Source organism: Chenopodium quinoa, unplaced genomic scaffold, assembly GCF_001683475.1.
Source record: "Chenopodium quinoa cultivar QQ74 unplaced genomic scaffold, ASM168347v1, whole genome shotgun sequence".
In the NCBI taxonomy this organism is placed as follows: Eukaryota; Viridiplantae; Streptophyta; class Magnoliopsida; order Caryophyllales; family Amaranthaceae; genus Chenopodium; species Chenopodium quinoa.
This window is the reverse complement of record NW_018745650.1, coordinates 2,976,913-3,049,001: the sequence shown is the minus strand read 5'-3', so window position 1 is coordinate 3,049,001 and position 72,089 is coordinate 2,976,913. Positions and strand designations below refer to the sequence as shown.

General features: G+C 40.1%; 1 protein-coding gene across 1 annotated transcript; it reads left to right on the top strand.

The window, feature by feature from the left end:
• Positions 1-44,426: 44,426 nt before the first annotated feature.
• LOC110716953 (endochitinase EP3-like) lies at positions 44,427-46,085 on the top strand. Its single transcript, XM_021895604.1, has 2 exons — positions 44,427-44,886; positions 45,511-46,085. The coding sequence occupies exons 1-2, from the start codon at positions 44,475-44,477 to the stop codon at positions 45,909-45,911; spliced, it is 813 nt and encodes a 270-aa protein (XP_021751296.1). The 5' UTR covers positions 44,427-44,474; the 3' UTR covers positions 45,912-46,085.
• Positions 46,086-72,089: the final 26,004 nt, after the last annotated feature.

Sequence of the window (72,089 nt, the reverse complement as noted above, 5' to 3'; positions counted from 1 at the left end):
GGAGACCATCCTAGCCACAAACCTACTCAATTCCAAGCAAATTGGTAAATGGGTTTTCGAAAACTCTTTTCACAAAGCACACATGTATGATCATTATCATAGAAGCATAAGCGTGTAATGGCATATCAAAGACACTAATAAGAAAGAAAAACTGACCAAACATTTAAAAAAAAAAACTAATATATACATGGTGAAAAATGAACCCTCCCCCAAGCTAAACCATACATTGTCCTCAATGTATGCATAAACCAGTGGAAAGTGGACAAGAGGAGAGGGAAACAGGTCTACTGATTGGGAGGGGGAGAATCATACCTCGGGCTGGAGCTAGGACCACCCTGAAAATGCTGACGCATCATGCCCCCAATATCATAGAACTCAAACTAAAAGGCGGCGATCTGGTCTCTCAAATCACCAAAGGTTGTCGCCATGCTGTCATGGGACATCGATAGGTTTGTGACCGCCCTTTGAGTGTCACTGACATCTCTCCTCAGCTCACCCATGTCATGCATAACGTTGGTCAAATCAGTCCTCATGGAGGCAACCTGCTCCTCCAAGGTAGGTGGGGCTTGCGGCCCTGGCTCGGGGATATCCTCTTCCATATGTCCTTGGCCCTCCCCCACGGGTAATGGAACAGCCTCTAGATGTTGAGGGGGCCAAATGAAATTAGGGGGGATGATCCAGGTATCCTTTCCAGCGACCGGTGGAATCCCTTCCCGTGGGAGAAATGCATAAGGTACGGGCCGGGGTAATGTGGGTCGACCTACAAGCCATTCGTAGCCTTGACCATAACGTTGTCTCCTCACCCAATTCATTTTTTGCAGCCCATGAAAGTTCAGCAGGGTGGGGTCGGCTACCTTATACTCGTCCAAATTTGCAAAATCAGCAATATAACCACTAACAAGCAAGGTAAGCATACCCCCAATAGCAATATCCCCACTCCCCATGTCTACATGAAATAGATGGTTAATAAACCATGCCCCAGGGTTAATCACCTCCTCATGTTCAGAAGGGTTGGGGTGGTCTAGCAAATGCCACAAAAAAATAGAGTCCCTTAGCCGAGCAAACTCCCCCTGTGTTCGATCTAGCAAATAGGGTCCATGAGAAGAGTCTACAGATAAGACGAATGGTTGGGTGGATAATACAGGTGGATTTCGAGTGGCTAGGATCGTAGTTATCTATCCCGGTTAGGTTCCGCCACGTATCGAGATCATTATATCCATCTAACCTATCGTAGTTGGGTCTACCTAACTGTCCGTATGTAGGGAAACCTAGCAATACATTGACTTCCATCACCATAAGGGTGTGGCGCTCTCCAAAACAATTAAATGAGATATCCCTAGGTGTGAATCCATCTGATCTACGGCGGGCGGCTAAGGTCGACAGGAACTCGTATGTGATGTTAGAATATGTGGAGGCGTGTTTCGTGAGGAATCCATTCCACCCCAAACGGCTAAAAATCCTAGGGATTTCATTACCCATCCCCAAAGTTGCAATGGCCTCTTGGTCATAAAACCTAGTGGGGATAATGGATCGTGTTCGGATTCTTTAAAAGGTTTTCATGTTTTCTTCATTGTTTCCGAAGTTTATTCCTTAGGTTTCTATTGGAGGGAGTTGGGCGGTTGGTTGTGGTGGGCGTTGGTTTCTTAGACCCGATGTGGATGTGTTCCTTGGGCGATTTCGTCTAGGGTTAGAAGAAGAAGCCATGATTCACAACACCACAACAAAATTTGTAATTCAACCACAAAAGTAGGGACTTCACAATTTTCCACAGTATTCAACAAGATTCAATAATGACTCCACAACTATACTATCACCAATGTTCAACCACAATCATCCAATAGAAAAATAGGCAAAGCTCAATCACAAACAACTTACTCAAGCAATTTTATGAAGAATTTTTTACAAATTAAGCATGAAAAACTTAGAGAGAAAAAGTGTATGGAGAGAGTATACCCAAGGTGTGGTGGGTGTCAAATACCCGCAAATGATCAACTATTGCAACTTGAAACACCGTACAAAGGTATCTTAGTCACCCAATTGCTTCAAAATCCAAGGTGTGGAAACCCCCAATTTGATTTCAAAACCTAGGGTTTAAGTAAATTTTTTTTTTTAGGATAATGGGGTTTAATTGTGGTTTTGATGACAATGGTGTGTGTAGGTGGAGTAGAAAGGATGAAAAAGTGAAGAACTTAGTGAAGTTGAGAGTGGGCAATGGGGGAAATTGAAGGATTTGGAGAATTTAGAGCTTGAGGGGAGAAGGGGGATGCGTAGAGAAGAAGGAGAAGGGGAATGAATGGGCACGGGCACGAGCACGAGCGTGCTTTCTTAGCTTATTACCAGGAAGGCACGGACTTGCCCCTACAAGGCAGAGTCTTCACTTCGCTTCTTCAGTATGAGGCACGGACATGCCTCTTTTAGGCACGACGTGCCTATTAAGTAGACTGCAGTTCATTTTTTTTTTTTTGCATTAAGAGAGAAAAATAAAAAGGAAATAAATAAATAAAAATGAAAACATAAATAGAAAAATCTACAAATAAAAATAAAAAGGCAAAAGAATCAAGTAAAAGATCGAGAATGGGTTGCCTCCCATTTAGCGCTTGTTTATAAGGTTTTTAGCTTGACCGTAGTAATACTCAGCCTGGGTCACCACACAAAGAAGGAACTCCGCGATGTTTCCCATGAAAATATTTGCTTTCAAGTGACTCCTTCATTTTATAATTGACCTGCCTTGTATCCGAACTTACCTTCATGTAACCAAACACATCATTGGGTGGGATTTTATCCTCGTTTCTCAAGAAATTTCTGTCAAATACATACTTATCAACTAAAGGGTTAGTAGCATCGATTCTTAAGCAAGTACCACCATCAAATATAGAATTATGTTCATTAAAGAGCTTAAACATGACTTGTTTATCCTGGGCCCTAATGGTCACTTGTCCTTTAGGAACATCTATTAGGGCTTGACTTGTGGCAAGAAATGGAAGACCAAATATAATCGGGATCTGATGATCTTCTTGCATATCCATGACGACAAAATCAACAGGAAAAACAAGTTCACCAACCGTAACTATTAAATCTTCAACCACACCCTTAGGGAGTCTAGAGGTCCTATCAGCCATTTGAAGAGAAATAGGGGAAGGTTTAAGTCCTTGAAAACCTAAATTCTCATACAGTGAATAAGGCATTAAATTAACACTAGCACCTAAATCGCACAAAACCTTGTCGAAATTTTTTTCGTTTATCGTACAGGGAATAATGAAACTACCAGGGTCATGCAGCTTAGGTGGTAGGTTATCATATAAGAGAGTAGGGTCTTTCTTATTTACTACTTCCTTATCCTCATGTTGATATTTGATATTCTTCACAAAATTCGCAAATTGAGGAATTAGAATTAAAAGATCGGAAAAAGGAGTAGAGGCGTGTACCTTCTGAAGAGCTTCGCAGTATTTCCCAAAATGTCTATCGAGCACGACCCTTGATAACCTTTGCGGGAAGGGCATCGGTTCCTCATAAGCCGGTGGAGCAACATATTTGGGACCTTGAGCATCTTTACCCTTTTCATCTTTTCTAGACTCCACGCTGCACACTTTCTCATCTATTTGCCTCGGAGATGATTCATCTCTTCTCAAGAAAACTGCATTGCATTATTCTTTTTGGACTTTCGCTTGATCATGAAGATTTGATAAACGACTCACCTGTTGTGAGAGTTGACTTATTTGGGTTTCCATGAGCTTACTCTGGGCTTGCAACTGTTGGATGGAGCTACCTTGTTTTTGTATGGCACTATTGGTTGTGGTAATGAAGCTCTCCATCATCAACTCAAGGCTAGATTTTTGGGGAAGTAGTTGCGTTGGTTGTTGGTTCATAGGTGGTCTTTGTTGGAAGTCGGGTGGTGAGTTGTAGTTGTTGGGTCGAGGCGATAGTGGTGGATTCTGCTGTGCTTGGGTGTTCTTATAAGAGAACTTGGGATGGTGTTTCCAGACTTCATTGTAGGAATTGGAGTAGGGGTCATAGGGATTTTTGGGATTTGAGGAGTATAAAGCATTGGCTTGTTCAATAGACATCTCACTCATGTTCTGCGGGCAATCAGGTGCGATGTGGCCCTACACATTACACATTTGACAAACCTCCTGGGGGCTAGTTAAAGTTTCAGCTTGGAGCTTATCAAACCTGCTTGATAGTGCCTGCACAGAACTGGCTAACATAGTCAAAGCATCTACATCAAGCTTACCTCCTTTTTTCACATTCTGGCGACCTCCTGGATGATAATTATCATTGGCCGCCATCTTCTCAATCAGCTCCTTTGCCTCAGTTGGGTTCTTTGTCAAGAGAGAACCCCCTGATGCAGCATCAATGTAAATTCGGAACTCATAGGTTAGGCCATTATGTAAGCGCTTAAATCTCCTCCATGCTTCATAGAGGGACTCATCATCTGACTGCCTGAAGGTAGATAGTTCGTTTCTTAGCCTTGCAGTCTTTTCCTGTCCCAAGAACTTGACCAGGAAAGCTTTCACTAGCTTGTCCCATGTATCAAACGAGTCAGTGCCTTCATCTCTCAACCATTCTTTCGCCCTATCTTGTAGTGAAAAAGGGAAAAGGCGAAGTCTGATAGCATCATCTGTAACACCATTCATTTTCATAGTATCACATTTCTCCAAGAAACTATCAATATGACTTACTGGGCAATCATGTGGTGTGCCTGCAAATAAACCATTAGAGATGAATTGAATGAAATGTGGTTTCAATTTGAAGTGCTGAGCAGTGACAGGTGGCCTGACAATGCTAGAGAGGAGTCCGGTTGTCGTATCAGGGATACCAAACTCCAAAAGAGACTTCATTCCTTGGTCTACCATGTTTCTATTATTTTGATTCCTCCTTCTTCTTCTACCTCCTTATCTCCTTGCAGTTGCTTCGATTTCAGAATCAAAAGGTATTAAATCGTCTGATCCTTAACCTCGTGTTTCCATGCAACAAGGAACTAAAAGCAGAGTATCAAAAACACAAGAGACAATATCCGAAGCAACGAATAAAGCTTAGCAAAAACGAATCACAAATAATCAGAAGAAACCGTTAGTCCCCGGCAACGGCGCCAAAATTTGGTAGGTGGTCGCACACCTAACAAAAATAATACCTAACTAGACCTCCTAATTATGTAGCAAGGTAAGTCAGGGTCGATCCCACATAGACTATGGTTCACCTAAATTATCTAAACTCAAGAAATTACCAAGCAAGAATCAATCAATGATAGAATAACTAAAAGCTAAAGTTTGGAATACTAGAATAATTCAACGAATATAATAAATCAAATAGCTAAAACATCTAAGATCAAGTATCACCGCAATTACGATCGATGAAATTATATATCTACCCCTAATATACAATTCCAATTAACACGGGGAAAAGCAAACCCTAAGCAATACCAAGGACCTCTCTCGAGTATCAATGGCTTCCTTAACCCACAATCAAGCCTATTCTCATGGTATCATGCAAATTAGAGACATTAAACACTTTACTTCACTTCCCAATCATCAATTCAACTACTCTCGTGATGAATTTCAAACCCTAAATTAATTTACTCAATTCCATTAAAACCCAACTCTCGTTGTGATTGAAACTATGGAATAATAACAATACCGATTATCTCTAACCTAGTATTGGCATAATCACAATTAATTTAGCATAACAATTGCAATAGTTATTAGAGAATTTAAAGAATTAATTCATGCATCAATCACAATTGGGCTACCCTAGATCCTGGAATAAGAAAACTACTCACGCATATTGAAAGAAACAATAACAATAATAATTATAGAAAACATGATTAAGAAATAAGTGATGAAAAGAAAATACCAAATCTTGAAATAAATGGAGAATGTCAAAGTAGAACTTGAATCTTGAATTACAAAGCAATGTAAAAATAATAGAGAAAACTAGGTCTAATAATAAAAACTAGATGCTAATAAAAATACTCAATCACGAAATAATATAAAGTCTAGAGTATTTATACTCAGAAAAAGATAAGAAAACGCAACAAAAATATATCGCGCAGTCTTCCCAAGAGGCACGGACATGCCTAAAAGAGGCACGGACGTGCCTCACATCGAGTGTTAAACTTCAAGTCTTCAGGAATCCAGGAACGAACGTGCCTATATTGGGCACGGACGTGCCTCATATGCAGATTCGAAGGTAGCAGCAGGCACGGACATGCCTCTTAGAGACACGGACGTGTCTCACTTCGAACACAACTTCTTCAACTTCTGAGATTCAGGCACGGACGTGCCTCGGCTGGTCATGGGCGTGCCTCACTCCAAAAGGGCCCAAATGACTCGTTCTTCGACCAATGAGCTTCGTGAAGGTTTGTGGGCCTCGGTTTAGCCTTATGACTTCATAAAATCTCCAAATTAGCTCCGTTAATCCTGAAATACATCAAAAACAACGAAATTACCCATAAAACCATCGATCATCAAAACTAAACCAAATTAAGCCAAAATGAACTAAAATACTAGGCTAAACTAATAAAAACAACTAGAAATAAGCTAACAATTATGCACAAAACATGGCTTATCAATACAAAGCAAGCGGCACGTAGGTCGAAGAAAGTTGATATGAAAACAGGGAAACCTTAAGCAATAAGAGGGGGTTGTTCAGCATCCAGCAGCCGTATCCTTTTGGTCCCCAGCCGGCTGCTGTTTTTTTCATTATCCTCCCCTTCCTCCTGTTATTCCTGGTCCGACCCCCCGGATGTGGAATCAAATGACTTGACCTCCTCCTCTTTTCCAACTTGGCCTTGGCCCATGATCTTGTCATTATACTCTTTAGTAGAGGCGGCAAACTGATTCTTCTAGCCCTCATAGCTGAAGTCCGGGAAAAGAGCCGCCCAGGTCATCTCCATGATGATGTTGCAGTCATCCATCATGTCTTTGACCAAGGCCTGCTTTTCCTCCTCGGCTCTAGAAGTGTATTTTTTGGCGAGCTGGACTTCCTTGTTAGCCAGTCGCTGTTTCAGTTTGTCAACCCGAGTACGAAGGCCGTCTGCTTCCCTCTCTGCCTCTTTGAGAGGCTCGAGCTTGGCCTTGAGGTCCTTGACCTACTGCTCCTGCTTAGAGACACGCTTCTTCGCAGCGTCCAAGTCAGCCTTGACTAGAAGGTTGGCGGTCGCCTATGAAAATAGTATTTCAGTCGTCAATATTTCATTTTGAGCAATCTAAAACATGGCCTTATCATGAGAAGAGGCGGAGGGAGCATTCACAGCTTTTACCTTCTTGGTCTTCTCGTTGATGGACCTGCGAAGACCATGCACTCGCAGCATAGACTGCACTCGGCCAAAAACCAGACGTCAGTTACAGGCGGCTCACAAGTTATATAAACAAGAAATAGAAAATCTTTACAAGTATACCTCAGCCAGAAGATCGAGGATGACATACAGATTGAGGGTGCCGACTCCCCTGACTAACTCCCTGTCTTCAAGGGAGACGACTCTTAGTATGGTCTTGGCCAGCTGTTGAAGATCTGGCCTCTGAGGGGTATCTACACCATCAACATTTTTTAAGTACTTGGTGCAAACTCAGCTAATAGACCAACTGTTTTCAGAGGTACTAGACGACTGCTGATAGAACTTGACCCTATAGGGGTAAGACAAGGGATTAAAATTTGTGATACCTTCAGCCGCCACTTCCTTCACCTTATGAGGCTGACTGACCTCAGGGACGGCTGTATACTTGGGAGGATGGCTTCTCCTTGGCCTACTGGCCACATGTTTCCTGGGTTTACAAGGAGTTGTCACGTCACCAGCTGTCTGTTTTCGAATCTTCGTATCCGGCTATGAGTGAGGAGAGGGTTTGTTAGGGTCGCCTCGCTACAAAAACCTTAGAGTGCGAAGCATGCGACAAGAAATCAATTTTGACTTAGACAAATGGAAGAGAAGTTCACCCTGGGCGCCTGTGAAGCAGGCGACTCTTCAGTAGGCCGCTTGCCCAGGATAGCCGAGCGGTATTGAGCAGCAGCTTTCTTTGATGCTGAGAGCTTCTCCAAAGCTTATCTAAAAAAGATGAATAAAAAAGTTAGGTCGACACAAAATCAACCAAGTCTTACAAAACACTTGAACATGCGGTCAACTACCTCTCGGCATCTCTCCACTAAGGCCACAGGCGGCCAGATTTGTCCCATCGTATAGCCAGTTATACTTGGGAATATAATTTTGGGGAAGGAACGCTCTCGCCCCAGTCTCGGGGTTTGCTTGGATAACCACTTTGAAGAGGCCTTTATCAAGGATCTCCTCTCTGGCTCTACAAGGAACAGGCGGCAGCTCAAATCCGCCAGTTAGGAAAGGTGGGTTCCTGTTCCACCTGTTAAAATTTTTATTTTTGACTTTGTAAGGGCTGGAGACAATGTAGAAAGTGTTCCTCCAATCTTTTCATTTGTTCTCCTTCCTTATAGTCATCATATAGCCCTTGTGGCTAGACAACTGGTACCAGCCGGTCCCGCTTGATTTTGGAGTTCGGTTGAGGTAGTGCATGTGGGCGAATGCTTTAAAGTTGGGGTCTACTTTTTGCATTTTGCAGCCAGAAACATAGCCTAAGATGTTGAACCAAGAGTTTGGGGCCAGTTGCCAGACACTTAGCTAATATCCGTCCAGGATTCGCTTCACAACCAGATGTAAAGAAAAACTTAGGCCAACCTTAATAGCCGCCTCACAGCAGCCAAAACATTCGTTGAAAGGAATGGTGTCCTTCCAACAAGTGTATTATTCCGATAGAGGGTTCGGAATTATTAGAAAGCTAATTCTTCAGTGAGGTCAAGTGATCGGGATGCCTAGGTGGAGGCCGCTTCCAATCAGTAATATTAATGCATAATTAATATTACGGCTTAATCTTGATTGAACCCTTTGGGTCGCACCCAAATCGAAGAACCGATCCGAATTGACAAATCAATGCAAAGGATTAGATGAGTCATTAGAGTATTACGAACAACGACGTCGGATATCGAGCTTCGAGCGTTGAGACCGAGCGTTGCAAGTCGAGTCGAATTTAGAATTTGACGAGAAGTGGAATCAAGCAAGCGACAAGTTCGATCCTAGCCGTAGCCTCGCATTGGCCTAGCCATGCGAGTGCTAGGCTAGGCGAGGTAACCAACCTATGTGTGCCTAGCATCGCCTAGCACACGCACATCGCATGATGCGTGCCATGCGTGTGTGCGTGCTGTGGCTGTGCTAGCATGGCTGGGCGTGCTTGCTAGCGTAGGAACACCATCCATCGCAACATGCTAGGCATGGCCAAGCACAGCCCGCAAGCATCGCCAGGCTAGCAGCACGCAAGTGCTTGCTGGGCCTCGTTACCGCAAGCAGGCAGCACATAGCACACGCACCGCAGCTCGCTATGTGTGCTTGTGCTATGGGCTATGCGTTCTAGGCAATGGCACGCACCAAGCACCCTAGCCTCGCCTATCGCACAACATCACGTACCAAGCAGCAGCGTGCTAGGCATGCTAGGCTGTGCGTGTGTGTGCTAGCAAGCCGCACCAGCAGCAGCGTGCCAGGCATGTTGAGCTGTGCGTGTGTGCTATCAAGCAGCACCAACCACCACGCCACTCGTACAGCAGGGCGCACTAGGCAGCAGCGCATGCGTGTGCTGGCTGGCTATGTGTGCTAGCTGGCTGCTCATGTGCGTGGGTAGGCTAGCCAACAACCCAGCCTTGGTGTTAGGCGCTAGCTGGTAGCCTTAGTAGCTAAGGTAGGCTGCCAGCCAGCCAAGTGGCGAGGTGGTCCGATATTTGTGTGGGGACCAAGGGTTGGTGCTTTGCTTAGGGAGCAAGGTGATTTGGTCCCCCCCTTGGGTGGTCCTCACCTACTCTCTCCCTCCTTGTGACACTTAGAGCTTGTTGATTGCCTTGCATTTTTATTTTGTTTTGGATTAAAATAAAATAGTGGAAAATGCAAATCTCCCACATTGATGGGAGAAGGGAGATCAAGTCTCCATTCCCTATAAATACCTAAGTTTTGGGTTTGGAAAAAATCACTTGAGTGGAACTAAAAAGGCTTCTCCTTAGTAAAGTGAGAAAACCTTAAGTTCGTAATACTCTAGTTTTTATTGGTCAAGTCCCGACTAACCTTCGGGATTAAGACCGTTGGGATCCGGTCGAGGGTGTGAGCCGTAGGAGGCCGTCGCACTTGCGAGGCTCGAGTTTTGAAGTAAGAGCTTGTGAATCGAGCGAAGCACGCATCAAGGGTAAGAATGTCTTTTCTCTTTCTCTCTCTTATGTTGTTAATTATGTGATTAAATGTTTAGTTGCCTTAATTAGTGAGCGGGTCTTGGGCGGGTTTCTCTTCCGCGTAGCGGTGGACGCTACGAAACCAAACAGCGGTATCGGTGTCGCGCTCATTTCAATTATTGTAACTAATAATTAATTGAGGTGATTTAAAATGGATTTAAATCCTGGTTTTGCTTTCTAATTAGATTAGAAGCTCGTTTTAATTAGTTTTAATCTCGTATTTTACTAATTTTTGCCAACGAATCCAGATTCCGACTCAAAAATAGTGATTTTTGGGTGGAATCGATGTTCTAAATCGTTTTTGATCTTTTGAGGGCTATCTAGAAGCCAAAATCCACCCAGAAACATGTTTTTCGTGGGGTTTTTCTTTTTTGACGAAATTTTTTAAATCTTTAAACCTTGATTAATTATGGCATGTTAAAGGTAGGTTAAATGTATGGTTACATCACTAATCTACTGCAATTATAAACCTTATTAAGCATGTTATGAAGTCATAATTGGTGCTAAATTTGGTGAGTTCATTTTTCACATAAACTTGAAATTTTCACATTTTTGCAAATAAATTGCTTCAAGTGTAAATGTTTATGGTGAACTTGTAATTTTAATGTCCCTAATATGTTAAAGATCCAATCTTTAATTGTTTATTTGGTTGGAACTTTGATTGTTAAATTCCATGTTGAACTAATTTTGGATTTAATCAATTTTGAGTTGATTAAAGTCCTAAAAGTTCAAAACTTGTTGTTGAAATTTAATTAATCTTCATATTGGAAGATGTATTTTTCAATTATGCACAAGATACAGTTGGAAATTTTTCATCGGATGAAAGGGTTTAATTTTCCAACCCCTTTAATTTTGTCAAATCTCATTATTAATTTATATTTAGTTAAATTAATTATGAGTATAGCCCTTCAATTTTGTAGCATCAAGATAGACCTAAATTTATTTAAAGAATGGTTCTTGAATAATTTAGGCTTGTGCACTATTAAAATTGAATTTAATTAAGTTGGACTTGTTTTATTTTCATTTTTCTCTAAATTGGTTCTAAAATAAATTTAGAATTAATTTTTTTATCACACATAAATCGGGAATGAAAATCCCGAGGCAAGTGCACGCTAATTAAGGAAAAATCGCCCAAGCCACGCCCTTAGGCTAGTCGGGCTGCTCATGCAGCCTACATGTGGTTGCCAAGGTGCGTGGATGGCTGCCTTGCCTCGTAGATGCGCCAGTGTGTGTGCAAGTGGGTGGTGCATGGTGCTACGATGTATGTGCAAGGCTACGCTTGGTGCTATGGCTATGCGAGAAGATGCGTGTGGTGTGTAAGGGTGCAAACATGCTGCTGGGCAGCAAGGCAGCGAGCCCTAGCAAGCCCAGCACACGCTGCCAGCACCAGCATGCACGTAAGCATGCGTTGCTTGCTGCGATGCGTGTGGTGCCAACAAGCATGGCGCGCTCTGCTAGGAAGGCAGGCCAACATGCTCCGCCACAGCACCTAGGGGCTACTAGGCAGCCATGGTGCGCAGCGTGTATAATTATTCAAGAAGGTCTAATGATTGGAAGAAAATCGGAGCGTTTGATGAAGATGAGTTTTCGATATATTTGGGTGGTAGAGGAGTATTGGTTAATGAGACATTGCATTGGCTTACAACCCAAGTTCGAAGAACGAACACTAAGTGTATAAGTGGCTTTGATTTGGTTTAGTTTAGTTTACTTTTTTGAGGGGTGAAGATATCAAGTTTAGTTTAGTTTAGTTTAATCTAATAAGCACATACTTTATTGTATAAGTGAACGAACACTAAGTGCTTGGGGTGAAGATATCTATGGTGGGGTGAAGATATCAAGTTTAGTTTAGTTTACTTTTTTGTTTTGTTTAATATGATGTATGTTAGATTACTTTAGTTCATTATAATCTATGGAGGAGTGAGGGTTGAAAATTGACATATGTGCTTATTTCTCTTAATTTCTATCCTTAGGCACTTAAAAGCAATTGATATTGGAATTTTAGAAGAAAGAACGAGTCCATTTGCTTGAAAACTTAGAAAATAGGCATGGTTTTAGCCATATAGGCCAAATTTGGATGATTTTGGATGAGTGAGGGTTGAAAATTGACTTATGTGCTTAATTTTCTTAATTTCTATCTTAGGACTTAAAAGCAATTGATATTGGAATGTTTGAAGAAAGAACGAGTCCATTTGCTTGAAAACTTAGTAAATAGGCATGGTTTTAGCCATATAGGCCAAATTTGGATGATTTTGGATGAGTGAGGGTTGAAAATTGACTTATGTGCTTAATTTTCTTAATTTATATCCTTAGGCACTTAAAATCAATTGATATTGGAATGTTAGAAGAAAGAACGAGTCCATTTGCTTGAAAACTTAGAAAATAGGCATGGTTTTAGCCATATAGGCCAAATTTGGATGATTTTGGATGAGTGAGGGTTGAAAATTGACATATGTGCTTATTTATTTTAATTTCTATCCTTAGGAATTTAAAAGCAATTGATATTGGAATTTTAGAAGAAAGAACGAGTCCATTTGCTTGAAAACTTAGAAAATAGGCATGGTTTTAGCCATATAGGCCAAATTTGGATGATTTTGGATGAGTGAGGGTTGAAAATTGACTTATGTGCTTAATTTTCTTAATTTCTATCCTTAGGCACTTAAAAGCAATTGATATTGGAATGTTAGAAGAAAGAACGAGTCCATTTTCTTGAAAACATAGAAAATAGGCATGGTTTTAGCGATATAGCCCAAATTTGGATAATTTAGGATGAGTGAGGGTTGAAAATTGACTTATGTGCTTAATTTTCTTAATTTCTATCCATAGGCACCTAAAAGTATGCGATATAACTCCATATTGTTGGTTGTTTTTTTAACAATATTTTTTTTATCTTCAATATTATGTAGGACACCTACTAGAAGAAGCTCGAAGAAACAAGGAGTCAGGGGATTAAGAAGACCAGATGGAACACAGGGTGCAAACTCTCCAAACTCAAATGGAAGCCCGAATGGAAGAAATGGAGAGGAGATACAAGGAGAGTTTCGATGAGATGATGAGTCGTCTCAACAACAACGACTCATGTTCCACCATTCATCCTCAGCATCGAGACCCTAGGAACGACCCGGGTGGTGGTGGAGCAGGCCAGGGTTTCCAGGCGATTGCGTAGCTTAGCTTTAGTCTAGCATAGAATCACTCTAACCTACCTTTTGTTTTGTATAGATACTAAAATGTGGACTATCTTTTGTACTAGGACATAATTATTATATATATATGTACATAACCATAACCCTAATTTCGGAAGTCGGTAATTAATTTTTTTAAAACAACAATTTTAGGACTCAATGTAAAGTTTTAAAACATAATTATTAAATTATTTGTCGATTTATCATTAAAAAAATTCAGGATTGAAAATGCAGAAAATTACCAAAATTAGTTTCGGGCTGGAAACTAAAATTTGCGACGGAATTTTTCGTCGTAAAATACAATTTGCGACAGAATTTTCCGTCGTAAATTACAATTTGCGACGGAATTTTTCGTCGTAAACTAAAATTTGCGACGGAATTTTCCGTCGTAAAATATAAATTACGACGGAATTTTCCGTCGCAAATTTTTTTTACGACGGAAATCCGTCGCAAATTGTATTTTACGTCGAAAAATTCCGTCGTAAAAAAAATTTTGCGAGGGAATTTTCCGTCATAAATAATAACTTGCGACGGAAAATTCCGTCGTAATCTAAGGTTTGCGACGGAACTTTTTCCGTCGGAAGTTTGCGACGGATATTCATGAAAGGCCAATTCCAAGTCCGACGATTTTATTTCCATCGTAAATTCCGTCGTAAAGTTGGTTTACGACGGGATTTCCGTCGTAAATTGGCCATTTTCCTACAAAAGGTTTTCCGACAACCATTTACGACGGAATTCCGTCGTAAACCAACTTTACGACGGATTTTACATAGTTTACGACGAAATATTTCCGTCGCAATTTTGTTGTTTTCTTGTAGTGGCCATTTTAATTATTTTTTTTTATTTATTTTAACGTGGCTAGGCCTTAGTTATTCCGGCTCTTGCAAAAATATTTTTGACAAATTTTGGGTTAACCGACTTAATTAATTGGATTAATTAAGTTGGATGCGGAATTTAGTGGGAGCTTCATTAATTGCATGAAATAATTGCGTCTTAATCACATAAAATGGTTAAAAATTTTGACTAGTTTTAATTAGGCGCGTTAATTGGATTAACCACCTAAGTTAGTTACTAGTTTGCGCGTGTTATGCATTGTTACTTGTTTATCGTTGTAAAATGCATGGGCCATTCACATAAAGTGAATAGATGAATGGAATCTATATTATTTCACAGGTTTTGTGAAAATGGCAACTAGTGGGGCCCGACTAGGATAGTAAATACGGACTGTGATCCGTTATGTATTTTTGTAAATCAAAATACGGTCTGCGTACCGTTACGTATTTTTGTACCTTAATATATATTTAGATTATTCCTAGTCGTAGTAGCTAGTAGATGCATAGTTGGCTGAGATGTCTCTAAGACGGCGTTTCTAAGAAGACAAGTCAAAGAAGTTGCATCGGAGACCCTTGAAGATTTGAAGACTCAAGGGGTCATGCTAGTTGCCAAATGCATCTTATACTTATGATTTATATATATATTGTGTTTATATATGATTGAATTGTATGATAGATGCATGTTTAGGATTTCAAATGTTGCGATGATTAATTAAGTTCACTTAAATCAACTAACATAGAAACCCTAGGTCCCTATAATATTGAGCCAAACATGCCATTCCAAAAACGACACTTACCGAACTAATGCGCGTGGTGATGGGCTACGCCAAAGCGAGGCATCACCGCTTCCCTAGGAACGTAAGGTATACTAGGTATACAAGTCGTCTTGATTAAGCTCAACGATATCAGTAAGGAGTCCTCAGATGTCGTGGCAATGGAGATAAAATGTCAAGGAAGCATTAGATGCGACGTTTTATCGAACCAAGAGTAGCTTGGAGCTATATTCAATTGGATTGCTTACCCTAAAATATTAAGTGTTAAGACAAGCCAAAGCATGCTTAATCACTTTTTGATTTTTGGGATCTTGGAATCATTTTATTCTCGCCTAAAAGGGACTAATGTTAATGCGTGGATAAAATGCTCAATAAGATTGAAAATGTGCATGAATGCTTTAAATTTCAAACTTATTGGTTTATGAATGGTTTTTCATTTCAAAATCTTTCCATTGTAGAAACATGTCTGCAAGTAACTCAAAAAACAACTCTATGTGCCCGAACCTCCCCGACAAGTTGGCTTTTAGCCTTAACTTGGTCAACTTCAAGTAATGGGAAAAGGAACTCAAGAAAACTCTTCGGAATTGTTACTTGGAGTACACTCTTCATACTCCCATTCCAAGCTTCTTCTCTAAGGGAATCATGAGAAATGAGGCTCATGATAAATGGTCTTCCGATTGCAAGAAAGTCACAAATCTAATGGCTAATTCCATCCCGGAAGACTGGAAGGAAAAGCTCTCCTTCTATTTTCCGGACATTTTCTTCAAAACACTCGAGGATATTGTCTATGTAAGAGTCACCAAGAGTGACATGGCAACTATGATGGAATCGTGTTTGATTTGACTTGGTCACTCTCAAACATGAAGATAAAGCCACCGGATGTGGGTTGTCTTGCAAAGGAGAGGCGTCGGCTTTGGTCAAGCGTCTACAATACCAAATTGAGACTCGGTATGGCCCTCCGACCTTATCTGCTTGAAATGACTAGGCTCTTCAAGCACATGCAGCTTTTCGGAATCTCATTGGAGGATGAGATGGCAGGACATATCTTCCTTGCTTTACTCCACTCGGGCTATGATGCACTTAGAGTGCATATAGCTGCGGGAAAGGAGACACGCTCTTTAAGAGAGGTGGTGCAATTGCTTAGTCGAGCCATCTCCTATGGAGCAATCGAAAGGCCCTTGAGAGCAAGGAAGAGGGAGTTCAAGAACAAGGCGAAGATGCGATGCTTCTATTGTGGTGGGCAAGGCCACTACAAGAGGGAATGCACTACTAGAAATAGGCCGTTTTCCGACGGAATCGTTCCGACGGACATAACTTCCGTCTGAAAATTCGTACTTTCTGACGGAATTCCGTTGGAAATGTTAGGTTATGACGGAAAATCCGTAAGAATTCTTGCGACGGAAATTAGTTCCCTCGGAACTATAGGCTTCTGACGGAATATTCCGTCGGAAAGTAAAATTTCCGGCGGAATTATAATCCGTCGAAAATTTCCGACGGAATAATCCCTCGGAAATCCCAAATATTCCAACGGATTTTTATTCTGACGGAATTTCCGTCGGAATCTTATTCAAAAAAAAAAACAAAAACCATAAAAATCCGGAAACTCTAATCCCCCTCCCCTTTCATTTCTCTTTTCTCTTTCCTCTCTTCTGCCTCTTTTCCCTTTCTCTCTCCTCTCCTCCTCTTCTCCTTCCTCCTTCTTCTCCCCTTAATCTCTCTCCTCCTTCCTCATTTGATCTCTTCTCCTTCTCCTCTCTATTTTCCATTGTCTTCTCCTACTCCTCCTTTTCTCTTCTCTCTCATCAACCACAATAACCAAGCCGCCATTGTCATTTTTAAAGGTTTATAAGGTCAATTTCAACCAAGAAAACTCTAAATCTAGAGGTTTCTTGGTCGAATTTGGCCTTATTAACCAAGTTTGAGATGAAGTTCGAACCTATTTCAGATTTTGAGGTAAGTTTTCGTGATTTTAATTTTTTTTGTTTTTTTTAAATTGGTGAAATTCGATTTCCGGTTGGTTTTTGTGATAGGTTTCGAACGGTTTGGGTTGTGACGGTGGTGGTTTAGGAGGGTTGGGAATGCCGAGGTGGGTGGTGGTGGTGGGGATCTGGGATTTGTGGTTAATTTCGAACGGTTTGGGTGGCTTGGGTGTTTTTAGGGGTGGTGGGTGCGTGTAGTGGGTGTGTGTGGTGGGTGCGTGTGGTGGGTGTGTGCAGTGGGTGCGTGTGGTGGGATGGGGGGGTGGGCTGGTGGTAGGGGTGGTGGGGTGGTGGGTGCGTGTGGTGGGTGTGTGTAGTGGTCTGGTGGTGGGTGCGTGTGGTGGGTGTGTGCAGTGGTCTGGTAGGGATGGGGTGGTGGGCAGGTGGTAGGGGTGGTGGGTGGGACTAATTTTTTTTATTTACATTTTCGACGAAAATTTCTGTCGGAAATATGCTGATTTCGACGGAATATTCCAACGGAATGTACCATTTCCGACGGAATATTCCGTCAAAATATGCATATTTGCGATGGAATTTCGTTAAAAGTCAAACCCAGCTCCGACAGAATGTATTCTGTCGAAAATTCCGTCGGAAAAGTGGCTTCCGACGGAATTTCCCTCGGAAAAAATCAAATTTCCTACAAAGTGTAATGCGACGCTACTTTCCGACGGAATTTCAAGGTTTTCCGACGGAATTTTTCCGTCGTTGATTGGTTGTTTTCTAGTAGTGATGCAAGCTCTTCCGAAAGGATGAGGAGGAGAGGAATGTGGCATCTGCCTCAGGTATCTTCATTAACACTTGTGTGTAAAGCTATTCATAGGTCTTGGATACCATGTGTAACTCACTTTATGTTTCCTTTTCAGGAACCAAGTGAGAGGGCTTCACTAGTGGATGTGCAACAACAAGCGGAAGACAATGATGATCTTTCGATCGTGCTTGTAGGCACATTTATTTTTTCCATGGCTTGTAGTTAAACAATGGTTGTTTCTCATGCTTTTGAACATACTTTTAATCTATGGTGTTGGACACCGGGTTACTTTGATCAGAAGACTTAATCAATGGTTGGTTTTGAAATGTCTTGTTTATATGTTCTATAAAATTGCATGTTTTACATATGTTTAGACAAATTAATGATACCTCCAAAGGAGCTAAGACCATTGAGTCGAATCAAACCTACTTGTGGCATTGTCGTCTTGGCCACATTAACATCAAACGCATCAAGAAACTTCTTCATGTAGGTATTCTTGATTCATTTGACTTGGAGTCGTTTGAATATTGCGAAGGATGTATGTTAGGCAAGATGATAAAGCAGCCATTCTCCAAGTTGGGAGAAAGGGCTAGTGACTTATTAGGTCTAATACATACGGATGTATGTGGACTAATGAGTTCACCTACAAGGAATGGTTGTCGATATTTCATTACCTTCACGGACGACTATACTAGATATGGCTATGTCTACCTTATGTCGAACAAATCTGAATCTTTTGAGAAATTCAAAGAGTTTCAAAGTGAAAATGGAAATCAGCTTGGCAAGAAAATCAAAGCACTTCGATCGGATCGAGGTGGAGAGTATTTGAGCCATGAATTCGACGATCACTTGAAAGAATATGGTATTCTTTCAGAGTTGACACCTCCCGAAACTCCATAATGGAACTAAGTGTCCGAACAGAGGAATCAAACCTTGTTAGACATGGTTCGATCAATGATGGGTCTTAGTGAACTTCCTATCTCTTTCTGGGGACACGCACTTCTACCTGCGACACTAACACTGAACCGTGCTCCGTCAAAAGCTGTCGAAAAGACTTCATATGAATTATGGACGAAGAAACCTCCACGGTTGTCTTTTCTTAAGATTTGGGGTTGCGAAGCATATGTCAAGAGATTAATTTCTGACAAACTTCACCCAAAATCTGACAAATGTTTCTTTGTGGGCTACCTAAAAGAAACCAAGGAGTATTACTTCTACAACAAATCTGAGAACAAAGTGTTTGTTGCTCGTGATGGTGTCTTTTTGGAGAAGCAACACCTTTCTAAAATGACAAGTGGGAGGAAAACGAACTAGACGAAGTTCGAGAGGTCGAGCAACAAAGTCAACCTGACAAAACTGACAATCAAAGTGCTTTAGAAGCAGCTAATGACATTGGTCAGAGTCAAACCGACAATGAAAATGCTCAACCTATTACCCTACGTAGGTCGCAACGGCCAAGATCTCAACCAGTTAGATACCTTGGTATTATCTTAACCGAAGATGAAGACATCCTAGTTATAAATGGAGATGAACCAGCGACATACAAGAAAGAAATGACGAGCCCCGGCCCTGCAAAAATGGCAAGATGCCATGAAATCCGAGATTGACTCCATGTCTGAAAATTAAGTCTGGGACTTGGTTAATTTGCCCGAAGGTTACAAACCTATTGGTTACAAATGGATTTTCAAGTTGAAAACAGACAAAGATGGAAATGTATCTATATACAAAGCTAGACTGGTGGAAAAAGGTTACAGGAAAATTCACGGAGTTGATTATGATGAAACCTTTTCGCCAGTCACAATGCTTAATTTCGTCCGGATTATCCTAGCAATTTGTTGCGTATTACGATTATGAAATATGGCAAATGGATGTCAAAACCGCCTTCCTTAATGGGATTCTTGAAGAAACTGTGTATATGACACAGCCAAAAGGTTTTTTTTATCCAAGCAATGCTGGGAAGCTATGCAAGCTTAAGAAGTCCATTTATGGACTAAAGCAGGCAAGCATAAGTTGGAATCTGCAATTTGATGAAGCCATTAGTAAGTTTTGTTTTATCAGGAATCCAGATGAGTCTTTTGTTTACAAGAAGGTCAGTGAGAGTGACATCGCATTCCTAGTCTTATATGTCGATGACATATTATTCATTGGAAACAGCGAAAACAACACTAAACTGTTAGAGTCCGTAAAGGACAGGCTTGGTAAGTGCTTTTCAATGAAGGACTTGGGAGAGGCACAGTACATATTGGGCATCAATATATATAGGGATAGATCTAAAAGGATGATTGGATTGAGCCAAAGTATTTATATTGATAAGGTACTAGCACGATTCAACATGGAAGGTGTTTCGGGGTTTTCTGATGTCCTGCGGGAGAGTTACAACACCAAGACTGGAACCGGCCGCCTGTACCTGCAAAATAACGGAGACTCCTGAGAGCTCCGCCTCCAACGGTCAAGTTAGTACCTAATTAAGGAGTAATGATTACGGAAATTAAAGTAATAAGGTCTCTCTAGGTGAGAGTGTTTGATGTATAATCCGTGAGTGATTAGTGTTCTGTCACTTTTTCTCTCTCTCTGATTCTCTCTTTTTCCGTCTGTCTCCCTCTTAATGAGGATTAAGAGGAGTATTTATAGTCTTGAGAAGCGTGCCACTCTCTAGGTTTAGGGTAAACCTAGGGCTGACCGGGCTTCTAAACAGGATTGGGCCTTGGTGGCCGGTTTTCCCATTTGGCATGGGTGGACACATGGCGTGTCTCAATTGGTCCGCAGAGGACGTATCTGTGATTGACACGTGGCAGAACCTGGTTGGTCCACTTGTCAGACGGTGATTGGAGGATAAAAATCCCCTAATCATTTGCCCCTCACAGGTGGCACGTGACTGGTCACGTGTCGCCTGTGACAGGTGTCGCATGGTGACAGGCGACGGCCTGCTACAGGTGTCACCTTGCAAACGGCTGAGAGATTTTCCCGCCCATATTTTGAATTTGGAAGCGACCCTTCGCCTTCTCACTTTGCCTATATAAGGAAGTGCTGACTTCGGTCATTTTCACATTTGAGAACTTTGCGAGAACATTCGGACCCCTGAACTTGCTCTGACATTTCGGACATTTTCTGCCTACCGCCTGTTCTGACAAGCCGACTGACCCGGATTTCCAGAACTTCATCAACCGTCACTCGTTCAGGTAACTCAGTTCTCTTACTCTTAATTTTCTTTTTATTTTTTGAAATGGCACCACGGAAGCACACGACACGACCTAAGTTAGTGATCAGCCGGTCACCGGGGACGGCTGAATCTAGGACTAGGAGTGCCGCCTGCCCTTTTCTGGACCCATCTTTGCCCTTTATACAAAGTCCGACTGTATCTGTGTCTATGCAGAACGTGATGGCCAGAACCAAAAAGACTGCCATGATATCAAACTCAAACGGCTCCTCCCAAAGGGTGCTCCTTAGTGAAACATCTGACCAGGCGCCAGATGTAGAATTGAAACGAGGCGGCTGCCAAGCCGACAGTTCTGAGAGAGGGGCCAAGGTGGTCCCTTCCCATCTTACCGTTGATATGTCTAATTTTCCTCCTGCTCCTTCTAGGGGAGAGGAGGCGGGCCCCTCTGGGAGAGGGGAGGAGTCGTCCTCTTCGGACTCGTCAGGGGACGAGTCCGAGTCCAGCTCTTCTGGCCACAGTTCTCCAGGCTCAGAAGAAAGAAACAGTCGCCTACAAGAGGCGAGGCTTTCTCATGCAGTTGAGAAAGGGGACAATTGGGCGGAGCCGTCCGCCTCTTACAGAGAGGAAAACGCCCCCTACTACTGCAAGGTACCCCGGGGCCGGATCGCAACCATGCAAGACAACGTGGCGAGCTTTATTGCCAACCACAGAATGGGCCCGGAATTTTTACTGTTCGTGCCGGACCCAGAAGACACTGTCGTCTGGCCGGCTGGTACCAGCTATGATGACGGCTGCTTTGGCTGCTATGTGGCGGCCATCAAAGCTGGACTGCGCTTCCCATTACATCCGGCTGTTCAGCGGATTTTAGATGGGTATGATTTGGGGTTATGGCAGTTAGCCCCCAACTCTTGGGTAAACGTACTCGGCTATGTGGCCGGGTGCGAAATGTACGGGGTGGAGCCAAGTTTTGAGGCTTTCGCCCACATGAACTATCTCAGCCGGACCCCTAAGTCGGGAGGTACCGGCTGGTATCAATTAACGAGCCATAGGGGTTACCTCATGACGAGAGGTAAAGCGAACAAATGGAAGGATTGGCGGAACACCTTCCTTATCATAGAGGGTTCAGACACGGAGCTGAACCAACGTTTTAACAAGTGGAATAGGGATCCGCCTCTTCTCGCAGGCGGCCGCAGCATGCCGCCTGTTCCCCCAAAGGCTAAAAGAGAGATCCTAGACAAAGGACTCTTCAAAGTAGAGACTAGGGTGAACCCTACGTCAGGGGTACGAGAGCAAGTACCCCTAAACTGCGTCCCGAGCTTCAAGTGGCTCTATGACGAGTACTTTTTGGCCGCCTGTGGCCTCAGCAGTCGGTGCTCTAGAGGTAGCCGGCCTGACGAATACTCTGTTTTTTCAAGCCTTGTTTACTTGAGATTTTTACTAACTTTGCTGTTTATTTTTTGCAGCTGACGCCATGAGTAAAATAACAGCATCCAAGACTGCGGCGGCCATGTTGCGGGCCTCGCTCATGAAACAGTCTTATGCCGACTCCCCCAACAAGGGGGCACCCTTGGTAAGCTTCGAAAACTCTTCCTCTTTTAGTTGTCTTGTGCATATACTAACTCTTTTTGTTTTCAGTCTGGCACTCCAAGGGCTTCTTCCTCGCAACAGCCGGACCCCAAGGCCTGGAGGACGACTGTTGCAAGCTCTCCTGGGTCTTCCGGGAAAACGGTGGCGGCTGAGAAGCAGCCGGCCACTTCTTCAAAAACCCCGGCGGGGCCGCCTTGTAGTATGGACCCTCACTTGTAAAAACTCTCTTGCTTCCTTCTTGACTAGGTCTAACTTGTTTTTCCTTTCGCTTAATGCAGCCGGCCCTCAGGGGCTTGACTTGGTTGAGGTAGCCAAGTCCATGGTTAAAGTAGTTCCTCCATCTGAAAGGGAGGCGGTCAGGGGTGCCGGCACCCTTGACCTTGATGGGATTTCAGGGATCCTTGCTGAGGTATAATTAGCATATTTTTAAGTTTTTGAGTTCCAGGACGCCTGTTATCTTTTTGTTTGGAAGCTGACGCCTGTTTTTCTTTGTACTTAGGCCCTGCTCCGAGTCAACAGCCTTCGCAAGCCGATTGATCGGAAAAACAAAGAGGTAAAGGCCGCAAAAGCTATGGCCGCCTCCAGCTGTGATAAGGCAATGTTTCAAATTGCCCAAAATGAAGTACTGACCATTGATCTTCTTTATTATCAGGCGCAGGCTACCGCCGCTGTTCGGGCTCAGTTAGAGGCGGCCCAAAAGAAGGTTGACGAGCTGGAGGCGACCGTCACAAACCTTAAGGCCGAGCTGAAGCCTCTTCGCCAAAAAATGCACTCTTACGAAGTCATGGAGAAATCTTTGGCCAACGTAAAAGAACGCCTGGTGAACCAAGAGAAGAGTCTTACCCAAGAGCTCTCGGAAAAGGCCGAGCAAGAGAAGAAAGAGCTCGTCCGGGAGATGGTGGAAGACTCCGCTCAAATCCAGCGCATGACCTGGGAACGACTGTTCCCCAGTGCCGACTTTGCCTCCTGGGAAAGAACGTACCGCCAGTGTTCGGAAACATATAATCAACAGATCCTGGCGGCTGCTGAAGACGAGGCATTGGAAGGTGCGTTGGAGGAGGAAGAGCCGGTTGTGGCGCTTGTGCCACTTGGGGGTAAGGCATCAAAAGATGGTGCAGCTAAAGCCGAGTCCAGCAAGAAGAGTGCTGACCAGGCGGCAGCTGCCGATACTGAACTGCCCCCTTCTTAAGCTTTAAGTATTTTTTCCACGGCCTGCGTGCCGTTTGCTTTGTAATTACCCGGCCAGGGGGCCGGGGTTTTGAATATTCTGCTGGTCCTTGATGACCGGCTCATTTTAATCAAATTTTTGTTTTGGTTCAAATTTGTCTAAGTATTCCATATCTAATATTCCTTTGTTCACAAGACCGTCTGTTGTGTATGGCCGAACGTTAAGACAGGTACAAATAGTAAGTACGCCGCCTATGCCCCTGGACGACTGGTTGTCTGTTTCCAGGATAGACGATCAGTCGGCCACTTAATCAATCGGTATTCGAACTATTTATTCAATTGGTCTGACCCAAGTAAATAGTATTACCTAGTCGTCAAGGAATTAAGTAGGATAACAAGCGGCGGGTGCCGGTTGTTTCCCTGTATTGCCAATGTTGGCTTTTAACTCGTAATTTGTTAACCTAGCAAGAGTAGTGGTTGAGAGCCCCTGATTGTTAAAAGCAGGCGGACGACTCATACCTTTTAGGCTCCATACTAAGTTTGAGTGACTATTAAGTTAACATAAGAGTTACTTAGTCTTCGTCACAATCTAGATTGAGTAGTAGAGGTACCAGGCGACGGGGGGCGGCTGATCCTCTTGATTTGCCAATGTTTGTTGGTTATTAACTCAATAGGTTACCTAGTAGGAATGGGGTTTGAGTGCCCTTGTTTGTTTTAAACAGGCGGACGACTCAAACTATTTAGGTTCCATACCAAGTTTGAAGGAGTGACTATGAGTTAACGTTGGAGTTACTCAGTCGCCGCCACTTATGTTTGAGAAGTAGAGGTACCAGGCAGCGTAGGCCGGCTAGTCCCCTTGATTCGCCAATGTTTGTTGGCTATTAACTCAATAGGTACCCCCTGCATTTATCCCAAGTAATACAGGCGGTCATCTGACTCAGATGTCAACTGCTACCACTGGTTTGGTCAGTGATAGAGTTATCCTTGTCTCAAAAACGGCTACGTGGTTGCCCTTGGGGACAGTCGTATAGGTGCCGTGTAGTTAGTTTATAGAACAATGTTCCACCCAAAAGGGAGCTGCTCTCTGCGACGAATTTCATCCGGAGGGATGCCGTCGGACGCCTGCTATGATGTTGGGACAGGTCGTATTAGTTTTGTAAATTGATCAGGTGGCTTGGCGCCTGGTCTGATCATTCGGCCGGTGGCCTTGGTAAGTTCTTGGTGAACGTAAGTGCTAAGTCAAAGAAGGGTAGCCGCCTGTTAGGCACAGGGTCGGCCAGGCCCTAATCTTTTTAGCTAAGTATTGTGAGTAAAATACTCAATGGAGAGTAGCCGGCTGTAATGGAACAGACGGCATGCCCCTCTGAAGATAGTGAAAAAACTCAATGGAGAGTAGCCGACTGTAAAGGTACAGACGGCATGCCCCTCGTAATACAAAATTGAATAGTAAGTGCAAGCTTTATTAAGTAGCTCTTTACTTTACATCCTTCAGAAGAAATATTTTTTGAGGTTATCTACATTCCAAGTTCGAGGCAACGGTTGTCTGTCTGGTGTTTCCAGACGGTAGGTACCGTCCCTGACTTCCTCATAGATTCGGTAGGGTCCTTCCCAGTTGGGAGTTAGTTTGCCAGACTCATTAGCCCTACCAACTGCTTCCATTTTTCTAAGTACAAAGTCCCCTACTTTGAGTGGACGCCTGTGTACTTTTTTGTTGTATGACCTAGTCATTCTCAGGCGATAGATCTCATGGCGCAAAACAGCATTGCCCCTCTTTTCAGGAAGAGAGTCTAATGCCAGGCGCATGGCTTCCCAGTTTGCCTCTTCGTCATATAGCATTACTCGAAGAGTCGGCTCGTAGTGTTCTATTGGAAGGACAGCTTCCGCGCCATAAGTTAGGAGGAATGGAGTTTCTCCAGTCGCCCCTTTTTCAGTCGTCCTAATGGCCCAGAGAACATGTGGTAGTTCATCCGCCCATAGGCCGCCTGCTCGTTCAATCTTTTTCTTGAGACCGTCTGAGATGATTTTATTAAAGGCTTCTACCTGGCCGTTTGCTTGCGGACGACCGACAGATGCAAAGTAATGTGCAATTCCTTGGTCTCCCAACCAGCTTTTGAGAACAGGCGTCTCAAATTGGGGACCATTGTCAAAAACCATAGACATGGGAACCCCGAACCGAGTGATGATGTTTTTCCAAATGAATGAAATTACATCTTTCGTCTTGATTCCCTTTACAGCCTCCGCCTCTACCCATTTAGTGAAGTAGTCAACGGCAACAAGTATATACCTTCTGCCGCCTGTAGCAGGCGTATATGGACCCAGAATGTCCATGCCCCACTTAGCAAACGGTAGTGGGCTATGAATGGTAGTGAGGTCAGTAGCCGGACGGTGAATTAATTTGCCAAACCTTTGGCACTTGTCACATTTTTTCACCATCTCCATAGCATCAGCTTCTAAGGTAGGCCAGAAGTAGCCCTGGCGCCTTGCCCTTTGAGCAAGCGTCCTTCCACCTATATGTGAAGCACAGTAACCAGAGTGGAGATCGTCTAGTATCTCTCGTCCCTTTTCTGGAGTAACGCACTTTAAGAAGGGTTGTAGGTACCCCCTTTTGTGAAGTTCTCCCTTTATCATTTCAAAATTGGTGGCTCGTCTTTTCAGGGCTGCCGCCTGTTGAGGATCATCCGGCAGTGTACCGTTTGTCAGATATGCCCTGATTGAATCCATCCAGGTTGAGCTTCTGTCTAGGACTCCAATAGGGTTTTCCTCGATGCTTCTCTTCTCCATTACTTCCCAAAAAACAGTTCGAGGAGTATCGGAGGAGGCGGATGATGCTAATTTTGACAGTGCATCCGCCTGGTTGTTTTCTGATCTCGGCACTTGGATCAGATGGAAATCCTCAAGGGAGCCGACTGCTTGTCGGACCGCCTGTAAATACTTGATCATGGCCGGATGGGTTGCTTCGTATTCGCCATTGTACTGACTCACTATCAATTGTGAATCTGAACAGGCGTCTATTTTTCTTGCCCCTGCCGCCTTGCACATGCGGACCCCGGCTAATAAAGCTTCATATTCTGCCTCATTGTTTGAAGCCTGAAAACTGAAGCGTAGAGCATACTCAAACCTGTCGCCCTCTGGAGATTGACATACGACGCCTGCTCCACAACCATTTGAAGTAGAGCTTCCGTCCACATATACCTTCCAGACTTGGTCTGGAACTTGAGAGTCAGGAGGACGAGTCATCTCTACAATAAAGTCAGCAAAGGCTTGCCCCTTCACTGCTTTTCTAGGCTCGAAAGTAACTTCGAGGCTCTGAATTTCTATGGCCCATTTGATCATTCGTCCTGACGACTCCATGATGGTAAGGGGCCGTTTGATTGGTTGGTCGGTATACACGACGACTGCATGTGCCAAAAAGTAGGGCTTCAATTTTTTAGCAGCCATGAAGAGTGCAAGACCAAATTTCTCCACTAGGGGATACCTCAACTCGGCATTTTTCAGTACGTGACTGACAAAGTAGACCGGGAGCTGACAGCCGTCCCTTTCAGCAAGGAGCACAGCGCTTAATGCATGATCAGAGACGGCCAGGTACATGTAGAGATCCTCTTTGGGCAAAGGGCTGACCAGCCTCGGCAAGGAATGCAAGTGAACTTTTAATTTCTGGAAGGCGGCCTCAGCATCCGGCCCCCATTCAAACCTTGCCTTTTTCTTAATTGCCTGGAAAAAGTATAGGCATTTGTCGCCTGATCGGCTTAGGAATCTCCCCAAGGCCGCCAGACAACCTGTTAATTTCTGAACCTCTCGGACGGTACGAGGCGACTGCATGTCGATGACCGCCTGCACCTTCTCAGGGTTCGCCTCTATTCCTCTCTGATTGATAAGGAATCCGAGAAATTTCCCAGACTCAACTCCAAATACACATTTCTTGGGATTGAGCATGACATGGTGCCGCCTGAGTGTGGCGAAAGTTTCTCGGAGGTCCGACAGATGATCTGTCTGAAGTTTAGACTTGACAATCATATCATCAATATATGCCTCGACGTTTCTCCCAATTTGATCAAAGAACACTGTGTTTATCATTCGTTGGAAGGTAGCCGGGGCATTCTTAAGACCAAACGGCATGACCGTGTAACAGTATAACCCCTGATCAGTGACGAAGGCCGTCTTCTCCTGATCTTTCTTCCACAAAGGAATTTGATGGAAACCAGAGTAGGCGTCCATAAAGCTCATCAACGCATGGCCGGCTGTTGAGTCGACCAGGCTATCAATTTTAGGCAGAGGGTAACTGTCTTTGGGGCACGCCTTATTCAAGTCTGTGTAGTCTACACACATTCGCCAGGTACCATTCGGCTTTTTAACAAGAACCACATTTGCAACCCAGTCTGGGAAGTAACACTGCCGAATGAACCCTGCATCAAGTAATTTTTTAACTTCGGCGGCTGCCGCCTGACTTCTTTCTTCGCCATGGTTCCGCTTCTTTTGCCGTACCGGCTTCTTTTTCGGATCCACAGCAAGTTTATGTACCGCCAGATCAGGACTAATGCCTGGCATTTCATGGACTTCAAATGCAAAGATGTCCTTGTATTCTTTTAACAGGTTGTGAAGGTCGTCACCAAGGTTTCTCAGAGCAGTCGTCCCAACTTTGACAGTTCGGTCAGGACGTGAGTCGTCTAATATCAGGTCCGCATGCTCACCAGCCGGCTGAGGGCGGAACTCGTCTGGCCGCTCCTCTGCCAATGATTGCTATTTTCTTGCTTTTCTTGCGGACTCCGTCTGGGACGCCTTTCTCTTTTTGTCGCCTGTTTTTTGAACAGGCGCACTCTCCTTGACATTGTCAAGGTCTGTTTTTCCTCCACTTGACCCAGAGGCCATAACAGTGGGCTTGACATCCGAGAGATAGCATTCTCGGGCCATCCTCTGATCTCCCCTTAAGGAGCCGACTGTTCCATTATCCCTCTCAAACTTAAGCAGCATAAGAGACGGGATTATAACAGCCTTGGAATTATTCAGGGTTGGTCGACCCAGGATCATGTTGTAGGCCGAGAGTTCCTCTACTACTAGGAACCGGACTACCATGTGTCGTCCTTCCCCTTTTTCGCCTAGGCGAATAGGTAAATCTACTCGTCCCAGTGGGTGGACGACTCCTCCTCCAAACCCTATTAAAGGGTGAGAGGCCGGATGTATGCAGTCCGTCTGATATTTCAGTTTTGACAGACATTTGCTGCTGATGAGATCTGAGGAGCTCCCGGTATCTATGAGGATTCGGCCAACTCTCTGGTTGGCCACTTTACATTCAATAACAAGAGGGTCGTCATGCGGCCCCCTTACCCCTCCTAGATCCTCTTCAGTGATGACAATCTCAGGAAACGTATATTTGGACGGTCGTTCTTGGTGAACGGAATTTACATCTAACCGCCTTATATTATCTTTGTTGCCCCTAATAGTGGGGCCGCCTCCTGAGAAGCCGCCTGCAATGGTGTAGACGACTGCATCATCTGTATCGGAACTGTCGGCCTGTTGATTCTTTTTGGCCGACTGCTTTTTTGAGGAAGTGTTCCCCGTAGAATTCTTGACATAAGTGTCAAGATCACCTTGCTCAGCCAAGCGGTCTAGGTACCGCATGAGACTGATGCAGTCATTGGTGTGATGACCAATGTCATCATGATAAGCACAGATTCTGTCTAGGTTCCGGTTGCTAGCAGAACCCTTCATGGGGACCGGCTTCTCAACTGAGAACCGTCCCTTTATTTCTTTTAGGATAAACTGGTTATCCTTGTTAAACACATACTTTGGGGAGTATGGTTTGAATTCTTTTTTCTTCTTCTGGGCCGGCTGTTTAGAGGAATCAGCCGCCCAGACCTCTTTCTTTTTTTCATCTTTGTTAGACGACTGTTTCTGTCGTCCTTCTCTTTTGTCGAACCTTTTCCCGTCCGACTGTTTTATCGTACACAGATCAGTCGCCTGTATATAGGCTTCTGCTTCAATCAAGGCCTCTTGAAGAGTCGCCACCCTTTTTCGAACTAAGTCAAATTTGAAGGTAGACCCGTCTTTGAGACCTCTAAAAAAGTCAGTATAGGCTACCTCATCCGGTAACCCTTGAATCTGTATTCTCATCAGGTTGAACCGCCTGATGTAAGAACGAAGCCCCTCCTTCTCACCCTGCTGAATTGTTCCCAAATCAAGGGTCGTTTTCTTTGCAGGGATGTTCATGGCGAAGTTGGAGGCAAACAAGTAAGCAAGCGTCCTGAAGCTGTTTACACAACCAGTCGGCAGGTTGCCGAACCATTGCTGTGCGATTCCCTTGAGAGTCGCTGGGAAACACTTGCACCAAGTGGGATCATCCAACCCTTGAAGGTACATCAGGTTGGTGAATGCCATCAGATGGTCTTCCGGATTAGTAGTGCCGTCATAGGCGCCTACTAGTACATTTTTTACTTTGGCCGGCTGAACGGCTTCAGTAATTTCCTTGGAGAAAGCCGACGGCTGTTCACCAAGTCTAAGCAACCGTAGTTGCCAGTCCATAGGTTGGACGTTTTTTGCTGCAGGTCCACCAAATGGAGGTGGCTGCATAAAATACTGTTGTTGCGGCACAAATGGTAGGTTTGGTACCGCTTGGGCACTATGAAAGCCGGACTGACGGGAGGTACCGCCTGACTGACTCTCATGGTACGATTGTGTATGCCTCATGGAGGTATTTTGTAAACTTTCTTGAAAATTTGAAGTAGAGGCCGACTCTGACAGTCGATCACTCTTCTTCTGTTCTAACAGCAGACGAGCGTCTGTGTATGTTTTCTTCGACCCGTCCGCCTGAATGTGACGAACAGGTTTCCTATTTCCCGTAGGATAACGGAATTTTGTGAAATCAAGAGCAAGTGGCTCCCGCTTCTTGGATTTAGGATGAGGAGTCGCCTCTCGCCCTTGAACTGGCTTCCTCTTCAGTGAAGTGGAAGGTTTTTTGGCCGACTGCTCTCTGACTGAAGCAGGCGGCTGTTTGTTGATCAATTCTTGAATCTCTCCCTTGAAGCCCCTCATGAAGGTCATGAGTTCGTTCCTTGTGATGGGAGCAGACCCATCAGTCGGCTGTTGCCGAGCAGGCTGGGCGCCTGCTGGCTCGCTTCCTGTTTGAAGATGCTCCCGTTCCCCCCTTTCGGTATGACGGGTACGTCGGGCCCTTAGGGTCCCGTCTGGAGCTGTATGAGTTTCCACTTCAAATTCACTTTCGGTGTCATGGTCCGACTGAACTTGAGGGTCGTCTAGGGGACGCCTCTCTTCAGGAGTCGGTACAGACTTGGATGCCATCTCAGAAGTACTCTCCCCACAGACGGCGCCAAATGTTTCGGGGTTTTCTGATGTCCTGCGGGAGAGTTACAACACCAAGACTGGAACCGGCCGCCTGTACCTGCAAAATAACGGAGACTCCTGAGAGCTCCGCCTCCAACGGTCAAGTTAGTACCTGATTAAGGAGTAATGATTACGGAAATTAAAGTAATAAGGTCTCTCTAGGTGAGAGTGTTTGATGTATAATCCGTGAGTGATTAGTGTTCTGTCACTTTTTCTCTCTCTCTGATTCTCTCTTTTTCCGTCTGTCTCCCTCTTAATGAGGATTAAGAGGAGTATTTATAGTCTTGAGAAGCGTGCCACTCTCTAGGTTTAGGGTAAACCTAGGGCTGACCGGGCTTCTAAACAGGATTGGGCCTTGGTGGCCGGTTTTCCCATTTGGCATGGGTGGACACATGGCGTGTCTCAATTGGTCCGCAGAGGACGTATCTGTGATTGACACGTGGCAGAACCTGGTTGGTCCACTTGTCAGACGGTGATTGGAGGATAAAAATCCCCTAATCAGAAGGGGCCAAGAGAGGACACCTTCCCATATCCCATGGCATAACTCTTAGCAAGAATTAGTGTCAAAGCGATAGAGGATGAGTCAGATTCCATATGCTTCGCTTATTGGATCGATCATGTATGCCATGATATGTACTAGGCCGAATGTATCGTTTCCTTGAGTGCTACGAGCCGATACCAATCAGACCCAGGAGAGGCGCATTGGACTGCGGCCAAGAATATCCTAAAGTACCTTAAAAGGAACAAGGATAAGATTCTGGTCTATGGTGGCTGTAATGATTTGGTTTTTGAAGGTTATACTAACGCGAGCTTCTAGACTGACAGAGACGACTCCAAGTCACAGTCAGGGTACATATTCTGCCTAAATGGAGGAGCGTTTAGTTAGAAGAGTTCTAAGCAAAGCACCACTGCAGATTCTACAACTGAAGCCGAATACTTGGCAGCTTCGGAAGCACCTAAGGAGGTAGTTTGGATTCGTAAGTTCATTAGTGAACTTGTTGTTGTCCCTCCATCAAGGGTCTGATAGACCTCTATTGTGATAACAATTGAGCTATTACTCAGGCCTGGGAGCCAAGAGAACACCATAAGGTCAACATGTCAAGCGGCGATTTCACGTGATATGGGAATGGAAGTCCGAGGGTGAAATCAGAATTTGTAAGATTGGAACGGACGACAATGTAGCTGATCCATTGACTAAACCTTTGCCTCAACTGAAGCACAACAAGCACGTTGAGGCAATAGGAATCAAGCATGTTGAAGATTAGCTTTGAATTCCCTGTATATGTGTTTTAATTAAACTTGATGTCTTAATGTAAAACACTATGTTGAACTATTCGATTTTGGAGAAATTACATTTTCTGCTAATTTGTTATTACTCCATTTTTATTCAATTGTGGTGTAGAATTAAATAATGAGTCCATTCGATTACTGAAAATATTCAAAACAGGGTATCAAGACCATGTCTTATATAAAGAAACACCTGTTAAGTGAACATTGAATATTTTAATCGAAAATTATCCCTAATCAAGGTCATTTAAACGATGGACGATTAATGACCACTAGATATTAGTGTGTAGTATGATTTATAGCACCGTTTCTTGTGCTATGAGGACATGATTGTCATAAGCATAGGTACTAGTTTGGAACTATACTAGATCGACCTATGAAAGTACTTTAAGAGATTTAAAAACCGTCATAAGTACATTTCTCATTATAGCTATCGGAACCTTTTTCCTCGACCATGAGTATTGTAAGTTCTCTTGTTTGAGTACTAGTCGTTTTGATGTTGTCAAACTTCTTTCGTAAATCGGGATTATAACAGCAACATTTGGGTGACTAGGTCCTCTCAGTAAGGGAAGCTAACAATACAAGACTGGGAATGCCCCCTATTAACAATAGGGAATATGTCTTTGTTATTTACAAGGCCTCTCGAAGAATGAGACTGTGAAAATGCATGGCCGTGCTTAGATGGATTTTAGAACTCATCTGCTTATTGACAGTCAAACTCGGGAATCGAGAAACACTTCAGGACGTAATAAGGATGACGAAGAATCTTACCTTATAGTTCATGAAAAGACATTAAGCGACATAGGAAAAGGGCTATACACTAATTGCACACTTGTCCGAAGGACAACTGGGAGATTGAAAGGAATGGTGTCCTTCCAACAAGTGTATTATTCCGGTAGAGGGTTCGGAATTATTAGAAAGCTAATTCTTCAGTGAGGTCAAGTGATCGGTATGCCTAGGTGGAGGCCGCTTCCAATCAGTAATATTAATGCATAATTAATATTACGGCTTAATTTTGACTGAAACCTTTGGGTCGCACCCCAATCAAATAACCGATCCCAATCAACGAATCAATTCGAAGGATTAGATGAGTCATTAGATTATTACGAACAAAGACGTCGGATATCGAGCTTCGAGCGTCGAGACCGAGCGTTGCAAGTTGAGTTGAATTTTGAATTTGACGAGACGTGGAATTAAGCAAGCGACAAGTTTGAGCCTAGCCGTAGCCTCGCATTGGCCTAGCCATGTGAGTACTAGGCTAGGCGAGGTCACCAACCTATGCATGCCTAGCATCGCCTAGCACACGCACATCGCATGGCCCAAGCATCACAAGATGCGTGCCACGCGTGTTGTGGTTGTGGTAGCATTGCTAGGAGTGCTTCTAGTATAGCAGCACCATCCATCGCAACATGCTAGGCATTGCCAAGCACAACCCGCAAGCATCGCAAGGCGAGCAGCAGGAAATTGCTTGTTAGGCCTCACTACCGTAAGGAGGCAGTATATAACACACACACCACAGCTCACTATGCGTGCTTGTGCTATGGGCTATGCGTGCTAGGCAACGTCACACACCAAGCACCCTAGGCCTTGCCTATCGCACAACATCACGCACCAAGCAGCAGCGTGCTAGGCATGTTAGGCTGTGCGTGTGTGTGCTAGCAAAACGCACCAAGAAACAACGTGCTAGGTATACTGGGTTGTGTGTGTGTGCTAGCAAGCAGCACCAAGCACCACGCCAATTGTAAAGTACGCACCAAGCAGCAGCGCATGCGTGTGCTGGCTGGCTGTGTGTGTTAGCTGGCTGCGCAGGTGCGTGGGTAGGCTGGCCAGCAGCCCAGCCTTGGTGCTAGGCGCCAGCTTGCAGCCTTGGCAGCTAAGGCAGGCTGCCAGCCAGCCAACTGGCGAGGTGGTCCGATTTTTGTATAGGGAAAAAAGGTTTTTGCTTCGCTTGGGGAGCAAGGTGATTTGGTCCCCCTTGGGTGGTTCTCACCTACTCTCTCCGTCCTTGTGACACTTGGAGCTTGTTGATTGCCTTGTATTTTTATTTTGTTTTGGATTAAAACAAAATAGAGGAAAATGCAAATCTCCCACATTGATGGGAGAAGGTAGATCAAGTCTCCATTCCCTATAAATACCCAAGTTTTGGGTTTGGGAAAAATCACTTGAGTGGAACTAAAAGGGCATCTCCTTAGTAAAGTGAGAAAACCTTAAGTTTGTAATACTCTAGTTTTTATTGGTCAAGTCCTGACTAACCTTCAAGATTAGGACCATTGGGATCGGGTCGAGGGTGCGAGCTATAGGAAGCCGTCGCACTTGTGAGGCTCGAGATTTGAAGTAAGCGCTCGTGAATCGAGCGAAGCACGCGTCAAGGGTAAGAATGTCTTTTCTCTTTCTCTCTCTTATGTTGTTATTTATGTGATTAAATGTTTAGTTGCTTTAATTAGTGAGCGGGTCTTGGGCGGGTTTCTCTTCCGCGTAGCATTGGACGCTACGAAACCCAACATTTGTCCCCGTAGCTGGACCTCTCTGGCCAGACTACGGTGTCCTCCGCATTTGGCGTGCATAAGATATGACCATGCCCCATAACATGGTCAGCTCTAAAGCTCCCGATTTTATCCGCCATCATTTTCCGCCTACCTGGGTGAACATGATGATAGTTGGCGGCATATTGCTCTCGGCGGGTAGTAGACGGCTCCGCCCAGTCTTCTCCCATTTCTACTGAAAGGGATTCTCTCGCTGTCTCCAGTAGAGAGTGCCTCTCTTCATAGTCATCAGAGAATTTGCTTGAAGTACTTGGCTCAGAATCACTACCTGAGCTCTCGGACCTAGCGTCTGCCTGACGGGCTAGATCAACAAAGCCTGGAATGTCATTTTGAACCTCCTCCCCTAATTATTCCAAAATGGAATCACTGGGGGTGCTTGGGGCGACGGGCGGCACGTCAGAAATCTCACTGATAGGCGCATAGAAGGAGTAGTCGTCTAAGTTGGTCACCCTTGTAGTTCTTTTAGTTATGGCCATGGTGTCCTGCACAGACACATAGACAGTCGAACTTGGGGCAGTTCATAAAGGGTGGTCCAGCAAGGGGCAGTCGGCATTCCTGGTTCTAGATTCAGCCGTCCCCGATGACCGGCTGATCACTAACCTAGGTCGTACCGTGTGCTTTTGGGAAACCATTTCAAAAAAAGAAAACAAACAAAGAGAAAGTACAAGTTACAGGCGGTTACCTTTGATTTAAAAAGATTGAAGGTGCTTGAAAAAATCTAACGGTTGTAAGAGCAGGCGCTCAGCTAGCAAGCGGCAGTCGTTCTCCAAGAAGATGTCAAAGGCTAAAGTCCAAATTCTGAGAGTTTGAAAATTCTAGAATGTCCAAACAAATGATTTGGACATCCCTTATTTATAAGGGGGTGAATTTCAAGAGACAGTAAAAAATAAAAAAAATAAAAAATGATAAAAACCGTTGGCTAATCAGAGCGTGACACCTGTTACAAGTGCCACGTGGCAAGCCACATCACCCCTGTGAGGGGCAAATGATTAGGGGATTTATCCCTGCCACGTGGACTAATGAAACCCTGCCACGTGTCATCCACATGGACCAACCATAGTCTACTACATGTCACTCAGTAAAGAGTCCCAAGTGGACTAATTAGAGCACGACACGCGGCAGACAGATTACCAACTTGGACAAGCAGCCTTCCAAAGCCCATACTCCAAGAAAGCCCAATAAGGCTTAGGTTTTCCGTAAACCTAAGACTGGCACGCATTACGAGACCCTATAAAAGGGAGATGTTTCCCCTTGGGAACAGAGAATTCAGAAATTATTAAACACACGTGTGCATTAATTGCTGAGCATTAACTCCAGCTTTAATTGCACTTCTTGAGAGCTAAGGCTCGGATTTCGAGGCTATCTCAGATAGCCGGATGATCACCCCTCTCCTAAGTGGAGCCTGATCCCCTTTATTTCCGCATCTTTTACATCCGAACACGTTCTAACTTGATCGTCGGATGCGGAACTCCCACCCACGAGAGTTTGGCAGGTATAGGCGTCCAGAGGCCAGTCTTGGTGGTTTAACTCTCCCGCAAGAGACATAAAAAACCCCGAAACACAGGTGGTAGCAGTGGAGGGTTTGGGACGATGGATGAGGATGGTAGTGATTATCCATAGTTCTCGAGCCAATGTTGTTGCCTTGACTTCTCATTGTTGTATAGCCACATTACAAGCCGATTTTTCCCCATTGGTTACTAGTCCCAAGCTTAGCTTGGGGGAGCTTTTAGTGAGTGAGGTGAGAGATTTTGTAGTATCCTTATATTTTGCACGATGTGGGTGGGTTTTGAGAAGTTGTTTTGTTCTTGATTGTGGTTTATTTTTGATGAGTTGAAAGATGAATTTTCTTGGAAAAATAAAGTATAATGAAAAATAAAAGAGAATTTCAAGAAGAAAAAAAAAAGAAAGTGAACTTCAAAAGAAAGAAAAAAAGCAAAAAGAAAAAAAGATTGTTTAATGTTCAAATGTGCTAATTGAAGGTTGTTCAAAAGAAAGAAAAAAAATGAGTTCCAATGAAATAAAAACAAGTTGAAGAGTTCAAAGTTTGTTGATTCGCTCAAGTTCTTTATTATTATATTTATATGAGCGAGATTGTAAGTGTTGGGAAATTTTGATATTTGGATGTTGGTGAACTTTTGTGGAGATGAATTGATTGGTTTTGGAGATGTTTGGTCATTATTTATTTTAGACCTTGGTTTCATTAGGATTTGTCTCCCTTAAGCATAGCTTTACTCTCACATTTTCCCAAATTTATCCTACCTTTACCCTAGCCTTACGTTACAAGCTTTAAAGACCTTCCGACCTTTGTGCATAGAGTTATATGGATGTGAAATTAGTTGTTTATCAATGCAAAGAATGATTTGACATATTTCGAGTCAACTATTAGGTAAAGTGTTTGTTTTCTTAAACACACGAGTGTTGTGAGTTTGGGAGGGCATTGTTCACAATAAAGGGGTTGGATGGAGAGCGATCGGACACATTTTATATCCACCACATAAAAGAGTGAAGAGTGTCTGAGCACTAGTCTTGAATTCCATTATACACTTGTGCTTCGCTTTGTTTGACGATTGTTAGGGAGGATGAGTAATTGGATGGATTTGATTGGTAGACTTTGATGCATATTTGTTCAATTGCCTTGAGTCGATTATGCTTGGTTTTAGTTGAATTTGGGGTGAAGTATGTTTTATTTGTTCATTGATCAGCTCTTTACTTTGAGATAAGCAAAGGTTTGGCTTCGGGGAGTTTGACATGTCTATTTAATATAATGATTTACCCCCGTCCCTTGGTCATATTTTGGAGTATTTTTGGCTCTATGGAGCCACTTTTATTACTAATATGCGTTTTACAGTGTTTTCGTAGTTTTGGTATTGTTTTATAGGAAATTGTGGACTTGTAGCATTTTCCCAGACTTATTTGAGCCACTACGAGCATTGGAGTAGGATCGCATTCATATGACCACATTCTGAAGCCCAAGGCCGAGTTGGAGCAATCAAACCGGTGATTAAGGGCTTGGTGAAGAAAAAGAGTTCGAGGCATTGGACTGAGTTATAAAGACCCGAAGAGGAAATGTTGATTGGGCCATGAAATAGCCTAATTGAGAAGTCCATATATGCCCGAGAGCTCGCCCGACAGGGGAAGCCCTCCCCCTGAGGCGCGCCCGGCTGGGCAAGGCAGATAGGGAAGGATAGCTCTTCGCCCTAAGGCGCGCCCTACCGGGCGAGCGAGAGAAATTTCACAAGCAAAGGCGGGCCCGGCCGGGTGAGATAGCACCCGACCGGGCGCGTGTTTTTGAGGAGTGTTTAGCGACTTTTAATTTGCTTCAATCTAGGATTTGTTAGCTTAAGTATAAATAGGATTTTGTTAAGCGAAACGATTACGTCTTTTCATTAGCTAATTTCCAGATTTTAGTTTTAAGCTTTTAATTAATACTCTTGTTCTCTCAACACTTTTGGTTTATGCAATTCCATATTTCCGTTTATTTTGGTAACGATTCCTATCCATTTTAATTTCATTAATTTAATTGCTTTGATTAGTCATGTCTTGTTTATTTATTTTGCTTAGTTTAGATTTAAATATGTGTGAGTAGTTTTATTTTTAGGGTTATGCGGATCCATAAATAATATATATGAAGGGGTGATTTTTTATTGTTGATTTTCAATGCTTTGGTTGATTTTCTATTGATTGATTTAATGTTATGCAATTACATTAGGCCTGGTTTAACTGTATGAGTTATGTAATATTGATTCGAGATTCGAGAGATGAGAATTGATGTTTAGGATTAGTTTCAATAGGCAGGTTAATTTATAAATGGTTAAGTCAAGATTTGAGAGATGCGATTTAATACCGGTAGATTAATTCTGTGATTGTAATACGTAGCGAAAGCCCTTTATGATTAATTGATGCATTGATAATTAATTGCCGTGTTTTACCCTGGAATATTATTTATTGGTGAAACTATACCCTAGGCTTTGATTTATTGCTTTATTCTTAATTTTATTTGCTTTATTTTATTTAATCTCCTTAGTTTAATCCTCATAAGAAAAACTTTATTACTTAATAGTTTAGATTATATTAATTATTTAGGAATATAAAGACTTGTTTCCCTGAGGATTCGACCCTACTTCCCTATCTATTTTAGTTAGAGGACTTAGGTAATTCTTTTGATTAGGAGATACGACATTATCTTGTCAGTCCCAGATACTGGATCTGAGACTGGGGAGTCTGGCTTTGCTAAGCTCACTACTGGGGAAGTTCTCCAGCCACCTGAGTCCCATCCTATGATGGCTAGGAGTGCTGTTGGCTCAAGTTCTGGTGGGAAGTGCGTAAGATCTGGTCTCTCTAAAGGTCTTGAGCCAGATGATGTGTACATGGCTTACCTTCAGATCTACTACCCCCAATACTACATTCCCCTAAACTAATTCGGTAGCGTAAATTCTTAAACCCTAATTTGTTTTTGGTTGAATTTTGGTTACTTGTGGTTTGGATTATTGTTTGGCTTGAAAATCCTAACTGTTGCATGTTGATGGTGTTGTTTGTTGGCTTTATACCACGTTACTGCTCTAGTTGTTGGCTTTCAGCCATGTTACTGCTCTGTTTGTTGGCTTTGAACCATGATAATGCTCTGTTTGTTGGCTTCCTGCCTTTGTGTTTCACCTGGTTGGCTTTACTTGTGGCTTGTGAGTTGTTAGTATGATGTTACTTGTCCTGGCCATTATGGTGGCCTGATGTTATTTTGTGGCCTGATGTTACTTGTTGTTGCCTTGTATGAGTACTTCTGGCATCTTTTCTTGGTATGGTGTTGCCCTTAATTGCCTAGTAACATCTGAGTCCCCACTTAGGTCCTATACTAGATGCATTGAGTCCCCAACCATGTAATGCATCATTGTGTTTATGTTCCAAATGATGAAGGGACTCAACTGATAGCTTATTGTTAAGTGTGGATGCTCTAGTGACTTTAATTTGATGTTGTAGTTAAGGTACCCACTTTCAAGATTGCTTTGAGTGAAAATACCCTTTTTGATGGACTAGCTACAAAAGGTTTTTGTTTTCATTCATTCAATAAGTTGTGTTACTTACAAAAGTGTTGACAACTAACCATGCCACCTTACTACATGACTGGCTACAAATGTGCACTAAGTATTTACCAAAATTTACATAACCAAAACATAAACTAAAACAAAAGACAAGTTTAGGGAATAATGGTTATGTGTGGCAGTCTATGAGTCCCAAAAGCTGGTTCCTTCTACTATTATGTGCTTAGTCTGCATTCACCTCCATGTTTGCTTCTTGTTGCTAGTTGCTTGTTGTTGGTGCTTCAATTGTGTTCAAGTACTACACCACTGTCTGTATGAGTTCCTTGTCTACCTCTAGTAACTCAGGAAGTAGGCCTTGTCTGTCGAGCTTCTCTTTTTCATGTGTGGAGGCACAAAGTTGTTCCGTCTCATCTTTGCTAGTATTTCAAGCATGCAAGACTATAGGGTCATCTACGTGTACTTGTTGACAGTTGGGTCAAATTCATCCCAAGCTTCTTCCACTCTTTCTATTAATTCATCAAGATTCTTGGGAAATGATTGATATCGAATGGATTAAATTACCCTAAAGAGATCTAGGTCTAACACATTTAAATCTGGACTTTGTGCTGGTTGAAACAAAAAATGTATGTTGAACCTGTATGCTTCACATGCTGCTTGAAATTCTGCATCTTTTGGTACTTAATGTGGCCTAGCATTGTCCCACTGAATTGTGATATCCTTTGGTAATTGGGGGGGGCATTTCTTATGTAGAGTTGGAATGACATGATTGAGTAGCATGTCCCTTATAGCTTCCTTGTTGACTGACTGGACTGCCTTTGTTTCAAGTGTGCCTTTGTCTCTGTTTTTGATTTTCTTCTTTGCAACTTCATACTTGACAGAAGGGAACACCCATACTTCCCATCATGCAAAAGGTTCTTATCTTCATCATAGAGTGGCTTGCCTATCATACCCATGAACATAGCTTTCAGCTTGAATCTCTTTGATTGTTGTGCTCTGTATGGGTCTTCTTCATTGGGTAGCAGATAAAAGGTTCTTGCTTCTGGGTTTAAGTAGAACCATTTCTCATTTATGTGGATTGTTTGTTGCATATGTCTAAAGGTAGGGTCCCCCACAACAGGAATGGGGTTTACAAAGCTTAGAACACACTTGAGTCTTGCTATTTTGTGATTGTCTGTAAGTGCTAGGTGATTGGTTGCTGTGTGTGTTCTAAGTCTGCCTTTTTTTCTTAACCTATGTATGGTGGAGGATGACACATGAAGGGCAGCAGCATAGCTCCTTTGAGTGGTCCTCTTATACAGAGGGATTGATACCAATCATTCATCTGAGTACTCTTTGGGTTTGGGACCTATTTTACCAAGTTTTTTGCTCCTAACATCGATAACATTCCCCTCCCCTAAGTGTTTTTTAACTACCTGGAACCATCTTATTGTTGTTGATCTGTGAACATTGTGTTTTTCGGCTAAGTTGGATAAAAATCCTTTTGGCAATGAGTCCCGTTCCATGTTCAGCAAGATATCATCATCAAGTTGCCTCTTTTCATCAACTGTCATTTCTCTCTTCCTCCTTGTTCCGTCTGCTTCATCTTCTTCTGTATCATCATCATCTGCATCATACCCATTCTCTGCCTGTTTGGTGTTGGCTTGTTGGTTTTCCATGTTTAATTCATAATTGAATGAATCATGAAGTCCCATGCTATGATTTTATGTTGCTTGTTGTTGTTCCTCTTCATAAAGCTGTTGCAGCCCATAAAAATCAGCTTCAAAGAATTCTACCATGAGTCTCTTGCTAATTTTGCAGATGAGGTGAAGGTGATGAAGTGGCGGCTGATGGTTATTTTTTTTTTTTTTTTGCGGTCTTCAATGGAGACTAATTTGTGTACATATGCATGCTGCTGGATCTAACAGGGCACTTAGAAATTAGGATGATTATTTACTAATTTTAGGAACTTGTAATTTGTAGGGCTGACTGTTTTGTAAACTTATATTTCGTTGTTTTTGTGAACAAATTTGATACTTATCCCTCCCTTCCTCTAATCCCATTGACAGTGTAGAAAAAAAAATGGGTTTAGTTGGGTGGGAGACCTCTTTATAAAGGGGTCCTTTTGGTTGAAAAGAATGAAAATTTAAATTTGGGATGAATTTGGCTAAAGATTTGAATTTTCGCGAAAAAATAAGGAGGGAAAAGGGAGGCTTTACAAAATTTGGGTATTTTTTCCCAAAAAGTCAGAAAAGAAAGAGTGGGAAAAAACCCACTCAAAAGAGTTCTCACTTGCTTCCTAAGAGTAAAATAAGGGACCACTTTCTTTCTCTCCATTTTATCTCTCCTAATACTATACCCCTCCACTTAATTAATCTCCCTTCAATCTTTTGCCTAGGAGTCCGCAAACATGTCCTTTGTTGCGAGTAATATAAAGCAGAGTTAGTATATATATTTCGCAACCCCCTTACTAATAATTAACAACTCACCTTTCGACTCAAAGTCTCCTCACGATATCGGGTCGAGGATGTTACCAGTAATAACCTCCGTCAAGGCCACCGTTCACCACCGCGAAATTAATTTTTTGATCAGAGAGAAACAAAGATCTAGTTTTAAGGTAAAGAAGTGAAGAGAGAAAATAGAGAACTCAAAAGTAAAAAAGAAACGCGTTTGTCAAAATTATTTTCTTTTTCATTTATTTTTCTTTTTTTTTCAATAAACATTTGCCCTAAATTTTGAATTTCAAAACTTTATATGAAACCTGCTTTTATTAAAAAGGAAATTGTCATTCATGCCCTTATTATTGTCCACTAGGACTCTATACAGTATCCTAGACAATCTCTTTGAAGCATATCATTCCAAAATAATATATGTAATTATCCCACATTGATAAAAGTTGAGAGATAAAGTCACTTCACAAGGTTAGGGGGTTACTTCTCTTAGTTCAATATGGTTTTGGGGTAGAACCTTATTGGACTTGTGAAGTAGACTCTCTCTCTCTTAATTGATTGCGGGTGCTAATAAAGCAGATAGCGACTCGTCTTTTGACATTTACCTCGAGTCCTCAGCTCGTTCAGGCTAATACTTGGCTCAATTCAACTAGTTGACATCCGTAATTATTGTATGATATGGTTTAAAAGTTTGTACTCTCACCTCTTATTTCCTTAAAACAAACGTAATATTTAAACATAGTCAACTATCTAGCAGGAAGATAATCCATGGGAACATTATTTAATGTTTCGCTTAGTTTGAACAAGTCTAGAATTGAAGCCCACAACTTAGTAATAATTGGCATACCACATACTGTCCCATCCCATGTTATAACATATAATAATATAATATTGATTTTTTTTTTCTTCGAGATATAGCTTTAGCCATTAAAATATTATATTAAATATTAACTAAAATTTTTTAAATCTTAATATTTATATTAGGTATACATTGAAACGAATAAAATTATGTGTCTCAAGACTGTTTTTTTTTGTTTTTTTTTTAATCACAGTACATTAATTATTTTTTTTTAATAAAACTGCATCTCTTGAGGGACGGAGCCATAATTTTATTATTAAGAAGGCCAAATTAAACTTAATATATGTACTAATATCTCGTGCATTAATAAATATAATATTGATATGTCAAAAAATAGTGTGAACAAGTTTTATGTTAAAAAAAATCGAAAAATATAGAAAAGGGAAATTAATGCCTAGAGTTATACTATAGCCTTATTATACAAACTAGTAAACTAAGTAGTGTTGCAAAATAATAGAACTAGTAAACTAAGTAGTGTTGCAAAATAATACGGAGTAAAAGCTTAAAAAAATTGTAAGAAGCGAGGTTTGAACTTGAGACTTCCAAAATAGATCTCATTAACTCTATTAACAACTAAGTTGTGATACACTTTCCATGGCCCACGTCCGCCACCCGTTGGTTCCGCTACTGCTATCTCTCTAAACTAATTTTTTTTATACATTTATTAAATATTTTTTATCAGGTTTTTTAAAGATTGACCATGAAAATGAAAATATGTACTATATACTTCCTCTGTTACACAAATATTGCAACAAGGATGAAATTACGTATTCTAAAGCACATTTTATATGCTTAATATCTATAATTATATAAGAGTTAAAATTATAAAAAGTTAATATAGCGAAATTATTTTACGAGACGAATTTAACAAGACCCCACATTACTATATTTTAATTTTCGTATAAATCATAATATGTGGTCAAATAAATGTGATAAATAGTGTAAAACTCCAATTGTTTTAATATTATTAGAACATAGAAAGTATATCATAACTTTATTATAAGCTGCGTGAAGGAAACATTATAAATTAAAATAATTCCCAAAAAATTCGTTAGAGTCAAAGTCAAATGTCAATACTTTGAACGTATAATGTATTTCACAAGTTGCGCCGTATAGAATCGCCATAAAATATTAAATAATGAACAAGAGTGACAATAATTAGTGGATTTGGACAATCTCTTAGCGTAATTAACTAACTAAGCTAACTTCTTCCCTAGTTTACTTCTCTCATTTTCTTCTATAAAACCAATTTACTCGTGTTGAGTTTCCTCGTCCAACACATTACAAACCTCTAAACCCAAAATGTCTTCCCTAAGGCCAATTTTCGCCATACTCGTGGTGGTTACTTGTATTTCAAGTTACCTAGTTGTAGCCCAAAACTGTGGCTGTGACACTGGTGTATGTTGCAGCCAGTGGGGTTACTGCGGTAACGATGATGCCTATTGCGGTGAAGGGTGCCGCGAAGGCCCTTGCTATTCTACGAACCCGACATCAGGTGGTGGTGGTGGTTCGATATCTGATATGGTGACTGATGCCTTTTTTAATGGAATAATTGATCAAGCTAGCTCTAGCTGTGCGGGTAAAAACTTCTATAGCAGGTCTGCTTTCTTGGATGCTCTCAGTTTCTACCCCGAGTTCGGAACTGGAGGATCCGGCGATGATACTAAGCGTGAAGTTGCTGCTTTCTTTGCTCATGTCACCCATGAAACTGGACGTAAGTTGAATACTCCCCTTGTTCGTATGTAGTTGGCATATTGTCTTAACCTCTCTTAATAAAGTATTAGAAGCGTACAAAAAATAGAAAGTTTATTAGAAAAATCTACTACTCAAATGATATTATTAGTTGTCAATTTATCATGTTTGTAACATTTCATCACACATATATTTCCATATAACTTAACTTATGTCAAACAAATTCTATCAATAACATATACAAAGTACTCCATACTTTTTTGCTTAATCATTGAACTTAGGTGATACTTAAATAAGAGTTTAAATGTTTGATAAAAAAATTTAAGCTTATAGTTAAAACCCACAATTGATTCTACGTTCTGCCACACCAACTTACATGAGTCACGTGGCTTGAAGTGTGGATATAACATATCTTTTCATATATTTTGCCATGCCACCTTACACGGGTTGTTTAGGCTTGAATTGTAGATATAACATAAGTCTCGTCATGTCCAATTTTAAATATGTAGTATTACTTTTTGGAAACGAGGGGTAGATGAAATTTAAATAAACTTGTGACATTCTTGTTAAGCGGACTCTTTTATAGATTTTTGTTATGGAAAATTTTACTCAATAACTAACTAAATAAAATTTTGCTCTTTTGTAGATTTTTGTTACATTGAGGAGATTGCAAAGGCAACTTATTGTAAGGAAAGTACAGATTGGCCCTGTAACCCAGATAAGCAATACTACGGCCGAGGACCAATTCAGATCACATGGAACTACAATTATGGACCAGCTGGTCAAAGCATTGGATTTGATGGTTTGAATGCACCAGAAACAGTTGCTAACGATCCAACTATCGCCTTTAGGACAGCCTTTTGGTTTTGGATGAACAATGTACACTCCCTTATCATCTCCGGCCAAGGGTTCGGATCCACCGTTCGAGCTATCAACGGTGGAGAATGTGGTGGGGGGAACACACCGGCAGTTGATGCTCGTGTAGGGTACTACACTACATATTGTAACCAGCTTGGTGTTTCACCTGGTGACAACCTTTCATGTTAAATTAGTTATAACATTGCTTAATATGTGTAAACAAACTTTATTATAATAACAAAAGAAATATGAAAACATGATATGTATATGTAAACTCAGGGTTGAGTCATGACAGTTTAATTTTATGTGTTGTTTCATTGTATCCTTTTTGAATTGATAATAAAAAAGAAATATTAATCATTATTCTTTAAGCTAATTGTTGGAACATACATCTATCAAATAAATGTATTTGATTTATTAGAAGAATTCAGTAGCTTCAAGTTTAAGTCAGAGTATATTAAATTAAATTACATATATTAAGCAAAAAAAATTATAAAAAAAAATAAATAAATAAATAAAAGAAAGAAAAAGAAAAGAGACGAAATCAATCACAAGAGTAGCGCCCGTTCCACATATAAAAAGAAGCATTTACTAGATAAACAAAGTGATCTAGGCCATTTTAGACGTGAAGGCGAATTGATGCCATGACCATTTGTACCTACAAGCATTTTTATACCGTCCTTGCAACATACAAATCATTATCGGTTACACACTTACATAGTGTGACTAATTTCATGGTGTACATATGTAGCTGCATTTTGTTATAAGATCGAGTAACCTTTATTTATTATTTTAAGTAACCTTATTTAAGGGTAACCTTATTGTGTTATAAGAGTAACTCAAATTTGTTAGTAAAAATTAAAAATAATAATCCCACTTTTGGTACAAGTACTGACAACTTAAGACCCCTAAAAGTGTTTAAAAAATAAATATTGCAACAACGAACAACAACCAATAATTACATGTGTAATTATGAATCTAATGCATTGTATAAGTTATCATCGTGTTCACTTTTTTTTTTGGTAAACATTGAACTAGATTAAAGCCATAAAACAAAGTAGCATAGAGTTAATGGCCAAAGCCAATATACAAAAGGCCCTGTCATACTTAGGGGGCTCCAGAATAGGTGGGTTTTCACCCCTAACAGTTAGCTGATTAGACAAGTTTTTTTAATCTAGCACACCAAAATTAAAGTTTGAACTAGTAGAAGCCGAGAAATTAACCTGGTCAGGCTGTACAATAGTTACAAAATGCTCCAGAATGGAGGCTTCACTTCGCAGAGAGCTAATAGTTTGAGGTAGAACCAACATAGCTTTCCTGGCCACAACATCTGCTTCCTTGACTGCTTCCCTGTTGGCCTTTGGTATATTTACCCTTCCTGCGGTTGAGATCAGGTCCCTGCACATTAAATAGTAATTTTCGATTTCATCAGTGCAAGCCACAACTTCATTAATTCCCTCTACTGCTTATTAGAGTCAGAAAATATGTGCACATCAATCCATCCCTCTAGCTTGGCCCATGCAATAGCCGCAATAAATGCTTAAGTTTCAGCCATGTGGGCAGAAGTAGTTGCAGTGTGAACAGCCATACCCTTTCTCCAAAGACCCTGCTTATCCCTGCATATGCAGGCTATGCTAGCTTGCAATGAATTTGGCTTGAAGGAGGCATCAACAATGATATTAACATCACTAGTCATGCAAGAAGACTGATTGGTAAAATGGCTGACACTATGAGGAGTAGAAGATTGAGGTCCAAGCAATGAAATTTCATTGGCAATATATTTGATGGAATTGATCCATCCCCCCAAAGGTGTATATTTCCTGTTAAATACCCAGTCATTTCTCCTCGACCACAATCTCCAAGTAGGAGATGGCAATTATAAATGGATATCCAAAAATCTGATCCATCCGATATAAATAAATGGACGAAAATCCGTGTAAAATGGATGAAGATGGATCGGATCTAATTCGGGTGGGCTCTGTTTCATCCGTCACCCGATCCGTCATCCATTTATCATTTGATCCGTCATCCACCCGATAAAAATATAAATTTTTTTTAACATTTTTTTAATAAACTTGTGTACAGTACATACATTTCTAAAAAAAATTATTTCTAAAAAATATAAAAGCCTCCATATTTTCTCAAACCCTAACCCAAATTGTGTGAAGACTTTGAACGCCACCCTTAAACCCTCACTCTCTTTCACTGAAACTACTCCACTGAGTCTGAACTCTGAAACACCTGCGGCATCCTCATTGGCGGGCGGCAGCTTCTCTCACCGACGACACTCCTCACCTCCCCTCTAATTTCGTTTGACTTAAGTTAATATTCTCGTTTATTTCTCTAATTTATTCTTCTAGCTTATGATGATTCCTAATCAAATATTGCTTCTTCTTAATTTACTTCCCCTAACTTAAATCAATTTTCCATATATCTTATTGGAAAACTTGTCATCAATAAGTCAACCTTTGCTTAGTTTTCTCAAACTAAGTCCAGCTTTTTTTTTTTTTTTTTTTTTTTTGAATAAAATAAGTCAAGCTTTCAATTAACTTAAAATAAGTCGACTTTTATAGCATATCTTCCCAAAATGGGTCCAAAACCTATTGGGTTGGGAGGTAATCGGTTGCTTCGGTAAAATTACGCCATGTCATAATTGATTGGTCCATGTTAATTAATTATTATAATAAAAGACTTTTTTTTTTAGTACTAAAAAAAAAATCAAAGAAAAAAATCCTTTTTTCTCTCTTCTCCTTCTCCCAGCCAAGCACCCCTCACCTTTCCTGCCGTTGCTCCCCCACTAGTACCCACATTTACACCCACACCGGCCACCTATGGCCCACAACTCCCTTTTCCCGCATTCCCCTCAACCCCCTTCCCCACCATTCCCTCCCTTCACCACCCTCAAAATCACCATTTCCTCCCACCCCTACCACCAAAATTACCACCACCTGAAACCACCGCCTCGCACAATCCACACAACCTCATATCTGGGCATGACTTGTTTTTAGGGGCATACCTATTCATGTGCATAGTGGTGCACGTGATTCACCAGTAATAAAAAAATAACTTATGTTCAGTTTTTTTTTTAAGATAAAAATATTAAAGAGACCTATGATTATAGATAACCGGTCTCTTTGATGCTGCTATTACATTTTCAAGAGCTTTGTGCTGCGCTCATTTTTTTTTTTAATATCAAAGATACTACTATTGCATTTTCATGAGTTTTGCGCTGCTTTCTTTTATAATTAAAGAGACCGGTTATATTTAATAACCGATCTCTTAAATTATATTACTTTTTATTTTTTTTTATTTTTTTTTTATAATTTTTGCATTTATTTATATCCTATATGTGTGCAACCAATTTTAATATTTTCCCCCAAAGCTTATCAATTAAGTAAAAATCATAAAGTTAATGTAATAGTTTTATAGTACCATTTGTTTGTAACATGTTATTTGTAGTACTTTTGATTCGTAAGATTGAATTTTTAAGTACTATTTGGTTGTAGTATGGATTTTTGTGTCCTATTTTTAGATAGAAATCAACTTGGTGAAATATAATTTTCTTTATACGTAGTCTAATTTTTGGATTGAAATTAATTCTGAACAAGATCTAAAATTTTTGTTTGTAGTTTCACAAGTGATCAATAATTGATGGTGACTCACCATCTCGGAAATCCTGGATCTGCCACTGCTTGTTATGGAAGGGTAATTCAATTCTTCCATAAGTTATAATTTTGGCAAAATACTTTAATCATATTGTTCTCCTTTTCTCTCCTCCTCTTTTCTAGGGTTTCTCAAAATTCTTGGTCGTTTAGGCCGGAAATAGTCTAATTTCTTCTGAAATTAGACTATTTTCGATCTTTTTTCCTTAATTTTCTTTAGTTTTGCAATTTAAGTTTCAATATATGTACACGAGTAGTGTAGATATTCGTCCGCCTCTCTATGGCGGAGTGTCTCCCTATGGTGGAGCTGTTAGTTTTTGTTAGTTTAGTTACTTGTTTATGTTTAGGGTTTGTTTATGTGTTAAGATTTATCAAAAAGGCAATCATCTTTTGCCCTATTATCAGTTCGATGGTAAAGCTTTGTGCAGGATCGCAACGGTTGTCAAGTTTTCAAATGCGTTCAAGTGAATCAGATGAAAATCATCCTTACAGCTACAATAGATCGTTAGACCGTCTCTCTAAAAAGGCTGTATATTCCAACAATGTGTGCGAGAGATGTACCACAATGCAAGATTTATTTAACGATCATAGCTTTGATGAAGAAAACCCTAATTTGATTCAATTTTATGTATTTGTTAATTTAGAATTCTTTTGTACGTAGATGTTGTATGGCTTTTTATTAATGAATTAATTTGTTTAAAAAAAAAATACTGTTGAAGTCAGTAGTGATTAGTGATTTACCCATTTGGAGGAGATTTATTCACGTAGTTATTATGGGATGTAATGTTATCTGTTTTTTTTTTCCTTCTTCTTCTTCTTTTTGGTTATCTGGTTTTCATGGTGGAAACATTGTTTTTTGAAGCTTTGTTGTTTGGACTCACTGAGTTGTCAATCAGCCAAAATAGATTTGGGCTTTCTTTTGAGATTTAGAGGAAATATGGTGGGTGGTAGAAAGGAAGAGGGTGGTGGCTTGACAACGGTGATGGAGGTGTTGTTGCCAGCCATGATGATAGAGGTGATTTTTAAAATTTTTTATAGCAGGTTACCGGTAAAATAAAATTACCTACTAATATTTTTATAGCAGGTTACCGGTAAAATAACTCATCTAAAGTTGAAGGGTAGTAAAAGTTGACTTATTTTGAGAACATGATTTATTTTAAGAAGATTGGTTAAAGGTTGACTTATTTTTGACAAATTTTCCTATTTTAAAAGTTAGTTAAAGTATTTTAGACACCTGAGAACTACAGAGTATTAAATAAGCTATATTATTGAAACATGTATTAGAGTTAGGATTGGTTTACAATTGTCCATACAACTATTCGGGGCATTGCTCGGTTCACAAAATAGTAAAAAAAAAAAAAAAAAAAATAGAGGGGGTTAAAGGTTTTTATATTAAAAAAAATTACATGGCACAAATTTCGTTATAACAAATTATTTATGTCTTATGATTCCTACATAATTCTAGCAAGTTAACTAGATTTAATTAGTGCCCTGCAATGCACGATAGTAATGATCTTTTTTTTATAATGAACTTTGATATAATATAAAAATGAGGCAACTCATGTGGAATAAACAAATACAATGCATATAGAAAAAATAAAATAATAAGGCAAAATTCATTAAAACTACAACTGAGAAAGAAAAAAATTTATTGTTGATTAGTTGAGTTGAAAATATTTAAAAGTAGTATACATTATATTACATTAATAATGCATATTATTCCCAATAAAAATATACAATCTAGTGACTATATGAGACTTATTTATAAATGTCTTTTAATAAACATCAAAACATTAATCAAACAACAAACTAAAATCTACAGTAAAACTATTGGCACAACATACAAGTAAATATATAAATTACAAATTATATAATATATCATCTTTATATCCAATAAAATAATTTCAATGGAAATAATTATTACTTAGATCATTAAAGGCAATAACAATCAATAATTAGGCAACACTAACTATATTATTAGTAGTACATTTTCTATTTATGGATTGCTATACATGATATCGTCGCTCTTTGTTATTATATAAAAATGTGTTTGGAAGCTATCCAATAATTCTAGTTTGATCATTTTTTGTTTATTGCCTTAAAATTTTATTTGTCGATGATAGCTATTTATAAAAAAAATAAAAATAAAATAAAAAACAGATTAAAAAAAATCACAAGAATATGTCACTTGTCACTATGTTCGACGTGTTTTTTAAAATGCAGCTTATTTATATATGTTAAATGTGATAAAATTATTATCTCAAAAGTGTTTTAGCAAAAGATAATAACTTTTTTGTATTTACTAAGTATTAAATTTTTTTTAATAATGTAATAACAAAAAATTGATTGATATTTTACATTTTCGAATTAGACATATAATATAGTTGTTGAACACGACATTTATTTTATGGTCTTATCTAATACTACATTAGTCTAATAAACAGTATAAAAAGGAATTTGGAAAAAAAAAATTAAGTGATATTTTAAAATACTTTCTTTAATATCAATTACTTCAATATGAATCAATTTTATTATTACTTTTTCGGTAAAACTCAATAATACTCGTTTAAAAGATAATTAAAAAAGAGTTGGAAAACTATTTTAGGTAAATGTGCATGGAAAATTTTAGAACACATTAAAAAGGAAAACATTTTATATAAATATAATATATAAGTTTGGAGTGATATTATAATAGTTTTATTATAAAAATATTCCAAAAATAAAATATTTTTTGCTAAAAGGGGAGAGGAAGTTTTGGAGGGAAAAAACAGCGTCAAGATGTGACACATATCACTTTCGGTGTGTGTTTTGGTATTAAGTTATTAAGTTATTATTGATTATTGGCAATAACTTCTAAAAGCTCGATGAAAAAGAAGAAGAAGAAGAAAGGAAGGAAAAAAAAAACTGAAAGCTTCTAAGATTTCTTCAAGATGCTTCTAGAGTTATGTGAAAAACTGAAAGAGCTTGTGTAGAGTTTTCTACGTACTTCATCCACTTCCATTCATCAACTATATATATGAGATGTTGGGCATCATATCATTTGGGATGATCCACCATAAGTCCATAATGCTTTGAGATTTCGTTCTCATATGCATCCCAATTTGTTTCATCTACACACAATCTCTTTAACCATGAACCTTGCTTCTTTATAATTAATCCTCTTTTGTAAATTTATTCCTACATAATGAGAGGAAAATGTCTGCATTGTAGATCTATATATCTAACTTCATAGAGTGGAATTTGAATTAATCATTGTCCCTGACATAATTTCTTAATACTTTAATCTTGATGTATTCAAATATTACAATCTTGATTAGGTCTACCACATTTAAATGTACGCAATTAATAAAATAGTATATAAATATTTGGTCAAAAATATCATTTGTATTATATATCTTCATCATCTAACAAAATGAAAGAAACTCAGTTGTTAGCCCAATTAAAACTATAATGTAGCCGAATCAAGACCAAATTTTGATTTTAAATATATTCTATAGTTTTTATTCAAGAATCCGCAATCCTTATTCCATGATTTTCAATCCTATGTTGAAATGTGCTATATATATATTTTTAGAATTTTAAATTATTTGATTTTTAGGACAATTTCATTTTTTTTAGTTTTGGATAACTACTGATATTCAAATAAAATACTACTAATGTTTCCCATATACGAATATTTACGGTGTGAAAAATTATTCACTACCCAAATTCTCTTTAAAATTTAAAACAATTTTATTTGAAAAAGAAACTCTGAATTCAGCATAATATTGTGATCTTGCAAACCAAAATATTAAAACTACACATATCGCAATTTAGATTCAACAACAAAAAAAAAAAAAACTTTACAAATAAAATTAAAATAAACATCAATCATTATAATTTGAGACAAACCTAACAGTTATTGTTTCAAGTCATATACATTCTTCCAAATAGGAATTTAGAATACTCTATATTTTATTTAATTACCAATCTTGCGGAATGACAAAAGGAATGCATACTATACACATCACACCCTTAGTATCAAAATTGGCAAAAACAATATAAAGGACGGTGACACCAAAATCATATGGTAGATCGCTCAATTACCCAAAAAAAAAAAAAAAAAAAAAGGCATACTTTTAAAATCACCGCATGCATCACATGCATATAGGGCTAATATATCTCTATTAATCAACTTACTAACCCACAAATAAATAATTTACAATAAAATTACTCCCTCCATGCTTTAATCAACCTACTCACCCACAAACCAATAATTTATTAACTAATCATATCTATAAAATCTTTCTGTAAATCCATTTGTTTCACTCACTCATTTGATGGGTATAAAACAAATACACTAATTAACAAACCTCTTTTTGTTTCCCCATATTTATATTCTCTAATTATAAATATTTTTCATGTAGATTAGCAAAAACTTTCATGATCACCAGGATACAACATCAACATTCCCATTATCAACCACGATAATTACCATAATCAACCACGACAATTACCATCACATTTGTGTCAACCTTACTGATATTACCTAATTCATCACTTTTTTCGCATACAAAATTATTTTTAATTTTTACATGTATTTTACTATATGATAGATTTTTAACTCTAAACTTCAACTTTGTTGACTTTTGTAAGGTTGAATTTGTAGTTTTTTTTAATTATTTTTTTCTTTTTAATTTTTTTATTTTAGTTGTAGTATATCTTTATGTAATACCCTGTATTTTTCATAATTATTAATTAATTAAATAATTATTATTAGTTAAAAAAAAAGTATTTTGGCAAACTAACTCATTTATTTAAATATTGGAGCCAAATGAGTATTTGAATTTAGGTGTAAAATACATTTTTTATCTTAATTATTATTTTGTATTTTAGAAAATATTTTATTGAATAAGTAATAAATATGAAAATATGTATTACCATATTTTCGGACATATATACATAAAATTTTCAGATTTTACAAAATTATTTATAAAATTATGGTGTCTGAATTTTTGGAAAGAAAAAAGAAAAGGGTTTTTGTAAATTATTATATCCTCATTTTTTAAGACTAAAAAATAGGATTTTATTTGATGAAAATCTAATTTTAAGATTTAAAGAAAATTAAATAATAATTTTACCATATAATAATTAGTGCATTTTATGTGCAGTTGGTCAAACCATTTGGTCGCTTGTAAAAGAACAAAGTGACCCTTATATGGTTCCAAAAAAATAAATAAAAATAAATTAACCCTTATGTAAGACTAACCAAGTAACCCCTATAATATTGACCGAGTAACCGCTAAAATACTGACTAAGTTAACCTTGTAACATTGACAAAGTAACCGTTGTAACATTAATTGAGTAACTCCTGTAACACTAATGGTGTGGCCAGCCACATTTAAGAATTAAAATAATATCTTCTCTTTTAACTTACAAAGATTCAATCTTATTCTTAAAGGTAAACTTTCGTACTTATCCAAGTAATTTCCTTACTTCCTTTCTTATGCATGATCCTCTTACACCCAAATAATTCCTTTAAATCTTGCACAACTTTATATGATCTTACTCACCTAACTAAACTTCAATGCCTCTATTTGCAAGAATAACCATACTTGCTCTCCACAAATGTTGGGTTTCGTAGATTTCGACTCTACGCGGAAGAGAAACCTGTCCAAGACCCGCCCACTAATTAAGGCAACTAAGCATGTAATCACAAATTAAACGACAATTAAGAGAGAGAAGGAAAAGAAATTCATTTGGCGCATGCTTCGCTCGAACCCGAGCTCTTACGTCAAAACTTGAACCGCGCAAATGCGAAGGTCTCCAACGACTCGTACCCACAAATCCGACCCGAATGGTCCTAGTCCCGAAGGTTAGTCGGGACATGACCAATAAAAAACTAGAGTTTTACGAACTTAAGGTTTTCTCACTTTTCTAAGGAGATGACTTTTTAGTTCCATTCAAGTGTTCTTCCCAAATCCCAAAACTTGGGTATTTATAGGGAAATGAACCTTGATTTTCCATTCTCAATCAATGTGGGAGATTTGCAATTTTCCCATTTTATTTTAATCAAAAACAAAAATAAAATTGCAATTCAATCACCAAGTTACAAGTGGCAATAGGAGGAGAGGGAGAAGGTGAGGACCACCAAGGGAGGGGACCAACCTACCTTGCTCCCCAAGGCAATGACCAAGCATTGGTCCCCACTTAGAAAAATCGGACCACCATGCCAAGTGGCTGGCTGACAGCCTGCCTTGGCTGCCAAGGCTGCCAGTTGGCGCCTAGCACCAAGGCTGGGCAGCCTGGCCAGCCAGCCAGCACACACGCACAGCCAGCCACAAGCATGCGCAGCCAGCCAGTGCATGTGTGCTGCTAGCGAGCCACGCATGCTGGGCGCTGCTGCTAGGCGAGGCACAGCGTTCTGCTGGCTGGTGTGTGGTGCTATGCGACGCTGCTACTGCCAGCGCCTAGCATGCTAGCAAGGCCTAGCCTTGCGATGCTTGCTTGGCTAGCGATGTCTGGGCACTTGGCATGCTAGCACGCACGCAAGGCTGCGATGCTTGCGATGGCTAGCTAGCATGCATGGCCCTAGCATGCCTAACATACTAGGCTTGCGGCTAGCATTACGATGCGCATGCTAGCTCGAGATAGCCTAGCCCTCACATGGCTAGGCCAATGTGAGGCTACGGCTTAACTCAAACTTGTAACTTGATTAATTTCACGTCTCGTCGAATTCTAAATTCGACTCGACTTGCGACACTCGGTCTCGACGCTCTAAGCTCGATATCCGACGTCTTTGTTGGTAAAACTCTGACGACTCATCAAATCCTTCGGATTGATTTGTCGTCTCGGATCGGTTTTTCGATTGGGTTTGACCCGAAGGTTTCAGTCAAGATTAAGCTGTAATATTAATTGTACATTAATATTACTAATCGGAAGCGGCCTCCACCTAGGCATTCCGATCACTTGACCTTACTGAAGAACTAGCATTCTAATAATTTTGAACCCTTTACTGGAATAATGCACTTGTTGGAAGGACACCATTCCTTTCAATCTCCCACTTGTCCTTTTGGACAAGTTTGCAATTTGTGTATAGCCCTTTTCCTATGTCGCTTAATGTCTCTTCATAAACTATAAGGTAAGATTCTTCGTCATCCTTATTACGTCCAGAAGTGTTTCTCGATTCCCAAGTTTGACTGTCAATAAACAGATGATTTCTAAAATCCATCTGAGCACGGCCATGCATTTCACAATCTCGCTCTTCGAGAGGCCTTGTAAACAACAAAGACATATTCCCTTTTGTTAATAGGGGAACATTCCCAATTTTGTACTGTAAGCTTCCCTTACTAAGAGGACCTAGTCGCCTGAGTGTTGCCGTTATAATCCCCATTTATGGCAGACGTTTGACAACACCAAAACGACTAGTACTCAAACAAGAGAACTTGCAATACTCATGGTCGAGGAAAAAGGTTCCGATAGCTATAATGAGAAATATACTTATGACGATTTGATATCTCTTAAAGTATTCTCATAGGTCTATTCGGTACAATTCCAAACTAGTACATGTGCAAATGATTTATGACTATCATGTCCTTGTAGCACAAGAAACGGTGGTATAATTCATACTACACACTAATCTCAAGTGGTCATTAATCGTCCATCGTTTAAATGACCTCGATTAGGGATAATTTTCGATTAAAATATTCAATGTTCATTTAACAGGTGTTTCTTTATCCAAGACATGGTCTTGATACCCTGTTTTGAATATTATCAAAGATCGAATGGACTCATTATTCAATTCTAAACCACAATTAAAATAGATGTGGAGTAATCATAAATTTGCAGAAAATTTAATTGCTCCAAAATTAAATGGTTCAACATAGTGTTTTACATAAGTCATTGAGTTTAATTAAAACATCTATACAAGGAAATCAAAGCCAATCTCCAATATGCTTCATTCTCATTGCCTCAACGTGCTTGTTGTGCTTCACTTGAGATAAAGGTTTAGTTAGAGGATCGGCTACATTGTCATCCGTTCCAATCTTACAAATTCTAATTTCACCCTCGGATTTCCATTCCTTTATCATGTGAAATCGTCGCTTGACATGTTTGACCTTTTGATGTTCCCTTGGCTCCCTAGCCTGAGCAATAGCTCCATTGTTATCACAATAGAGGTCTATTGGACCCTTAATTGAGGGTACAACACTAAGTTCACCAATGAACTTACGAATCCAAACTGCCTCCTTAGCTGCTTCCGAAGCTGCCAAGTATTCGGCTTCAGTTGTAGAATCTGCAGTGGTGCTCTGTTTAGCACTCTTCCAACTAAACTCTCCTCCATTAATGCAGAATATGTACCCCGACTGCGACTTAGAGTTGTCTCTGTCAGTTTGGAAGCTCGCGTTAGTATAACCTTCAACAACCAAATCATTACAGCCACCATAGACAAGGAATTTATCCTTGTTCCTTTTTAGGTACTATAGGATATTCTTGGCTGCAGTCCAATGCGCCTCTCCTGGGTCTAATTGGTATCGGCTCGTAGCACTCAAGGCATACAATACATCCAGCCTGGTACACATCATAGCATACATGATCGATCCAATAAGCGAAGCATATAGAATCTGACTCATTCTCTCTCGCTCATTAGGTGTTTGTGGACACTGTTTCTTGCTAAGAGTTATGCCATGGGACATGGGTAGGTGCCCTCTCTTGGCCCCTTCCATGTTGAATCGTGCCAGTACCTTATCTATATAAGTACTTTAGCTCAACCCAATCATCCTCTTAGATCTATCCACATGGATCTTGATGCCCAATATGTATTGTGCCTCTCCTAAGTCCTTCATTGAAAAGCACTTTCCCAGCCAGCCCTTTACGGACTCTAACAGTTTAGTGTTGTTTCCAATGAGTAATATGTCATCGACATATAAGACTAGGAATGCGATGTCACTCCCACTGACCTTCTTGTAGACACAAGACTCATCTGGATTCTTGATAAAACCAAACTTACTAATGGCTTCATTGAATCGCAGATTCCAACTTCTGCTTGCCTGCTTTAGTCCATAAATGGACTTCTTAAGCTTGCATATCTTCTCGGCATTGCTTGGATCAACAAAACCTTCCGGCTGTGTTATATACACAGTTTCTTCCAAAATCCCATTAAGGAAGGCAGTTTTGACATCCATTTTCCATATTTCATAATCGTAATATGCAGTAATTGCTAGGATGATCCGGACGGACTTAAGAATTGCAATTGGCGAAAGGTTTCATCATAATTAACTCCGTGAATTTGCCTATAACCTTTTACCACCAGTCCAGCTTTGTATATAGATACATTTCCATCTTTGTCTATTTTCAATTTGAAAATCCATTTGCAACCAATAGGTGTGTAACCTTCGGGTAAATTAACCAAGTCCCAGACTTGATTTTCAGACATGGAGTCAATCTTGGATTTCATGGCCTCTTACCATTTAGTAAAGTCGAGGCTTGTCATAGATTGTTTGTATGTCGCTAGCTCATCTCCATCCGTAACTATATCTTGATCTTCGGTTAAGACAATACCAAGGTATCTGTCTGGTTGAGATCTTGGCTATAGCGACCTACGGAAGGTAATAGATTGAGCATTTTCATTGTCGGTGTGAGTCTGACCAATGGCAACAGTTGCTTCTAAAGCACTTTGATTGTTAGTTTTTTCATGTTGACTTTGTTGCTCTACCTCTTGACTTTGTCGAGTTCGATTTTCCTCCCACTTGTCATTTTGGAAAGGTGTTCCTTCTCCAAAAAAGACACCATCACGAGCAAAAAACACTTTGTTCTCGGATTTATTGTAGAAGTAATACCCCTTGGTTTCTTTGGGTAACCCACAAAGAAACACTTGTCTGATTTTGGGTGAAGTTTGTCAGAAATCAATCTCTTGACACATGCTTCGCAACCCCAATTCTTAAGAAAAGACAACCTCGGAGGTTTCTTTGTCCATAATTCATATGGAGTCTTTTCGACAGTTTTTGACGGAGCGTGGTTCAGTGTTAGTGCCACAGTTAGAAGTGCGTGTCCCCAGAAAGAGATAGGAAGTTCACTAAGACCCATCATTGATCGAACCATGTCTAACAAGGTTTGATTTCTCCGTTTGGATACTCCGTTCCATTGTGGAGTTCTGGGAGGTGTCAACTATGAAAGAATACCATTTTCTTTCAAGTGATCATCGAATTCATGGCTCAAATACTCGCCACCTCGATCCGATTGACGTGCTTTTATCTTCTTGCCAAGTTGATTTTCAACTTCACTATGAAATTCTTTAAATTTCTCAAAAGATTCAGATTTGTTCGACATAAGGTAGACATAACCATATCTACTATAGTCGTCGGTGAAGGTAATGAAATATTGATAACCTTGCCTAGCGGGTGTACTCATTGGTCCACATACATCCGTATGTATTAGACCCAATAAGTTACTTGCCCTTTTGGGGCATTTTTGGACAAAACCGGTGCTAAAAGTTTTTTTTTTAAAAAAATTTTTTGCCACTTTTGGCACCGGTTCAAAGCAATAACCGGTGCTAAAAGTTTTTTTTTTAATATTTTTGGAGACTTTTCGCGCACCGGTTTACATCAAGAATCGGTGCAAAAAGTCTTGGGATTTGGCATCCCTCAAATTAGAACAGGTTCAAAATCGGTGCGAAATGAGGGTTTTAAACCGGTGAATATTAGCAATTTTCACCTAGTGTTTCTCCCAACTTGGAGAATGGCTGCTTTATCATATTGCCTAATAGACATCCTTCGCAATTTTCAAACGACTCTAAGTTGAATGAGTCAAGAACAACTTCTTGAAGAAGTTTCTTGATACGTTTGATGTTAATCTGGCCAAGACGACAATGCCACAAGTAGGTTTGATTCGACTCGATGGTCTTAGCCCTTTTGGCGGTATCATAAATTTGTCTAAACATATGCAATTTTTATAGAACATATAGACAAGACATTTTAACAAACCAACCATTGATTAAGTCTTGTGATCAAAATAACTTGGTGTCCAACACCATAGATCAAAAGTATGTTCAAAAGCATAAGAAACAACCATTGTTTAATTACAAGTCATAGACAAAATAAATGTGCCTACAAGCTCGACCAAAAGACCATCTTTGTCGTTCGCTTGTCGATGCACATGGTATCCAATACCCTCTCACTTGTGATGCCCTCTCACTTGGTTCCTGAAAAGGAAACATGAAGTGAGTTACACATGGTATCCAATACCTATGAATAGCTTTAAACACAAGTGTTAATGAAGATACCTGAGGCAGATGCCACATTACTCTCCTCCTCCTCCTTTCGGAAGAGCTTGCATTCCCTCTTGTAGAGGCCTTTCCCACCACAATAGAAGCACCGCATCCTTGCCTTGTTCTTGAACTCCCTCTTCCTTGCTATCAAGGGCCTCTCAGTCACTCCATAGGCGGTGGCTCGGGTAAGCAATTGCACCACCTCTTTTAAAGAGCGTGTCTCCTTTCCCGCAACTATATGCACTCTAAGTGCATCATAGCCCGAGTGGAGTGAAGCAAGCAAGATATGCCCCGCCATCTCATCCTTGAATGAGATTTTGAGAAGCTGCATGTGTTTAAAGAGCCTAGTCATTCCAAGCACATGAGGTCGGAGGGGCATGCCGGGTCTCAATTTGGTATTGTAGACCCTTGACCAAAGCCGGCGCCTTTCCTTAGCAAGACAACCCACATCCGATGGCTTTATCTTCATGTTTGAGAGTGACCTAGTCAAATCAAACACGAGTCCATCATAGTTGCCATTGTCACTCTTGGTGACTCTTATATTGACAACATCCTCCAATGATTTGAGGAAAATATCCGGAAAATAGAAGGAGAGCTTTTCCTTCCAATCTTCCGGCATGGAATTAGCCATTAGATGTGTGACTTTCTTGCAATCGGAAGACCATTTATCATGAGCCTCATCGCTCATGATTCCCTTACAGAAGAAGCTTGGAATGGGAGTATCAAGAGTGTAATCCAAGGAACAATTCCGAAGAGTTTTCCTGAGTTCCTCCTCCCATTCCTTGAAGTTGACAAAGTTAAGGCTAGAAGCCAACTTGTTGGGGAGTTCCAGGCACATAGAGTTGTTGTTTGAGTTACTTGCAGACATTTTTCTACAATTGAAAGAATTTAAAATGAAAAACCATTCAAAAACCAATAAGTTTGAAATTTAAAGCGTTCATGCAAATTTTCAATCTTATTGAGCATTTTATCCACGCATTAACATTAGTCCCTTTTAGGGTAAGCAATCCAATTCCTAATAGCTCCAAGCTACTCTTGGTTCGATAAAACGTCGCATCTAATGCTTCCTTGAAATTTTATCTCCATTGCCACGACATCTAAGGACTCCTTACCGATATTGTTGATCTTAACCAAGACAACTTGTATACCTAGTATACCTTACGTTCCTAGGGAAGTAGTGATGCCTCGCTTTGGCGTAGCTCATCACATGCGCTCATTAGTTCGGTAAGTGTTGTTCTTGGAATGACATATTTTAGGTCAATATTTTAGGGACCTAGGGTTTCTATGTTGGTTGATTTAAGTAAACTCAATTAATCATCGCAACATTTGAAATCCTAAACATGCACCTAATATATCATTCACATATATAAGTACAACTATATATAGAAAACATGAAATAAGATGCATTTGGCAACTAGCATGACCCCTTAAAATCTTTAAATCTTCAAAAGTCTTCATCTTGGCTCGTCTTCATAGCAACGCCGTCTTGAGATATCCCCGCGAAAATAAAATTACTAGCTACTACGATTAGGATTAATCTAAATATTAAGGTACAAAAATACACAACGGTACGCAGATCGTATTTAGATTTACAAAAATATATAACGGATCGTAGTCCGTACTTACTATCCTAATCGGGCCCCAGTAGTTACCATTTTCACGAAACCTGTGAAACAATATATATATATATATATATATATATATATATATATATATATATATATATATATATATTCCATTCATCCATATACTATATGTAAATGGCCCATGCATTTTATAACAAAAAACAAGTAACAATGCATAACACGCGCGAACTAGTAACTAACATAGGTGATTAATCCAATTAATGCACCTAATTAAAACTAGTTAAAGTTGTTTAACATTTTATGTGATTAAGACGCAATTAGTTCATGCAATTAATGAAGCTCCACTAAATTCCGCATCTAACTTAATTAATCCAATTAATTGAGCCGGTTAACCCAAATTTTGTCAAAATTAAAATTTTGCAAAAGCCGAAAAAACCGAGGCCTAGCCTCGTTAAAATAATTAAATAAAATTAAAACGGCAAATTTTTTGCAAAACCCGATAGCCCAATTCAAGCAAGAAATCGACCTTTCCAAAATTCGTGGGATGCGCACCATGGCTGCCTAGCAGCGCTTGGGAGTTGCGGCTGCATATGCTAGGTGCTGGCATGCTTGCCCAGCAATGCATGCCACGCTTGCTGGCACCAGCAGCTTGCTGGCGCTGGCAGGCGAATGACTGGTTTGCTAGGACTTGCTGGCTCGCTGCCTGCAGCACGCACAAGCATGGCCAGCAGCCATCCACCACGCACCAAGCGCACAGCAGCGCACACAAGACCAGCCACACAGCAGCAGCAGCAACTCGAGGTGGAACACCCTTATGCGCATTTAAGGCAGCTACATGTGGGCTGCATGAGCAGCCCGGCTAGCCTTGGTGGCGCTTGGGTTTTTTACCTCGATTTGCGTGCCTTTTCTCGTTATTTTAATCCCGTTATACGTGTGACATAAAATTAATTCTAAATTTATTTTAGAATCAATTTAGGGCAAAAATGAAAATAAAACAAGTCCAAATTAATTAAATTCAATTTTAATGGTGCACAAGCCTAAATTATTTAAGAACCATTCTTAAAACAATTTAGGTCTTTCTTTATGCTACAAAAATTGAAGGGCTACACTCATAATTAATTCAACAAAATATAAATTAATAATGAGATTTGACAAAAATAATGGGGTTGGAAAAATAAACCCATTCATCCAATGAAAATTTTCCAACTTTAACTTGTGTATAAATGAAAAAATTACATCTTCCAATCACAAGATTAATCAAAATTCAATCACAAGTTTTGAAGTTTAAGGACTTTAATCAACACAAAAAATGATTAAATCCAAAAATTAGTTCAACATGGAATTTAGCAATCAAAGTTCCAACCAAATAAACAATTAAAGATTGGATCTTTGAAATATTTGGGGCTTCAAAAATTACAAGTTCACCATAAACGTTCACACTTGAAGCAATTAATTTGCAACAATGTGAAAAATGAACATACCAAATTAAGCACCAATTATGACTTCATAAGCATGCTTAATGAGGTTTATAATTGTAGTAGATTAGGGAAGCAACCATACATTTAATCTACCCTTAACATGCAATAATTAATCAAGGTTAAAAGATTTAAATTTTTTTCGTCAAAAACGAAAAACACCTCGAAAAACATGTTTCTGGGTGGATTTTGGCTTCTGGACAATCCTAAAAGGGTAAAAAAAAAAACGATTTAGAACATCGATTCGACCCAAAAATCACTATTTTTGAGTCGAAATCTGGGTTCGTTAGCCAAAATTAGAAAAAAAACATACGAGATTAAAACTAAGTAAAACGAGCTCCTAATCCAATTAGAAAGCACAACAAGAAATTTAAATCCATTTTAAATCACCTTAATTAATTATTAGTTACAAAAATTAAAGTGAGCGCGGCTCCGATACCGCTGTTGGGTTTCGTAGAGTCCGACTCTACGTGGAAGAGAAACCCGCCCAAGACCCGTCCACTAATTAAGGCAACTAAGCATGTAATCACAAATTAAACAACAATTAAGAGAGTAAAGGAAAAGACATTCATACCCTTAGCGCGTGCTTCGCTCGAACCCGAGCTCTTACTTCAAAACTTGAACCCCGTAAATGCGAAGGTCTCCAACGGCTCGTACCCATGAATCCGACCCGAACGGTCCTAGTCCTGAAGGTTAGTCGGGACTTGACCAATAAAAGCTAGAGTTTTACAAACTTAAGGTTTTCTCACTTTTCTAAGGAGATGCCTTTTTAGTTCCACTCAAGTGTTCTTCCCAAATCCCAAAACTTAGGTATTTATAGAGAAATGAACCTTGATTTCCCATTCTCAATCAATGTGAGAGATTTGCGATTTTCTCATTTTATTTTAATCAAAAACAAAAATTAAATTGCAATTCAATCACCAAGTTACAAGTGGAAATAGGAGGAGAGGGAGAAGGTGAGGACCACCAAGGGAGGGGACCAACCCACCTTGCTCCCCAAGGCAATGACCAAGCATTGGTCCCCACTTAGCAAAATCAAACAACAATGCCAAGTTGTTGGCTGACAGCCTGCCTTGGTTGCCAAGGCTGCCAGCTAGCGCCTATCACCAAGGTTGGGCAGCCTGGCCAGCCAGCCAGCACACACGCACAGCCAGCCACAAGCATGCGCAGCCAGCCAGTGCATGCGTGTTGCTAGCGAGCCACGCATGTTGGGCACTGCTGCTAGGCGAGGCACAGCGTGCTGCTGCCTGCTAGCACACACGCACAGTCCAGCATTCCTAGCATGCTGCTGGCTGGTGCGTGGTGCTATGCGACGCTGCTGCTGCCAACACATAGCATGCTAGCAAGGCCTAGCCTTGCGATGCTTGCTTGGCTAGCTATGCGCAAGCACCTAGCATGCTAGCAAGGCCTAGCCTTGCGATGCTTGCTTGGCTAGCTATGCGCCAGCGCCTAGCATGCTAGCAAAGCCTAGCCTTGCGATGCTTGCTTGGCTAGCGATGGCTGGGCGCTTTGCATGATAGCACGCACGCAAGGCTGTGATGCTTGCGATGGCTAGCTAGCATGCATGGCCCTAACACGCCTAACATACTAGGCTTGCGGCTAGCATTGCGATGCACATGCTAGCTCGAGATAGCCTAGCCCTCGCATGGCTAGGCCTATGCGAGGCTACGGCCTAACTCGAACTTGTAACTTGATTGATTTCACGTCTCGTCGAATTCTAAATTCGACTAGAGTTGCGACGCTTGGTCTCGACGCTCTTAGCTCGATATCCGACGTCTTTGTTCGTAAAACTCTGACGACTCATCAAATCCTTCGGATTGATTCGTCGTCTCGGATCGGTTGTTAGATTTGTTTCGACCCGAAGGGTTCAATCAAGATTAAGCTGTAATATTAATTGTAAATTAATATTACTGATCGGAAGCGGCCTCCACCTAGGCTTTCTGATCATTTGACCTTACTGAATAATTAGATTTCTAATAATTTTGAACCCTCTACCGGAATAATACACTTATTGGAAGGACACTATTCCTTTCAACAAGCACTTACCTTAATTTACCTTTGCCATCCAATTAACTTATAATCACTTAAACCTTAATTTTTCATAATTCTTTACACAAAAATTCATTATGTTCTCCTCGTTCTTCTCTTCTTCTTATTCTAGCTTCTCTGTTTCTCATAATTTTCTCTCTTCTTATGTTTGGCTTCCAAGCCACCTTCATCGGAGCTCCACCACCACCGGCCGACAACTACCTACGGTCAGAGTTCATTTTCTTTCTCCTTTTCTGTTAGTTTTTCAGCCCGATTATGTTTAAACTCATTTTTCAACCACTTTTGGTCGTTTTTAGTATTTTTCTACTCCACGAAAGATTGTTCATCTTAAATTAAAATATTTTTAAGGTGAGGATGAAGAGTCACCTAATAAGTTGTTTATTTGACCACTTATTGTTGTAATTTTAACCTGATTTTTTAATCATTTCTCCTATTTTTCCCCTCTTTCTATTATGTTGTACTTTGGCATTGCCACTTCTTTGAATTGTGTATGTTTTTCCATGATTGCAGATATAAGATAAGCTTTGACAAGCAAACAAATAAAGTTCGTGGAAGAACTCTAGAGGCTGTAAAGAATGAAAGGAGAGGCCACTCCTGGAGGAGCGGGCAGTCCACCTATGGATCAAAAGATCTGCCATCACTGAAATTACCAGCAACGGGCGTGCACACCATAAGGAGCAGGCGCTACTGCATCAGGCACCACATACTACCATCACTAAAGTTACTAGGAGCAGGCGCGTACTCATAATGGAGCAGGCGCTCCTAGCTGTACTACTGCAATCTGCCTACGTTTTGAAATAGGAAGAGCAGGCGCGCATCATCTAAGGAGCGGGCGCTCCACCTCTGTTAGGTTGATTCTGCTTCCATTTGGAGACAAAGGAGCAGGCACGTAATTTTGTAGGAGAGGGAGCTCCTGGCTTTGGAGCGGGCGCTCCTACTGGGAATCCCGACTTCTTTTTTAACAGATTAACCTTTGTAATTTAGGGTGTATAGATAGAACCACTTTTGTTCATTTTGGGGACAACAATTTTAGAATAGATTTCAACAACATCCTCTTAGTTAGCAACTTAGTTCATTAGATTAGTTGGTAATTAAATTAGTGTAGAACTCTCAATTTGAATCATTGTAGAAGTGAATTCAAGGTTTATTTTCAGATTTTCTGCAATTGTATATATTGAAGCTTCAACTTAGTAACATTGTTAAATAATTGTTGCATGTTAGTTTTATTTCTAGTAAATTACTTTTCCCCAATTTTTGAACTACTTAGAACCCTAATTTATTGCTTTGCATGTTATTCACCATGAGTTGTGGGGTTGGGTGAAACTCAACCTTATGGTTAATGAAGTGAATTTGGGAGAAGTGTTGGTGTTTAATTTGTAATTAAATTGATTGTATGAGATAGCATGTTAGGTTTCATTGGTAGGAGTAGCTACCTTGGATTTTGGGCTTGATGGCATGATATTATTGGTTTAACATGGGAATATGAATAATGTTTATCATTACTTATTGCAACTTTGATTATTTATCTCCTATTGCTAAACTAATGAGGAATCTAAGTTTAGGAGTTTCAGTTGTATTCTTGTTTGCATGACGTTGGTCTTACATGTAGTCTTTACTTTCTATAATCCTTGTTACTCCCAATATGCTTAGTTACCATAGTTGAGTGGATCCCATTCCCTAGTGTTTTTAATTAGGGAATTTTGACTTTTACCACCTTCAAATAACCACTTAATTGAATTTACCACCTCCAAAAAAAAAAAGATTTACTTTACCACCACCAGAATTTCCAAAAATTCGATTTTACCACCAACTAACGGATTCCGTCCATGAATCCGTTAGTTGGGCCCACCTTTTTGACGGTTCTTCTTCATCTTCCCCGATTTCCATATCAACCCAGCCAGCAATGAAATTAACACACCATGGTTGGTCGGAATTTCGTGTGGGGGCAAGGGAGGGGTCGGAATTTGGTGTAACCTAGGGAGGTGATCGGAATTAGGTGGTGGTTAGGGTTTTAGGAGTGCGGAATTTGGTGGTGGCTAGGGTTTTAAAAGTTGTCGGAATTAGGGGGGCTATATGGGTGGTCGGAATTTGGTGGCTAGGGTTTTGAGGTCGGAAATTGGTGAAAGGGGGTCGAAATCCGGTGTGGGGGCTGTGGCTGGGTGCGGTGCGATGCGGTGTTAGCGGTTAGGTGGTGGGGTCGTTGGTCGTAGTTATTAGGTGGTGGCTAGGGTTTTGAGGTCGGAAATTGGTGGAAAGGGGGTCGAAATCGGTGTGGTGGTTGTGCGGTGCGGTGCGGTGGTTGTGGTTGTGCGTTGCGGTGGTAGTTATTAGGTGGTGGGGTCGTTGGTCGTAACGGTTAGGTGGTGGGGGATGGTCGTAGCGATCAGGTGGTGGGGCTGGTCGTAGTCGGTCCGGTGGTGGGGTCTCGACGGTGGCAGCAACCACCGGTTGATGGATGGGGTTTTTTAATTTTTTTTGTTTTTTTTTAATTTTTTTTCTAAAGCTTACCCAATAATATGGCGAAACATGTGCAAGGTAGGCCCCACTAACGGATTTATGGACGGAATCCATTAGTTGGAGGTGATTGGTGGTAAAACTGATGTTTAATTTTTTTATGAGGTGGTAAAGTAAATCTTTTTTTTTTTGGAGGTGGTAAATTCAATTAAGTGGTTATTTGAAGGTGGTAAAAGTCAAAATTCCCTTTTAATTATTTGATTTAGAATGCATAGCTTGTTTGTCTAATTGACAAACCTCAAACAACCAAAGTCTTCGAACTAGCTTGCGTGTTAAGATCTTTATAAGCAATTATATCCCATTCTTGGTGGACAGAACTCTTACTTATCATTGTGCTTGTTTTGTGAGGTGATTGCTTATAAATGTATTTGAATGAGTGTGAAATGTGCGACCATTCTAGCACCCATCAAAATGGCGCCGTTGTCGGGGACCGAACTCTTACTTATCATTGTGGTTGGTTAATTAGGTGTTTGTTTATAAATGTGTTTAAATGACTGTGGAATGTGCGACCGTTCTAGCACCTATCACCCAATTCGGAGTTGTATACAATAGTATGGCTCTGCAAGTTTTGCCTCATTCTTTCTAACGCGAATGCTTCTCTTTAACTTATTCCTTTAATTTTTCCATGGTTAGTTTTCTAGTATACATATTTGTTTATAAAGTTATAACTTTATAAGGTTTTGATCTTTGAAGTTTATATAAAACATAATTTTAATGTTTTCTTAGGTGATCCTTTGTGATTATAATTAGTGGGATAGTTATTCTTGAATGAGGTACGTTTAGGTGGGCTAGGTTTTTTATTAAATGATTTTGATTAAAGATGTTTATGTTGATATATTGTTTTAATATTTTACGATTTTCAAGGTTTATGTCATGTTTAAATAAAATAAAGGTTTCATCTTTAAAAAGATTATTAATGCTTTAATTTAAAAGATGCATGTTTATGAGATTTCTTGCATTGGTTTCCAATCAAGTTTTCTATTTAACAGGTTTATTCTATTGAAAATAAAGGTTTGATCATTGATATTATTCTTAAAAGCTTTAAAAAGCATATTAATTATTGGATTTTATTTCCATTATATGAAAACAGTTGATAAGACTATGAACTTTGTATATATGATCTAATCTTTCACAAGTATAACCTATATGTAAATGAGATACTAGCTTGGCCGGGGGCCTCCACATGTAGGAGGAAAATTAGATTACAGGAAAGTGATTTTCAATACACTGATATGAAATCTATTTTGGAAATTTACCATTGTGGAAATTGTTATTGCTTGAAGTGTAATAATTTTGGAAAGATGGAATTTTTGGAAATTAAAGTTTCTAATGTTGATCTAATTTGGAAAGTTTTTACTTAAATCATGTATTCTATACCTGGATATTTCCAAAGTATGTTTAATTTAAGGATATTTTTGATTTTAACACCAGACAAAAACCCAAAAATGGTTTTTAACACCTTCAAAAAGTAAATGTATTTTAACACCAGACATGTTACAAAAATGGTTTTTACCACCACTTAAAGGTCTCAGTCCAAAAATTCTGTTAAGTGGGGTCCACAGTGACACGTGTCACCATTTTACTTGTTTTTAAAAAATTAAAATTAAAAAAAAGAAAAAATAAAAAAAATTCTTAAAACTACCCATCCACCCCAGCCCCACCACCGCCACCTTTTTCTCCACCCTCACCTAGCGCGGCCGTCGGCGTATTACTCCCCCTCCGTTTACCCGACCCACCTGAACCCTCCTCTTCCCTTTCCCCAGCCCTAAACCGCCCTTAAAACTGCCCTTAGCACCGCCAAACGCCCAAACCGCAACCTTCCTTCCCAAAAACGACGACGAATTCGGCCATTAATGGATGAAATCGATTGGTTTTGGGGCTGAGTGGCCTTAACCGGCCGATTTTAGCCATCAATGGCCGAATTCGTCGCCGTTCTTGGAGCAACAACCATAAACTCAGAGCAAATTGAAAATCAGAGCAAATCGAAATTCGTGACTGGTGATGGCAACGGAGTGCAGGTGGCGGCTGCAGGTGCGGTGGCTAGAGGCTGTGGGTCAAGGTGAAGAAGAAGGTGGTAGTGGTGGGGTGGTGGTCGGGCTAAGGTGGCTGGGTTGTTTTAGGTTTTTTTTTTTTTTTTTGGCCTATAATAAAGCAACACATTGCTCATGACCCCACTTAACGGATTCCTAAATGGCATCAGTTAAGTAGTGGTAAAAACCATTTTTGTAACATTTGTATGGTGTTAAAATACATTTTTTGTTTTTTTGGAGGTGTTAAAAACCATTTTCTGGTTTTTGTTTGGGGTTAAAATAAAAAAATATCCTTAATTTAATATAAAGATTTTATATATCTTGCACTTAGATGTACTTAATTAGCTTATTTTGCCAACTTATACTTTCTATTTTATATTAGTTCGCCCTATTTGCCATTTTTGTAAGCTGTCGTGATTTCAAGTTTGGAGTCCATTGGCGCATTGGAAATTTGGGTCGGTTCCTGACAGGATAAAGTCATATCTCCTAATCAAAAAATTTACCTAAGTCCTCTAGCCAAAGCAGATAGGGAAGTAGGGTCGAATCCACAGGGAAACAAGTCTTTCTATTCCTAAATAATTAATATAATCTAGATTATCAAGTAACCAAATTATTTTTATGGGAATTGAACTAAGGAGAATAATTAAACCAAAACAAATTAAATTAGGGTGAAATCAATAATTCAAAGCTTAGGATATAGGTTCACCAATAAATAATATTCCAGGGTAAAACACAACAATCAATTATCAATACATCAATTAATCAAATCATAAAGAGCTTTCGCTACGTATAACAATCACAGAGTTAATCTATCGGTATTAAATCGCATCTCTCGAATCATGACTTAACCATTTATAAATTAAGCTGCCTATTGAAACTAAGCGTAAACATCAATTCTCATCTCTTGAATCTCGAATCAATATTGCATAACTCATACAATTAAACCAAGCCTAATCTAATTGCATAGCATTAAATCAATCAATAGGAAATCAACCAAAGCATTGATAATCAACAATAATAAATTACCCCTTCATATTATTTATGGATCCCCACGACATTAGAAATAAAACTACTCACACATATTTAAATTTGATCTAAGCAAAGCAAATAAATAAGACATAATTAATCAAAGCAATTAAATTACTGAAAATAAAAGGGGAAGAAATTGTTACCAAAATAAACGAAAATAATGAATTGCATAAACTAAAAGTGTAGAGAGGAAAAAACAAGAGTATTAGCCTAAAGCTTAAAACTAAAATATGAGAATTTAAGTAATGAATGACATCCCAAAACATTAGTAGAAAAAATGAAATACGCACCCCCCTTTTCGCACCGGTTCTTGAAAACCGGTGGGAATACAAATGGGCGGGATTTGGATAATTACTTTTCGCACCGGTTCCTTATAAACCGGTGGCAAATGTTGTTTTTCGCACCGGTTTGAACCGGTGCTAAATTTTTTTTTAAAAAAAAAGGGGGAGGAAGAGATTTTGCACCGGTTCAGCATAAATCGGTGGGAAAAGGTTAGTTAGAAACAGTTCGAACCGGTGCGCAATTTAAACCAGAAACCCGCCTTAATTTAATTACTTCGTGAAAACCTTCTTCTTCCTTCAATTCATTTCCCCTGCTTTTCCAGGCCACCTTCAATTCTTCCTTCTCTTGTTCTCGCCTAGCTTCACCATAGTTGTCCATCATTGAAGCGCACTATGAGTTTTCTCGCCTCCATTGCCGCGCAGGTCAATTTCTTTTTTTCTCCATAGCTCTCCTCCATTGAAGCACATTCTGAGCTTTCTCACCTCTATTGAAGCGCAT

What these genes read in the sequence shown, in the direction of transcription:
- LOC110716953 (XM_021895604.1), top strand. Translation starts at nt 44,475, where the DNA reads ATGTCTTCCCTAAGGCCAATTTTCGCCATACTCGTGGTGGTTACTTGT. An exon ending in TGTCACCCATGAAACTGGAC is followed by an intron (nt 44,887 to 45,510) that starts GTAAGTTGAATA and finishes GCTCTTTTGTAG; the next exon opens with ATTTTTGTTACATTGAGGAG.